This window comes from Mastomys coucha, unplaced genomic scaffold (assembly GCF_008632895.1).
Source record: "Mastomys coucha isolate ucsf_1 unplaced genomic scaffold, UCSF_Mcou_1 pScaffold21, whole genome shotgun sequence".
Classification (NCBI taxonomy): domain Eukaryota; kingdom Metazoa; phylum Chordata; class Mammalia; order Rodentia; family Muridae; genus Mastomys; species Mastomys coucha.
In genome coordinates, this window is record NW_022196904.1 from 103,504,765 (window position 1) to 103,576,853 (window position 72,089).

At 39.6% G+C, this 72,089-nt stretch overlaps 1 protein-coding gene across 1 annotated transcript; it reads right to left on the reverse strand.

The window, feature by feature from the left end:
• Positions 1 to 20,890: 20,890 nt before the first annotated feature.
• On the reverse strand, positions 20,891 to 25,819 carry LOC116100865 (calcitonin gene-related peptide 1). Its single transcript, XM_031384583.1, has 5 exons — positions 25,675 to 25,819; positions 24,634 to 24,728; positions 23,917 to 24,057; positions 21,816 to 21,999; positions 20,891 to 21,303 (listed from the first exon to the last, which is right to left on the reverse strand). The coding sequence occupies exons 2-4, from the start codon at positions 24,717 to 24,719 to the stop codon at positions 21,840 to 21,842; spliced, it is 387 nt and encodes a 128-aa protein (XP_031240443.1). The 5' UTR covers positions 24,720 to 24,728; positions 25,675 to 25,819; the 3' UTR covers positions 20,891 to 21,303; positions 21,816 to 21,839.
• Positions 25,820 to 72,089: the final 46,270 nt, after the last annotated feature.

The window sequence follows — 72,089 nt, forward strand, 5'->3', positions numbered from 1 at the left end:
AAGGGGGAGTCAAATACCCACGGGAGGAGTTGCGGAGATTAACTATGGAGCAGAGACTAAGATAAAATTCTATCCAGGGACTTTCAGAACAGACCTTCGGTAGCACAGGAACCATTCCCAATAATCAACAGAGGGGATGTTTTTGCATAGCAGAAGAAACTATCATCCATAGACCCAAAGAAACTGGGTAATAAGGAGGTCCCAAGAGAGGATGCACAGATCTCACTCAAAGGGGAAACTACATTATCATCAGAGGTAGAAGGAAAAGGAACTAGGTAGGAGAGGGAGTGAGGAGGGGAATTGGAGGTGTGAGGAGAGGAGGTAGGAGAGGGGTGGGAGTAAGAAAGGAAATCAGTGGGGGGGGGGCGATCTCTAGTAACTAGCTGGAGGCCTGGGACAGAAAAGGATATGGGCTTGAGCATGGCTGCGACTGAAGTGGCCATCTGTAGTCGGGCAAGGCTTCCCAGAGGAGGGAGGGGGACATCAATCCACCCACGAAACCTTCAACCCCAAATTTGTCTTTCATACAAGATATACAAGGATGAAGATGGAGCAGAGACTGTGAGGAGAGATACGTGTGATATGAAAGAACAAAAAGCCTGGGACACGATGATCATAGGTAATAGGAGGGTTGGGGAAAGATGAAGGGAAGGAGAATCTAATAACACACATGTTGTTTGAAAGTGTCATCATATCTGACACCCTTCATACTAACTTTAAAGTAAGATAAAATGGCTTTTAACTTAAAGGGGAAAAATAAGAATGACCAAAAAGAGTACTTTCTTTCAACCATGTGGGTCCCAGGGGCTGAACTTGGGTTTTCAGGCTTGGCGGTAAGCACCTTTATTGACAGAGCCATCTCACCAGCCGCATGGTCACAGTTCTTCCATATATCTCATGACAACTGACTATCCCAAGTAAGCCCTAGGACCCTTCTGTGCATTATAGCAAAGTCTCTGGAAGTCACACTGTGCTTGAAACTATTTTGTGGAAATATGGCATTTTTCTAAAGGATAAGGATTTTATCCTGCTTCAGGACAGAATGCCTTTATTACACTTGAGAGAACTTTGAGAAGTTGAAATGAGAAAGAAAGTACCTGGGGTCTATTAGGTGAGTTCCTAGGTAGAGGTGCTTGTTGAGATTGGATCCCCGTGAGCCAAGGCAGCCTAAAAATAGATGTTAAGCCATTACTATACAACAAATATTACATTTATTTTTCATACTAGAGAAAAAGAATTGATTGCCCCTTGGCAGAGACCAGAGGTCATTTTGACTAAAGCTACCTTCTTAAAGTTTAGTGTTACAAAGTGGCTATAATTTGATAACATCCAATATCAGTTTTGTGGTATGATCAATCAAAAAGTTTTGGGGTTTGATGCAGATGTTTTTGAGCATGGTGAATAGTTGTGGGAAAAGGGAAGAAAGGTCAGAGGTTAGTGGCTGACCAATATAACACCATATTAAATCCTCACTTTTTATGCATGTAAGAAATGTTTTATTCATCAATTATAACCTTCTAACTTTATAATACTCTACTGTGAAATATAGTCATTTTAGAATAGCTTAAAGAATTCCAAAGTCATTTTCCCTAAGTCCAAGACATTAATGTTGAAAATTAATAAGCACTGTACCTTAAGCAAATGACTCACAGGTGTTGTTGCTATGAATAGACATAACTCTAGTACAAGAACCATTAGAGTAAATTGGATAAGTTTAATGTAGAGAGAATTTGGACATATATCAGGTTTTATAAATCACATGCAAAAATTACACTTGGCAAGATCTTTGAATTTGTAAGTTATGATATGGAGCTAGGCTGGGAAGATATCTGTGCCTCTGAAAGAAGAAAATATGAGATGTGATCTGAAATTTAAATTTTCAAGCTTTCAAATACAATGTTTTACTTCAGTTTTAATATATAGAGAAACACATTAAAAATCCCATGTGGATATTTTCCTACCTCTTCAACATAATCAGAAATGTGTTGTTACTTTAATATTTAAAGAAATTATCATGCCTCAAGTAAATAATGATCTCCAGACTTATCAGAGGAGAATATACTAGTTTCCAATTTAAATTCTTGTTGTTCAGTGTCTATCAACTGAAATACTAAACCATTCAATATCTGAAACTACATGAGCAGTTTCAACAGAAGTTTAGGTGAATAAATAGGAAAGCTTTTATTAATAATTTTATTTTATTTTCAGTGTAAATTAATTTATCATGAACTGGCCATATTCCCAGACAGAAAAATAGAAGCAAGCATAAATTAACACTTGGAGATCTAAACTTGGTCCAATAAAATTCCAGTGATCCAGAAAGAATAAACTAAGAGTTTTTTTAATTACAAAATATGCTTGGCATTGTAAGTAATTATAGATAATAAATGATTCATTTTCTTAAAAGAGAGAGAGAGAGAAAATGAACCCATGAGACTGTTTTTCCCAAAAATGATAGAGTAGTCATATTAGCCAAGAGCACAGAAAACTGTTTGGTGCCTTCAACATGTAGTGTTGTATCCTTTTACTGTTTAATGATTAGAGAATTCACAAAACTTTATTTTAGGCCAAAAGAGGAAAACAAAGAGAAATGAGAAACATAAAAAACAGACATACTTTATGTGAAATCAGACAGACAGTCTTGAAAAAGTAGAGAAATTAATGGGTTTAAGGTCAATTTGTCTAATATCTTTACTTCATGTAAACTTTTGTTGGTTTATATCTGTTGTGTGTAATGATAGATTTCATAAAGACATTTCAGTGCAGTGTAACATGGACTTTTATCATTTCTTTCATTTTATTTCTTTCTTCCTCACTTCTCACTAGTTCTATTTGTTCTTCTGTTTTCACTTCTACTTTTATGTCATATCTTTATAGACAATTTATGCATATATATATATATATATATATATATATTTAAGACCTATGAATGAGACATTTGTCTTTTTAGCTTGACTTACTCCATTCCTGCAAATGACATAATTTTTTTCATTATGGCTGAATAAAACTCAATGGTTTATATATTTTCTTTGCCCATTGTTTTGTTGACAAATAATTAGAGTGATTCAATCACTTGGCTTCTGTGAATAGCCCTAAACAACTATAAATATATAGGTGGCTGTTGTGTGCTTAGAGTCCTGCAGATGTATACCCAGGAGTGATATAGCTGGGTCATTTGGTAGTTTTATTTTCAGTTTTATGAGGAAGTCTATAGTGAGGTTTTGTCTTACATGGTGACTTTAGAGGGTGGATACTCCATATTTATTCACTAAAATCTTCTTCTTTGCTGCCATTCAATGGGAGCCCTTATGACAACAGCCCCCTTTACCTGTTCACAGCCACAAGCACGATCTTACTATAGCTTGTAATAATGGCCACAAGCCAGTCCACATAGGGTCGCATGTTACTTTGGTCAAGGTCATGAATGGATACAAACATATGTGAACCCTTGTATTTTATATGACTAGAAGAAACACACACACACACACACACACACACACACACACAGAGAGAGAGAGAGAGAGAGAGAGAGAGAGAGAGAGAGAGAGAGAGAGAGAGAGAGAGAGAGAGAGAGAAATGCATAAGCTTTTCTAGGGGATTCAAACAAAACACTTTATCTGACTTCTGGTGACTTTCAATAAATCTTGCAGTTAATCTGAACCTTCTTTTATGGCCCCACTCCCTAGGCTTTTTGAGAAATTTTTAATTACTAGGTTTCTGAAAGAAAAGCATGTTATAAGTTTATTATGAAAGATCTATCCGTGAAGTTTGGTATGTAAGGAATATAGAATGCCTAGTTTACAAATAATGAAATATGCTATAATCTTTGTCATAAATTCTATAGCTAAAAGATATCACAGAATACTTTTATTGATTTTTCATGGGACTTCTGTATCCACAGACAACCTATGCTTGTAACTGATGACAGAGGATGGTTCTGCCATGAGCATGGGTTACACCATTTTTATATAGGTGAGGCAAAAGTGAAGCAGTGAAGATGTGCTGAGCTTCACTCATTTATCCATGGCTGACTTTTGTTCAATTGGACAGTAGCATAAAACATTGCATATCTACTTGCATTTTTCTGCTCCTCACTACAAAACAGAGGCAGACATGAAATACCTTAACCTCCAATATAATTGTTTTCTGCATTCTATCTATATCTTATCTATAGTTAAGGATAGACAAGTTATTATTTAAGTCTTAAGATAGGCAGTTGAGAAATAACTCAAAATAACTGTTAAAATAACAGCATAAAAGCAAGGTTGATTGGCCCCATTTGCTGATTTGTGGTGTAGGTGCTCCTGTGGTCAAGATCAAGCTATCACTGTGACATCACTAAATGAAGGTTGGGAAGTGGTGTGAATAGCACACTATTGTATAGTGTCCTCCATATCGAAATCATCCACATAAAGAACTTTCAGAAAACAAAGAGCAGTGATGGATAGTAACATTAACAGACAACTATAATCTTTGAGTGTCATCTCCTTTTAAATGTTTATTTGAGCATGGTGAGGTAGCTTAGTTGGTAAAGTGCTTGCCTCACAAGCTTGGGGATCTGGTTTAATCTCTACCATTGATGGAGGAGAAAGCCAGATATACTGGTACCTACCTGAAATCTTAGTGCTCAGGAGATGGAAACAGGGAGATCCTTGGAGCTGGCAGTCCATCCAGTCTAGACAAATCAGTGAGCTCTAGGTTCATTAACAAGACTTGTTTGGGAAAAAAAAAACGTGGACAATAATTGAGAAAGACACCAGTATTGACTTCTGTCCTCCATACACTATAAACACATACACACATATACAAATAAGTTTACATAACTCGATTGTATTTATGGCTCAATGGCATTTAGTAATTAGTTTGATATTTCTGAAAATTTAGCAATTAGCTCTCAGACGTTTATAGAAACCAGTGCCAAAACACCACTATTTATGACTCCTTTTAATTTTTTTATATTTGTTTATGCTTATGGGTGTTTTGCCTACATGTATGTTTGTATACCACATGCATGCCTGTTGCCAGCAGTGATGTCAGAGCCTTCTGGAACTGAAGTTATATATGGTTGTGAGCCACTGTGTGAGTACTGAGAGTTGAGCCTTAGTACTCCGGAAGAGCAGCCAGTGCTGTTTATCCACTGAGCCCTGTCTAACTACTCAGAATAAAACATTATACAGCACTTTTCCAGAGGCAGTAAGATCACTAGTACTCCAGTTCTTCTCCCAAGCTGTCCTTCACTATCAAAGTGATGGGGGACAAGGCTAGGTTTAGTTTGTTGCTTTGTCATAAAAGACTATATGTTTGATGATTCTTCTCTATTTTCACTTTAGCATCTCTCCAAATTCATCTGATAAAGCTCAGTCTTGACAGAAAATGAAGCATTTTTCTGATTGCAGTGAATGAATGAGAGTTGCCCTTCCATGTGTTTATTTATTCACAGTGTCAAATTTTGTTTATAGTCCTTCTAACTTGCCCCTACCCCTCCTTGATAACCAGCCGCTGGCTGAGTCACTGCCTTCACTGCTTTGGACAAAGAGAACCTCTCTTCTTAGGACAAATTGCTGTCCCTGGAAGAACTAGGATAGCTCAGATGGTTTGTTTAGACTTACATTAAGTTGTACATACAAACACCCACACTTGAGTGTACACATATATTAACACATACACACACACACAAACATACACACACACAACACACACATATTCACTCATACTATTACTATGCAGGCCAACACTAACAGAGCTTGATTATTCTCTTTTCTCTTGCTTCCAGAAATTTCCCTTCTCCATCCATGAGCTGTGGATCCTACCAATAACACTAAACGGAGAGAAAAGCTTCCTGCAGCTGGTACTGTGACTCTGCATGGGCTGGAGGGATTGTGAGTCAGGGGCTCATGCTGGCAGCTGGGGTCTCATCTTCAGCAGCTCCTGTCTCTACTGTGAAATTCAGAAATGTCCAAAGCTAAGATTCCTATCCTTCTAGTCTCTGAGAAAAGGTGGGTCAGCGCTAGTGATAAAGAGAAGGGCATTGCAGGTATAGTGGAACTTCTTCCCTCCCACATCCTCTGCAACTGATTGAGTAATTGGAAACCAAACTCCTTGCTTAATCAGATATCAGGGGCCATTGCTGTTCATAGCTAAGGTTCTAACAACTCCACAGTTAGAAAGAAACTTTAATTCTTCTAGATAGCTTGTCCTTTCTTCATCTAGCTACAGTCTTTCTTTCTAGCTTCCTTGTTAGTTTTGCTGACTCCAGGTAGCTTGCTTGGTAGACCCATGTCATCTTGTTTTAGTACATCTCCAAGATTAGGGCAGCATCACTGTTTTCTTGTGGGTTTACACAAGATGTGAGATCAGCATAAAAATAGCGGACCCAGACAGGCTTCTGCCTCTGGTGGAGATAACGAACCACAGGCTATAACGATGGTGGCTGACATACCCCAAAAGGAGAGGATCAGAGCTGTGATAATACACACATCTTACTCTGCAATTTGTCATCATCCTACAGAATTGAGCAGTAGGGAAGTTTAGAGGGTGCATGGTACCAGCTTCCCTCATTTAACAGAAAGGAAAGCTGAAGTCCAGTAAAGACTGACCTGGACATGCCACACAAGGCAAAGCAAAGCAGGAATGGGAAGCTAGACTCTTTTATTTCTAATTCCTACCTTGGTCAACCATCGTTTCCATGTTATATACTGTGAAATTGGATGGTATTATCTGCTTGAGAATATATGCCTTTTCAGCTCAGGGGTAAGGACCATTGGTGTGAAGGCATGCTCACAACGAGCTATGGTAGATACAACTACTTAGTCTCTTCATTCCCATTCTCTTGCAGAGCTCAGAAATTTGAGTAGAGATGGGGCCACCGATGGGAGTCAGGTCTATTTCCAAAAGCTACATGATCCCAGCAGAAACACAGGAAGAAGCATGGACTCCAAAAGAGGTTGCTGCAGCCTGTGTTCCTTGTAACTTACTGACTCAACCGCACACTCTTCAGTATGAATCCCGACTCTCAGGACTATATTCTGAGTATGCAAGCATTTCACTAAAAGCAGGCTTCTGTTGATACTTCCGGAAGTGACGATAGGGAATCTTAGGTTCCATCTGTAAGGACATGTATTTGCCTCCTGTCTTGGCCTTCTTTCTAAAATGCTACTTAATCTTAACTCTTCTGTCAACATTTATTTAGATATTTCCCATAACCATTTTAATCCTTGACTTCCTTTACTCCAAGATTAGTATATAATTCTCCCATTTTTTTTTAAATGCACTCTTTCTGGTTGTACTTTTGCAGAGTATCAAGTGGTAAAAGCTAGTTTTTAAATTTCCTTTGTATCTGTGAGTGACCTTGAATTGTGATTGTCCTATTTTCACCTTGCATGTGCTAGGATTACAGGTAGGTGATACCCATCCTACTCAATATACCATCGTATACACCACCATACTTAATTCAGTAGCTTTAAAACAGGAATTGCACATTATTCTTTTATAGAAAACATAGTAAGCTATTAGCATCCTGGAAGTTCTGAGTGCTTTGTCAAACACTACTAAGTAAAATAAGGTAATTAAAGTATGTAAGAGGAGACATAAGTGTTATCTAACTATAATCTTATTGATTAAGATACAAATAAAGTGAGCTATAATAAAAGTAATGTGTAAATCTTGTTGTTTAGGATAGGGTCTTCTAATCAGTAGCATTATCAGCTTCTGTTATCTAATCCTGCAGTGGTAAGCCCTAAACACAGGCACATATGAGCAATACTAAATGGATTCAGCAGGTATGTATATATGTGTGTGCACACATGTGCATATGTGTGTGCATGTGTGTGTGGGTGTAGTGTGTATAACAGTAATAAATAAATAAATACATAAAATAAGATATCATGAATTTGAGAGAGGGTGGGAACATGCGAAGAGTTGTAGGAGGAGAGAAAGGGATAGAAATGATGGATATAAAATTTTAAAAAGAAAAAATTGAGGACACATGTTGTGTAGGGATGGAAGGAGGGATGTTGGATCTGGGAGAAGTTAGTGTAAGTGGTGAATTTGGTCAAAATACTATGTATGATGTTCTCAAAGAATTAATAGATATCTTTTAAAATGATAAAATGGGAATTGCAGAATGTCTGGCGCCAGCATAGAATTTGATCAAATATAATTGCACCCAAGTCACCTGATGATGTTAATGCTACTGGTACATCTCGAAGAGTACCGTTTTTTTTGGACACAATGAAAGGGATACATCTACTTCAGTGGTGGGCTACCATTGAGAGTATCGCAGAAGAGGTACATGTGCACTGGAAAGGGGAAAATGGATAACTTCACCCAGAAGATCCAGCAGAAGACATAACACAAATAAGTCACAAGAGTTTCAAAGGGTATTTGGGGAATTCAGTTAGCAGTTATGTAGGGAAATGGGTGAAGATGAAGATGAAAATATAGATTGGGATGGTGTTTGGAGAAATATTTTCTGCTATGCAAAAAACCTATAGGTGACGAGGTGACAGGTTCAGCAATTTCTTTAGAGGAGCAAGGACATGCTCTCCCTTACTGGAAAAGAGATTGAATGGGAGAAAGCTCAGTATATTGCTTAATTTCATTGTTCTTGTAAACAAAAGTAACTTCAGGAGTCAAGAGTTTATTCCAGCTCACAGTTTGAGAGTACAGTCTATCATGGCAGAGAAGTCATAGCAGCAGGACCTTGAGACAGCCAGTCATGTCCCATCCTGGCGCTGGGGGTAGGGAGAACGCTTGTGCTCCACTGGCTTTCTGCTCTTTGTTCACTTTGGGATCCCTTTCAGCACCACTCACACTTAGTGTGGGTCTTCCCATCACAGTCACTTAAACTGGAACTCTGTTACAAGTATGCCCAGAGATTTGTCTCCTAAGTGATTCTAGATCTTGTCATGTTGGCAATCGATATTAACTATTGTGGTTTGAATGACAAGGGCCCACATATGTTCATATATTTGAATACTTTGAAGCTAGTGGAACTGTTTGGGAGGGATTAGGAAATGTGACATTGTTGGAGGAGATGTGACACTTTTGAAGTTTCAAAAGCCTACACCATTACAGTTAGCTTATCATTTGCCTCATGGTTGTTGTCTCGATAGGTTAGCTCTTAGATACTGCTTCAGCACTGTGCCTGCCTGACTGCTGCCTGACCCTGCCATGATAGTCATGGACTCATCCTCTGAACGGTAAACAAGCCCCCAATTAAATGCTTTCTTTCCTAGATTGCCTTGGTCATGGTGTCTCTTCAGAGCAATAGAAAAGTAACTAAGACAACGATCACACTAAACAATAACAAGAAGACTGTAGGAGTTTATTGAAATAATCTAGGTTAGCATGAATAAGAATTGGAACTAAAGCAAAGGCTGCAGGGATGTGCAATTTTAAGCTGATATATTTGTAGCAATCTGTTATGTGGTAATGGATGACTAACATATATTTTAATACCTGAAAATGGGCTGGTGCTGAGTGATAGTAGTTGTGAAACCAAAGAGAAGGCAGAAGCTAGAAGAACTCTGAAAATAATGCATGATATAATTTAAATTGTTTTGTGAGGACACTTCATAGAAACCCAGATTTTAAAGTCAGATCTAGTATGGAGGGTTGAAGAGCAAGTAAGAAGTGTGCTATTGGAAAGTAGATTTAAAAATTCTCACCATTTAGCCACAGACACACCAAACTCACCTCCTGTAGTTATGTGGAAAGTGGAACTTATAAGTGAAGAGCATACATATACAGCTAAGAAGGATCTCGAGCTTAGTGATGAAAGTAACATTTGCTTTCTTCTTGTTGTTTATGCCTCAGAAGAAAGACGTAAATTGAAGAGAGATCTGTTGAATAATAGTAATAATAATTTAAAAAAAAACAGGACCTATGCATTTGGAAAATTTCAGCCTTTCTAGGTGACCAAAGATATTTGAAATTAAAAGCCTCAGTATTGGGATAGTATGGTTAAGTGAGAAGTCTGAGCTTGCTGTCATAGTTGCTAATGTCTCATAAGGAGGAAGCAGCATTGTAATCACCACCTTAGTTCCCTGAAGACTGGAGTTTTATTAGATCAGCGTGTGCAGGCTCTTTCAGGAGATTCAGGATGTATTTCTTTCAATCAAACTGGGGGTGGGTCTTTAGGAGCTTTACTGGCATTTTTCCTCAGACACTGAGGAGGATCCAAGGATGAAGAATAGATTACTTGTGAGTGTCACCTTTGTATAATGGAGCAATTCCTTGTAAAATCTACAGAAGGCCAAAAAGTTTCTTAAAAGATTGTTTCAGCAGAAAGAATGTCAGATTGAACCAGGAAAGATGGGGAAAGCTACAGAATTAGAGGAAGCTTCTACATGCTCAACACTCTGATTGGAGGTCTGGGGAGATGGCTCAGTGGGCTTAAGTACTTGCTGTACAAGTTTAAGGAGCAGATTAAGCATGCCCAGCCCACATGTGAATGTCAGAAAGGCACGGAATTCTGATTGTGGTCCTAGCACTCAGATAGTGAGCATGGAACTCTCTGAGCAAGTAAGCTAGCAAGACTAGCCAAGTCAGTAAGTTTATAAAGTTGAGAGACTGTACTTCAATGTATACTATGAAGAATGATTGAGAAAGATGTCCTAGACCAATCTCTGTCCCCACTTGCACCAGTACTCACATTTGTGAACATGAATACACCATACATGAACAAACACATACATATCCCACTTTAAAATAGAATGCTTATCTATTATGATGTATCCATCTTGGTGTTTCAAGATGAGTGTGTTGAGAACAAATAATATATCTTTTTAATTTTTCAGGTCCATAAATGGAGGGAAACTGTGTTCCAGCTGTTGTACTTTAAATAGATTATACCCAGGAGTTTCGCTGGTACCCAGAACTGATTTAGATGATGAAATATTGGCTTTTGAACTGATGCTATAATGAAATGAGACTCTGGGGAACTTTGCAAAGCAGTGAATGTATTGCTTGTGGGCAGTGTGTGAATCACTGAGGATCAGGAGTGGCATCTGCTATGCAGAATTAATTCTAAGACAGCTTCAAAATTTCCACTCCCTTTTATTCCCCAACTATGTGATGTCTTCTTGGGAGAACTTTCAGCAATACAACCCTTCTCTACACATGCACTTTTGCCTTTATTTCAACATGGGGGCTTAGCCATGGCAGACCACATGCTGCCCTCTCTTGATTTTGATCCTATAATAAATTCTAATATCTTAATGTAGTTTATAAAACTATCCAAATCTAATCTAGTAGCTCCCAAGACTGGCAAAAGTACAAAAAAAAAAAAAAAAAAAAAAAAAAAAAAAAAAAAAAAAAAAAAAAAAAGGCAAGCAAGCAAATCTTGTCTTTCCACTTTACTTGTCTGTGCCCAACTTTACTATATTTTATATTTGTAGAACATGATTTGGAGCTATATGTGGTAATATTTAACTGGTTTAAATGTTTAACTGGTAACTCTCTGTAACAAAAAGATAGATTTGTAGGTTAATCAATTTCCATTGTATAAATCAAGAGTGAGTTCATATTTCCAGTGAATCCAGTGAATATCACGGGACGCAGAGTTAGAAAGACATGCTAAAAACTGGATTCCATGAGCTGGTCTGGACAAGCACCATCGGTCTAGGAAGACCACGCTTGTATATGTAATGTGTGCGACTGCTTGCTCTCAGTTCTCTCCCTGTACCTCTTTCCAACACTCTTAACCTCAAATGTCTAAGGGTTTCTTCCCATGTTTGTATTCTGTATGGCTATGCTGTACAGCGCATTCCTTTTGCTAGTTATATTTCATGTTAGTACTTTATGTCAGTCTTTTCTGTTCATATACCTGTGAGATCAAGGACTATGTCTTTCTTATTTAACATGTCTCCATCAGCCAGCAATATTTGATACCTTGTAGATTTGAAGGAAATTTTGTTTCCTTTATCCCTTTGGGACCTCTACTTTGCAGAGGTAAGAGGTCTGGTCTTTGCTGAATGAAAGTGGGGAAATTAAATTTAATGCCTTAGAGTTGCCACTATGAGAATGAAAATTAATACTAACTATGAAGATGTAGTAGATACTTTTCTTATTACTGTAAAATACCTAACAGAAGCATAGAAAGCTTTATTTTGAAATTTCAGAGTTGTCAGTCCATCAGAGCATGGAGGATATAATAGCTGAGTAGTACATACCATGGTGACCAGGATGCAAAAGAGAGGAATATAAGAAGACGTGATGGCAAAGTCCAAAGAATTACCGTTCAGTGGGTACTTCATTCAGTTAGACCTACCTCTCACTTTGCATCATCTTCCAATAATATTATCCTATTGAGAATCACTCACAGGATAATTTCACTGATTGGATCAAAGTCTTTATGATCTAACCATCTCTGGAAACATCAGATAGATGCCTAGGGTCTCTTAAGTCACTGATAATAACACTGAGCATGACAATACAGGAAGATAATGGGTTGTTTGCTGACCTTGATTCCATACAATGGTTAAAGTTACAAATAGACACAAAGAACATGTAATTGTATGATCACAGAATAGGTAGCTAATGTGTTTGACCACTGTTTGGGGATGATCTGATTTTCTCTTGGGAACCAGATGAGCTGGGAACTAACTAAGCTGAAGCTATATCTGCATCCCTGCTCTGGGAGGGTATCTGGTTGTCTTACAGAAATCTTGTGACATCCAGTCACCTTCTCAGAAGGTGCTACTGTCATTCATCATAGGACTCAGTAATTTCCTGATAAATTACCAATGATTTTCATTTACTTAAGGAAGAAATGACATGATCTAGATCCTCATTCAGATTCCTGTTATATTTTACTTATCCAGTTTTGTTCAACTGACAAAATCATATGTATACTTAAATACCCTATATGAAACCATTTTTTCCCTAGGAAAGTCTTTCTATTTGAGTTAAGGTAGACAAAGTCTCCTGTGCCTCCTTCAAAGACAGAGTTTATCCTTTGGTTATAATTGCATCCTTGCTTATGTCACAAATACTTAGTTAATGCCAGCACTTCTGGAACAAAATGTTGTAATTTAAAGCAAAATAACTGAAGTCTTTCTGTCAGTGTCTAAGAATAGATATTAAGTAATCAAAATAATAAGTTAAAATGAAATGGTGACTGAAAGGTAGTTATATCTCTACCTTTTAAAATCCAATAAGAAATAAATATAACCTAGACATGGGGTGGTAGCCTCTAAAGGCTTCCCAAAGGAAACAATGCTTAGCTGAGATATGAAAAATGAGTGAGAGTTAACTTTGAATAGACAATATAAAGAAACTATCCCAGGGCAACATCAAGTAGAAAGATCCCATGTCTGGATGACCATGTTGAATGTAGCACACTCAAAGAAGGTTAGTATATTTGGAGTTCAGTGGGTGGTAGGGAGTGCATGTAAGTCATGGAACTGAAGCAATAGTCAGCTGTTATATCGTTGCAGTTTGTAGACTATGCTAAAGGCATTGTGCAAGACTTAGCATATTGTTGGCACTGATTATGTAGGCAAGACACCACTCCTATGAAGTTCTTAGATCTACAGATGAGCCAAGCTCTCCAGGAAGTCCCTAAAGTACCCCTCTTTATGGAAACCATTAATCTTATCATTGTGCTGGCAAGTCTAAGTGAGAAAGATGAGTCCAGACTTATAGTGCTTGGCTCAGGGCCCTGCCTGAGAGAAGGGCAAGACATTCGTTAGCTCTACCCATCACATCAATGCAGCAACAGCTACAGAAATACCCAGAAAGGTTTCACTAGCAGAAGATATTTCTGGGGATTGAAATAGTTAAAGAACTTTATTTCCTACCCCAAGATACATTTTGACAGGGAGTAGATAAAAGTCTAGGGTAAAGCTAGCTAATATATCTCATAGAAATCCAAGCTTGGTTGGACTAGCTATCAATTTCACTGTGAAGATAAAAAGTTATTTTATTTGCTCATCTGACAATTAAAATCCAGTCTTTATGGAGGTGAGTCTTCAGCTGGAGGGTCAGCTCAAGAGTGTGCAAACCAAATGAAGTACTAGGGCATAGAATGGGCTCTGTTAAGTCATGGGAAGATGTTGCCAGGAACTAGACTGATCTAGGAATGGAATTAGGTACCCGTGGTGTTTTGAATGAGAATAGTCTCCATAGGTTTATATATGTTTGAATGCTTGGATACCAGTTAGAATAATTGTTTGGAAAAGGTTAGGAGTTGTGGCCTTGTTGAAGAAGGTGTGTCACTGAGGGTGGGCTTTGATGCTTTAAAAGCCTATGCCTAGCCCAATCTCTGTCTGTCTTTGTTTCTCTTTGCCTCTGCCTCTGTCTCTCTGTCTCTGTCTCTCTACCTCTGTTTCTCTGTCTCCACGCCTCTGTCTGTTTCTGTCTGTCTGTCTCTCTGTGAGTGTATACATGTGTATGTGTGTGTACGCACGTGTATGTGTGTGTATGCGTGTCTGCATGCTGCATATGGATCAGTATATAAAGCTCTCAGCTATTGCTCCAGCACTATGCCTGCCTCCTTTCCACAGTGTTAATTATGGACTAACCCTATTAAACTGCAAGCAAGCCTCCAGTTAAATGCTGCTCTTTATAAGGGTTGCCTTGGTTCTGGTGTTTCTTCACAGCAACTGAACACTTAACTAAGACAGTATCTCAGAGAACACCTTACATTTTCAAAAATTAACCAGAAGATGACTTGTTAAATGTTGGGAATGTGAGTTGGTCTATGTAATCATAAACATTTCCTCTTACTGTGAGGACTGCAAAGTCAAAAAGAATGACTTGAAGCAGTTGTTGAAGGATAGAAAGAGATGAGACATCAGAAGGGGAAGATAGTGCTAATAAAAGCACTCACTACTAAGAACAAAAGGGTTTAGCTTCATTTGGAGTAGAATCCACTTATGCCATTGCATTTATCATGGGCATGTGGACCAGGTAGCAGGTAAGAGGATTCTGATCTGTCATTTCTGGAAATAATGACCTCCAGCTTGAACTTGGATTTTCATATCCAGCAAACTCAATAGGATGTGCTTTTCAGATTTGAGGGGTTGAGCTGGCGTTATCGCAGTTTGGAGGGGTATTTACTTGTTTCACGTGTTGTAGCACATTATTTTTAGAACTTAACAGTTCAGACAGCAGATACTCTGTTGCAGTTTCCCAGTGTTAGGAAACTGAGAGAGCCTCAGTAAGGCTGGGTCTGTTTTATGAAGATGCAGTCAGATGCTTATATAGGACTGGAATCATCGGTAGGTTCACAGGGCGGGAGAGTTCACATCTGACCTTATATGCTGGTGTTAGAAGGGTGACTCCTTCTGGCAATTGTCCAGAGACCGTTCCCTGGCTTACTTGATGTAGCATATGGCATTCCACACATAGAATGACCTAGAATTGAGACAAGTGTGATAAATCATATGAAAAATAGTGTTCTAAAAGGAATTGAGACCGGAATATAGACATAGAGATCAATTACAACTAAATAATAAGCAGATAATCTATTGATTCAAAATGGGCAACATATTTAAGCAAAAGTAGAAAAACTGATGAGTTGTTAAAAAATGCACAGGATACTTATCAAGAGTGAAAATTTAGAGTTTGATGATATACTATTACAGAATCATAGGGATAGCTAAAACTAAAACAAAACGAAAGCCTGCAGACAGCAAGCTTTAAAATAGAAAGCGTATAAAATAGAAAGGTCCTAATTTTCTGCTGGGAATGTGAAACAGCATAGTCATCAGAAATCAGTTTAGTTGTTATGACCAGTGAGCGTATAACTCATAAGAATTCACTCAAGAGAAGTAGTTTCACCTGTTCCTACCTAAATGTTCGTAAGACAATCACTCAAAATAACTAAGACCTGGAATCAAATCGAGAGTTCTCCAACATGCTGTGGTATACAATGGAATGTTATTTAACCTGTCTCACTGAAATCTTCAAAATGTAATGCATGACAAATCCCCCAAATATCCATATATCAATTGTATAACCATATAAATATATCTTGTGCACATTATGCTAATGAGAAGCTAGAGGCAAGAAGGTATATGTACTTGTGTGCTTTTTTTTCTTTTATCTGTCTGTCTGTCTGCCTACCTGTCGGCCTGCCTGCCAATCATCTATCTGCTATCTATCTAGTTTATCTAAAAATGAGTCCAAAGTGATAGAAATGGAATCAATGATTTCTTGGATAGTATTTCAGGAATGGTGACTTCAGAGTGGTGTGACGAATATCTGTAATGATGAAAACATTCTGTAGATTTGTTATGATAATTATATGAGTTTATGCTCTATATATGTTTCATGAAAGTTGACTTCTCAAATAAGAAATATATATTGTAAAGCATTAGAAATACAAAAGATAAGTCACAAGAACAAAGTGGCCTCTGGAAATTTTATTGACTTATTTTAGTTTCCTGGGATTATCTTTATAAAATAACATGCAAAACAATGAAATTTATGACTGTAATTACATATATAGATTATATTTAGATAAACTACTCTAGATTTAAATTTTCTACCGTAGGAAAAATACTTTAAATTTCTTTAAAATATGTGTGGCAAATGATCATATTATAAGTATTACATAAGTAAATTTCCCAAATAAAAATATTGTAGAGACAATTTTATCAAAACATAGTATCAAAACCTAGATTTGAAAGATAGATGTATAATTTTTAAAATTAATTTAAATCATAAAATGTTCTACATAATAACTTTTTTCTTTACTTCTTGCAATATTTACTGGTTATTTTATTTATTTCCATTTCAAATGTTATCCTCTTCCTGGTTTCCCCTCTGCAAAGCCCCCATCCCATCCCCCTCCTCCCTGCTTCTAGAAGGGTGCTACCCCACCTATCTCCCTGCTTCCACCTCACCACCCTAGCATTTCCCTACACTGAGACATAGAGCCTTCACAGGACCAAGAGCCTCCCCTCCTATAGATGCCAGATAAAGCCATCCTCTGCTTTATATGCAGCTGGAGCCATGGGTCCCTCCATGTGTACTCTTTGGTTGGTGGTTTAGTCCCCGGGAGCTCTGGGGGGTTTGGTTGGTTGATATTGCTTTGCGTGCATATTTACAGGGATGACCATTTTGTATTGGCTAGTTAACTCTTAAATCTTAAGTAACTTGAAATCAAAACAAAAGTTATAATTTAAAATAGCAAATACCAAATGGTCATCCCTGTAAACATACACGCAAGCAACATTACCCTGAGCAGGTTGTATTTCAAATATAAATGTATTTATGTGAATATATATATATGTTCAACAAGGAATGGAAAAAGAGGACATGAATTTGAATGAGCATGGATGAGTATATGAGAAGGTTCAGAGGGATGAAAGGGAAGTGAGAAAAGTTGTATTTGTATGATAAGCTAAAACTAGAAAAACAAAGTACATCTCAAGATGTACTATATTATTAAAAATGAACTCGGGGTAAAAAACTGTAAATATTTCACAATTAATTAATTAATTATCAAAGGCCTACCGTGTTCTAGGAACTTGTCTAAAGTTAAGGGAATAGCTATAAATATATGTATATGACTTCCCATTTCAGTTATATGCTAGTAGAAGAACACAGAAAATAAATAATACATGTATTTATTTTAGAAAGTGATACATTTTGTAAATAAAGATAAATCTTAATATAGTAGCTAGGACATGAGCAGAGATGGTAAGTTATTTTGAATATGCTGAAGGCATCTCTGGAAAGTTGGTGTTTGGGCAGTCTTGAAGGAAGAGAGACTATCTGGTGTCAATCCTGTCACACTGAGACAGTCATTCAAATGGAGGTAGCCTGCTCTAGGCAGAGGGGGTGGAATACATATTTCTAAAAAGTCCCCAAGAAAATGGAAGTGGATTAGGCATTGGCAAGAAGAAAGGTTGAAGGAATGGTTAGGGGTCAGATTGTGTGCTATCTATAAGGTCACCATACGTTGAATGAGGGAGTTTTAGAAGGCTTTGCATAGAGGATATACAAGCACTGACTTATTATTTAAAAGGTTTACTCCAGCATAATGGACTCCCTGTATCCATCTGCTCATGCTGTTGTAAAGAATACCACAGGCTGAGTAGCTTGAGCAACAGACTCTACTGTCCCATCCGAAGGCTAGGAGTCCAAAACTACAGTATCCAGGTTAGTATCTGCTAAGGGCTCTTTTCTTGGATTACTGTGTCCTCAGCTAGAATCTTCTCTGTGTATAAGGAGAGTGACAGAGAGCATTTCCCTTCTTAAAAGGATAGAAGTTTTGTCAAATTGGAACCCTACTCTTGTTACCCCACTTTACCTTAATTAGATTCTAAAAGGCTACCTTCAAATGTAGTCAGTCACTTGTTGGGTTAAGGTATCCACATATGAACTAGAGAAAGACACAGTTTAACCTCCCAAATCTTATGAAGTACTTTTCTGTTGTCACAATAACACAAGAATGAGGACAAGGTCAGTAGATTATGAACATTACTTTTTCCTGCTTGTGGGTTTGTGGGTAGTGCTAGAGGTGAACTCAAGTAGTGCTGACTGGGATTGAATCTAGGCTAGAGGTTAGAATTAGTTCCATATCTCATTTTGGATACTATGACAAAGAGTAACTTTGCAAAGCATGAGGCTGGGTGTGTTCTTTTCATGAAAACAAAGAAAACTCAAGAGCACAAAATTCAGCTACACAAACACATTTCAGACTTCTATTTGTCTTTAGACTACAATATTCTTTTAGCTACGACAGGTCATATGGTTAAGCCCAGAGTCCTTGAAGGGCAGAGGAGTCAACTTCACCTATCCCTGAGGCCATGGCAGGATGAGAGTACATAATATTTCTCTAGCATGGTGAAGGGTTGGGAGCATTTATCCATTTAGTCACAGCATATACAGTGCATCCCTGACTGTTTATTGGCACTAGAAGACCTCTCTTTCCTGGGATGGTCCATGTAGCATGTCAAGAGTAAACAGTGATGCTGCATCCACACTGAAAACAATTGTTCCTACAGTGTGATATCACCTGCGGTGCCGACAATAGCTATTGATTCTTAGGTTTCTGAGCCACTGAACCTGATGCTGCTTGAGGGTTCAAGTCAATTATTTTTTCACTCTGTGGACCCCTGAGCCATCTTGAAAGTATCCATAGGACTCTGGTGTGAATTCAGTGTAAGCATGAAGTAACCCTAGGCACAAGACTAAAATATTTTTGTTTTCCTTACTTTTAACTTATTTACCTAATCATAGGTGTCATACCTAGTGTGTTCCTTGCCTTTCTGCTGATCATAATTACTCACATGGTTAAGAAGGATGGATTAGCTTGTGTACACAATTAAGTAGTGCACAATGGCTTTAGGAAGGAAAACAGAATTGTTAACAAACTCGTGGCCACTGAAGATTCTAGTCAACTGAAAGATTCATTATCCAAGAGATAACTGAGGGTATCTTGGGCAATTAAGAATGAGGAAAACTAGACCAGAAGAAAGCTGAGACTTGACCACAAGCATAAATGGCAAGATTTAACTACATCACTCACTCATCAGTTCAATAACTATTTGCTGAGTTTTGTCTGGCTCCAGATACAGTGTTCTTTAACTTTCATAAGAGCAATTAATAAAATGGACATATTGTTAGTTTGTTTATGGTGGAGGGCACAAATAATAAACAAAGTAAGAAAAACTATGGCATGGTAAAAGATAAAGTGGTAAGGAGAACACCAAATAAAACAGAGGTGTGCTAAGGGGTGTAGGGTGCAGTTTCAGGAAGATGACCTAAGTAACATTTGAGTGAAGGGGGTCACTGGGTAAATGTTTTGCACAGAGTGACCCTAGCCAGTGTGTACTAACAGTGGTGAATGCTGTGAGATAGGAGTTGAGAAATACTCAAGCCAGTGTGAGGGAGGGTAAGAGATGCAGCTAGGCAGATGATGGGGCTGGGTATGGGAAGAGAAGTTTGAACTTTCAAGTTACTGCAGTGTCTCAAGTGTTTTTCTGGAGAGATGAGTGGTGGAAGCATTTTAAACATAGGAGAGGCTGTTCTTTACATTGTTTACAATGGCAGCTAGGCTACTAGGTTGAATAGACTGGAGGAAGGAAGGAACATAATTCTATATGTGCCTAAGAGAATGGGTTTTCTATGTAACTAACTCTGGTTACCTGCCTTGTTTACCAGTGAGACTGGCTACCTACTCATTTGGGGCTCTAATTAGCACCTTGCCACTGGTGGGTCCCAGCAGATACCAACTATATTCTTACTGGCAAACTCCTATGTGAAACAAAGCATCGGAAACAATGACATGCCAGCTTCCTATGGGTAGCAAGTCTGATTCTGCATTATGTATCACTTCAGTCTCCCATAAGTAGAATGTAAGCACCATGCAGCAGGAATTTTCTGTCTGGTCTGCTTATTGCCCAAAATTCCCAGTGCCTAGAATAGTGGCTACATATCTAGCGGTCAGTAAGCAAATGCTTGTTAAATGTGCAAATGTCTCTCTCAGGACCTTGGGTAAGACTCTTGTACATGTCTCACATGAAAAAGTGGGTCTGGATGACACTGATGACCACTCTAGATTGGCTAGCCTTTGTTTTCCATTTAAACAAGTTACCCTTTCTAAAGGTCTTTGTAGGCCAAGGGGTACAAGAAAGGGACTTTTATGGGGAGAAAAGGCAAGGGTGAGTAAGGACAGACCCGAGAAATGAAGACTCACAGGTACCCTCTGGAGCTGGCAACCAGGTCACTCTCTGGAAATAAATGTGCACTGTCTTCTTTGACATACACGGCATTCTAATAAATTGACAAGGTTAACCAGAGACTCAGCTTCTAAGACAGCAAGAATCACCTAAGCACAGTGCCTTTGCTTCAACAGAGTGCTCACGGACACCCCCTTCCCCGCCAAAAGCTCTCTTGTGAAGCATAGTATAAGTAACAGCAAAGACTCCACTTGAGGATATCGAAAATACATTTGTTTTTAATTTTGATTACATTCACAAGTGACAACATTAAGAGTTCTTTAAGCATATGGTTCCATTGAGTCACAACGTTACCATGTGTCCCCAGAAGACCAAGAGGCAGTGTTTCACATCCCCTTGAGGTTTAGCAGAGTCGTCAACATCAACAGGATGGTTTATGGGGACCAGATTTGCTACCAGATAAGCCAGAACCATGCTGTCATGTTTATTGGATACAGAGTCACATACAACACAATGCACAATAGGCAACTTAGTCTTTAGTTCCTGTCAAAGGGAGAAGGGTTTTCAATACCAAGAAGGATGCAAATATATGTGTCTTCCATCAGCCTTTCTTATACATGACTTTATACAGGAAAAGAATTAGAGTTTATCTTTATTGTATAACCTAGGAGGAAAAAAAAAGAATAAAGTTTAGACACTCATTGTAAAGCTCTTGACATTCTTCCATTTATTTTTCTATTAATACTAGGAGATAGGTTCTGTTGATGTCCCTAGTTTATAAAGGGGGAAAACTGAGACTCAGTGAGAGTTAAGTGACCATCCAATGGTTATATACCCAGTAGAGAACCAATACAGTTCTTAAATCTGTGGCTTCTCTTACATTGTAGTGTATACTAATAGGATAATGCCATTGGCTTTCAAACCCATATGGTAGGAATATTCACAATTACAGTGATGAGTATATGGGTTCTGTATCTCCTGGTCCTAGAGCACAGCATCACAGGAGACAGGGAAAGGCAAGGCAGCCAGGCAGGGAGAAGGAAAGGTTAGGGGGAGGGAGTAACAAAAGCTGTAAGAAGGGATCTGATCCATGGGCCCAGTGACCGTCAGAGTATGGCTCATTATCCCTGAGATATGTGGACACCCATTTTCCTACCAGTTATACAAAGAAGTCACCTTCATTCTGGGGCTATTAACTGTTCAGGCCTGAAGGTCCCTGCGGCGGCGGCCGAAGGCTTCAGAGCCCACATTGGTGGGCACAAAGTTGTCCTTCACCACACCTCCCGATCTGCTCAGCAGGCCGGCCAGCCGATGGGTCACACAGGTGGCAGTGTTGCAGGATCTTTTCTGGGCAGTGACACTGATATTCAGGATGGGGTGTGGGGGGGTAAAGGGTGAAGAGAGAGAGAGAGAGAGAGAGAGAGAGAGAGAGAGAGAGAGAGAGAGAGAGAGAGAGAGGGAGAGGGAGAGGGAGAGGGTGAGGGAGAGAGAAAGAGAGGGAGAGGGAGAGGGAGAAGGAGAGGGAGAGGGAGAGAGGGAGGGAGAGAGACTGACTGTCATTGAGTTGAGGCTGGGGAGGTGTCTGCCCCATGGGACTATGATGGGAATATTGTTGCTCTCAGAAGCACCAATTAGCTCTGAGTGTTTCTTCTAAACATGGTTATCAGAACAGACAATCATAAGGCCATTAGGGGAAATGCTGTGATCCCTTCCCTTAGACATCCCCAGAGGCATTCGAAAACCCAAATGGGGTTTGGGTTGACTGGTCACGGAACACAGGGCTGTAACCGCCAAACATGCCCATATAAATACAAATAAGCCAGGATTTATAAGTCTAGAGTGAATTTTGATGCCACCTCTGAGCCCATTCACAAGGACTCTTGTCCCAGACACAAGTGGCCCTCCTTAGTAAAGTGAAACCACCCCAGGCTTACCTGAAGGAAGGAAGAGTTTGGAGCATCCAGTCCCAGCAGCGTTTACCTGTTCCTTGTCGCCTTTCTTCTTACAGCTTGAGTTGAGTCATGGGCATCACCCACCAAACTACGACGGCTTAACCTTAGGGCTAAGACTACTTCTAACCACAGGCCTTGAACTCCATGAACCCTGAGATGTGGGCTAGATCAATGACCACCATGGCTCAACTCTTTTTAGAAAAATAGTTTTATTTCCCAAACAACCAACACTTTCAGAAGCAAGACTGAGAAGCTCTACTAGGAAGCTAGATGACTGCCCTTGCTCCCTGCCATCTTCCTGGGTGATTCTCTTTCAGCCTGTGGGCCCCTTCTCCTCCCCCACTGGGGATTCCAGATACCATCCTTTGCCTCAGGAAAGCAACCAGTGATAGCCTGGAGAGTAACCAGAGAGGAACTACATGCATCAAGTTATAGGGAGAAAGCAAGAAGGAAACTAGAAAGGAGAGGAGGAGCTTAGTTGCCAAAATGGGGGTGGTGGTTTGTCTCCCAGTCCTTGGTCATATCCCTTTTCTTGCCAGGTGCTCCAACCCCAATTGAAGTTTGGGGGAAGGTGTGAAACTTGTTGAGGTCTTGTGTGTACGTGCCCAGCATGCAGGTACTCAGATTCCCACACCGCTTAGATCTGGGTCTGTCCAAGCTGCAGGAAAAAGACATGCGAGGCAGTGCCATGCACCAGGGCTGACCCTGTGGGCAGTCAACAGGTTAAACCAGCCACAGGACCAGATGTTGGGATGAGGCTGGTAGGAGGATGGTTCACTATTGGGAAGGCTTGGGGTGTGGTGGGCCAGGAGAATGTGGGGAAGGGCAGGGGAAAAGGGTGACTCTGGCATTCCATGTGCTCTTCAATCTTGCATGCTTGGCAGGGTGTTTCTCAGGGTGGACGTAGGTTAACACATGCTTTTCCATGGGTAATGCAGGAGCCTGGCCAGGGTCTGTTTCTAAGCTCGGGGTACTCAGGCAGGCAGGGATAGGGAGGGGTGCTCACCTTGGCCCTATGATCACAATGGCATCTCTGCAGACTTTAGGCTTTACCAGTCTTAACTCATGCTATGCCAGGAACTCTCCCCACTGTTAGCAGACTAATTTCTACAGTTATTCCAAACCTTCTCTTAAGTGCTTTCAGAAATACGTTTTTTAAGTGTGATTTAACCACAGTCTCACCAGATGACTTCTGTCTTCTTTGGAGCCTTAGAATAGCTGAGCCCTGTGTCCTGATAAACAGCAACCAGGTGGCTAAGTGTGTACTCTCCCACCTTCTGGATTCTGCCTTCTGTGGATGCACTAGGCAGAGTCAGGGGCCTTACCTAGAGCCCTCAGCCTCCTGTTCCTCCTCCTGCTCCAGTTCCCTGGCTTTCATCTGCATATAGTCCTGCACCAGTGCAGCCAGCAGGCGAGCTTCTTCTTCAGTGAGAGTGGCCAAGCCTGGGCTGCTTTCCAAGACTGACCTGTGGATGGGAAGCAAGTCTAGCACCAACTCTGATTCCCTGCCTGCCGCTTATACTAGAGGCTTGAGTCAGTGTCCTCATCAGGTTAGGAATTTTGCAAGTTAAATGATAAGTGCAGCCATAATCGAATGGCAAAATAATTAGTGTTGAATCTGAAGTGGGGGGGCTCATTTTAATAAGTACAGTCCATATGTGGACGAAAAATAGATTAATAGGTTATAAATTAGAGTCAGTAATATTTATTGGCAAGTTAGCAGACTAGAGTAAAATTCATGTCTCATAAGGAGTGAATTGAACAAAAAGGCTTAACTATTGACAATAAGAAAGGGGGAAAAGTGACCAAAGCATTTTGTTTGTTAAAGGGCTACTTGACATTTATGTACATCCTGTCTTTGTTTGAACATTGTATATTTCTACATTTATATCAAAAAAAGCTTCTAGTGGACTTACACGTGTGTCTATATACATGTATCTATTTTCCACAAGACAGTTGGTGTTTAAACAATCCGTATCTGTAGTTAACAGATAGGAAGTTGACCAGTCCCAGGACGGTAGGACTCCTGTCTTTACACGTACCTCAAAGGCACTGCCTGGAGGCTGCATGCCTGGTACAGGAGCAAGATGCTGACCACCAGGAAAGGGGAGAACTTCAGAAAGCCCATAATGCCTCCCTGCAAGAGAAGAAGAGCTACTTATTTATTTGTTTATTTGCACCAGTTAAAGGTTCCATAAGCCCATGGACTTGGCTTTCTGTGTGCTTCTGCCTGTGACTCCCCAACATTTTGGCTTCATACTGATAACTACATTTCTCATCATCTTTGTTCCCTCATTGACAGAGAAGACTGTACGGTCCAGTGGGCAAGTAGCCTAGGGTTTGAAAGAATCTTAGCCCTACAGATGGATGAGGGTGGTGGTGGTGGTGTAAATTGTTGGTCAATCTTACGGATTCTATGAATCCTAGGGGTCTCCTGTCTCTACATCTATCACCACAGGGAAGCATAGAGTTGTCTTCCCTTCGTGAGGCTTTTGCAGATACCTAAGAATGTGAGAAAAAGTCTATGAAGAGGGAATCTTTTTTGCCTTGAAATCTGTGAGGAAACTGACGGCTGCACTGCTCACCTGCTCCACCCTCTGGCAACTCCGTTGCCTACAAGAACCAGACTATAAAGTTCAGGCTTTATAACACTTCTCTGTTAATCCTAGGGGTCCTGAAACGGGGCTTGCAAAATAGGCAGCTGGCTCTGGTTAGCTACAGATTGGCGTTTGGCTCGGACTCTGGACCAATTTCTCAGGAAACGAATGCTGAAAGCACCGTCTAAGGAGAGCTACTCCGGACTGCGAGCGTGATGCCTAGGAGCTCAGAGCCCAAGATTGGCGGGTCAGGTGTGCAGAGAAAGGTGAGACTGGAGCCTGCGCTCTAGCGAAACTGGAGGGAGGCTCTGCGGACCAGTTCTGTCGGGATCTATGTGGATCGGGATCTGGCACGAACCACTGGTAGGACTAACGGAGACTGGGATTGTCAGGAAAGACGAGCTAAGGACTAACAGCGAGAGCAGGAGAGAGGAAGAGGAAGAGAAAAGTAGAACGACACACCTGAGCAGGAATCTTAGGGCTCACCTGATGAGCGTTGGTTTGGAGCTAAGACTGCGGGGTCCTGATGGAGCCAGGCGGTGGTTGCGGAGCGGTGACTCTTGATCTGGGCAGTGGCTCCTGTGCCTCCCAGCGCCTGCAGCTGCTCTTATTCCCGCCGCGGTGAGTTGGGAGGGGTCCCGGGGCACCGGGCAGCCAATAGATGGAAGGGCCCGGTGCCCCAGACAGATTGCGTCACCTCGGTGCTTCCAGAACTCAGAGCATCTAGCAAGATGACACCATTTGAATTTAAATTGAGGTCACTGGTGGAAGTGGGGGGTGGTAGTGGGGGATCAGTGAGAACCACCCTTAAAATTAGCGGGAATTTGGAGGGCCTTTTGACGTCAAGGTAAATTTCATCTCTTCTTTCCTTCTTGACTTTGAAGATCCCCACTCCAGTCTCTGGATCTTGGAGAGTAGAGTCCAGTACCTCAAGCACTCCTTGCTGTATGTCTGATTCTAATCATACCCCCAACCCCACCCCGGTCCGTGCCTAATCTAGAAGAATTTAGTGCACTTTAGATGGATTCTTGATCTGCAAGGCTAGCTTTGGCAGCGTGGCACAGGCTTAGGCTGATAGTCAGGGGTGTTGGTGATGGACACGAGGACTCTGTGAGACCCGAGGCTTGTTGCAGCTGTCTCATTTTGGGTTATGTGACCACAGGTAAAAACAAAAATGAAAAAAAAATCCTCAAAAATCTCCCCCCCCCCAAACCCAAAGCCTGCATGAAACCTAAACATATTAAACTTCTCAGTGGGTATCATAGTCTCCTTTTGAAGGGCTTGCTGGTAGACAAAAATCCTTATGTTTCCTGGGCTATAAAATCTCTCCTTCTCCAGTGTGAATCATTTGTATTCAGTGTGGCATTCTTAATGTGCTGGATATCTTACTCACATGTGTGAGAAGGGGTTGTATTCAGCTGGGTCCTGCTTGGGGTAGGGGGTTATGGGGTACGGGGTAGTGGTGAAAGTACAAGGAGGGACCAGATGCCTCCAAAGTCTCCATTATAGACCTCTGCCCATCCTGCCTGCCTATCTATCACTTTTCATTATGTTGCCTGTCTGCCTAAGGATTTGCACAGCTGCCCCCTTGCTTCCTGCTGCTGTTTGCCAAGATGTTTCAGTTGTATTTGATCCGTGAGGAGGCCATCCTACCCCCACCCTTAGATCCCTGAGCTAAAGAGCTAAAGAGCAGGCAGGCTTGACAGTGCTGTGGAGGTGCTGTCCATCTTAAACCTCATACTCACTCCCAGTCACACTCCTCCTGGCACAGAGACTCTCCTCTCTTTCCAAAAGGGTATCCTCTCCAGAAAGCACAGCCACTCAGCAGTCTCTGTGGCCCACAGAAGCATCCTCAGGGGCTCATTCTCAAATTGTCCCAAGCCTGCCTTCAAGTCCCTCGTGCTACATTCCTGCAGGATGGGCTTGGGCATACAGTGACAGGCTGGAAGCCAGAGCTGGAAGAATTCTATTGCCACAGGGTTTAGGATTCCCAGGCACAGTGATCCCTGAAACCTGGAGGTAGACACCCAGAGTTGGCCTTGCTGGCTTTCCAGCAGTTTAGTTCTGAGACCTGGCCTAAATTTTTGTGAGCAATTATAAGACAAGTTGGAGACCTGTTGGTGAGGGCTAAGATGAAAGTGGCAAGCAGCGTTTGGGTCATTGCCACCTGGGACTGATGCACAAAATCTGTTTTGTGTGTGTGCTCAGGTGCCAAGTACACCTGGGGAATTGGTTTCTTCTTTCAACTCCAAAGATGTCTAATGTATGGGATCCCAAAATCATCTTTTAAACAAATGGATTCCTATAAGCATTTCTTAAGGGAAGAACTCCTGTCTTTAACCCAATACAGTGTTGAGCATTGGTTTTCTGGCAGTGTCACTGGGTGGGTTTGAGCTCTGCTCCTAGGCTGTGGAGTGTTTCTTCAGACCTCTGAGGCAACCCTGATTCCACGTGAATGTAGCTGTAGCTGTAAGCCATCACATCCAGAGGGCGCTGCTGTCATCTGCAGCAATTGAAAAATTGAAAGGTGAGGAAGAGTGGGTCTCTAGGAAGAGAAAAGCAGTTTTCTCTTTGATTTTGTAGGAAGTGCCTAGAAGCACAGCTAAGGGGTTGGGGAGGGTCTGGTTTCTTTCTTTGACAACTAAGACCTGATCCTGCACACCAGTAGGCTTTCTGCCAATGTCAAACAAATGCAAATCAACTCGTTTTAGAAAATTCAGTGCTCAGTGCCTCAAGTCACTCTCAAACTGCGGGGCTCAATTAAACCAAATCATGCTATCCTTCCAAATTTAGGAGCACAAAGTCTTCTGCCTCAGTTTTCCCATTTCCTTGACAGTGTTTCCAGAATTAAGAGAAGCGAGTAAGAGTCTTCCTGGTTTGAAATTAAAAACTGTCTTGCTCCCAGCTACCTGCACTTACAGAGGTTAGGCCTCAACCTGGGCAGATCTTTGAGATTTTTTTCCCCCTTGCTTTCTGGAAAGCTGTGAGGGTAAGTGCTGATCTCAAAATAGCAGCTTGGCCAGGTAGCTCTTTCATGATCAGTTGTTTACAAACTTTAAAATGTAGAAATCGCCCAATTTTGAAACACTCTAGCTTGGAAAAGGACTGCTTTATAACATCCCAGTAACTACGAACTGTAACATTTATTCTCATTCACTTAAGTCAGATGCCTGCATGGTCTGATTTTGAAATAAAATTCTAGATCACATCTTATAGAGAAATCCTATAACAATTTGCATATGATCAAAAGGTTTACATGTACTATAGTAAAAGCTTAACCGAGCCATTCAGCAGTGAGAAAACAGATGCTAAGTAGAGAGAATATAAAGACTAGAGCCCACATTACAGTTATTGCTCCTCTGCAGTCTGTATACAATATAGACTCAGCAACAAAATCACAGCTACTCCAGTGTAGCAGCCATCCCAGCAGAATCATGTTCTTTCTGCCCTGGCAAATATTTGGAACTGTCAAACGAACTGGGGGATTCTGCAGAAGTTTGGTTGTACTGGTTTAAAATAGTAGAAACCAAAGGTTTGGTCACTGAACTCACTAAAAACAGAATTGATTTTCAATGTTTCCTAAGGCATTTTTGCAAGCACATTAAAGCAGAAGCAAGATGGAATGCCTGGCAAATCAACAGAAATAGTCATGAAGCAGCCAGTGTCTACAAATGGATGAATGGAAAAGAAAAGTATAGTTCTACCATATATATTATATAGCATACACATGCATTTTATATATACCACACATACAGAGAGCACATATATTATATAGACCACTTGGTATTTGTTCTCTCCCAGTTATAGCAATACTGTATTGTCCAGAGGAAGAAAGATAAGAGAAATAAAGCAGACGCTAAAAGATGAGTACTCCATCACCTCACAGGTATACACTATAAAAATGTTGAACTCAAGTAACAGAGCATAGAATTGGATACTGGGGGGAGGGTTGGAAGTTAAGGGTTCAAAGACCTTTGAGGTGTAAAGTGGGTATGTTCTGGATATCCAGCCATACAGAATAGTGACTACACATAATAACAATAAATATGCTTGGAATTTGCTAAGAGATTAGACCTTGGATGCTCTCAACATAAACACACACAGACACACACACACACACACACACACACACACACACACACACGGATACATACACATGTGCAGAAATAGTTGTGAGGGGCAGACTTGTTAATTAGCTTAGCTGGTAATCATTTTATAATATCTAAAAACCTCACTGTATATCTTTAAAAATAAAACACTTAGGGAAACATAGAAACATTTAGAGGGAAAAAAGAGAAGTGAACCATGTTCTTGTGTGGAGGTCTTCAGAGCAGATGGATTTGTGTAGATATGAGAGAGGATGCCATTGTTTTGTTAACAACCTAAATATGTTAGCTAAAACATGTTGCACGTGTAATATAATATAAGCATGAATGTAATATAAAGTACATTGAAGTAGAAAAAAAGACATCTAACTGGAGCCAATGGGCTGGGTCATGGATAAGAGTGATAGTTGTGCCATCCTAACGACCTAATTTTGGTTCTTAGAACTGTGGTAAAGGGAAGAATTATCTCTGAAAATTATCTTCTAGCTTCTATGTGTGCAATACAATAAATGCACACCTACACTCACTCACTAATAACAAATAAAATAAAAATATTAAAACCCTATTAAATTCCATCTGTGTGCCACCAAGTATACTATCTTTCATATTCTCAACAGCTTTTTAAAGATAACTGCTATTGTCTGTATGCAAGGGAATAGCAAGAGTGTTTGGATTGAATTAATTATATTTCCTAGGTTTCTTCTGGGTACTTCAAATCCTAAAGCATGGCATATCACTTTGCCACATCAGGCAGGAGGTCTGGGCTCTTGGATCTAGTGACAGACTCAGAAGGAGATGCAGTTATGTCTCCCTTCCTCAGGGCTAATGTGATTTGTGGTGAGAGGCTCAATGACCAGGCATAAATTATTTATAGGTCCTGCACCAACATTTAGGAGATTGACAGTTTTACAGCAAGAAAGTAAATATTGATGCTACCACTTCCGATAAATAAGTTGCTGAAGAATACAACCCAAGTTAGATTCATACCAATACTCACAGAACAAATTTAAATACTTCAAAGCTCACTTAACGTTCCATGTTTAGTATGACATGTTGCTGCACCTTGTCTGAAATTCTGTATGATTTTGTGGAGTGATTGGTTTGGCCAGTAGAGGTCATGTGTTTGTTGAGGGCAAAGTTAGTAGAAAGTGCTAGAAGTTAGGAGACAGGATTCTGTATTCCTATTCCCACTTAAAAGGAGATGATGGAACTAGTCCAGTTTCCACATTTGATTTATGGCTATATTGGATTGAGAGTCTCAAATTCCCATCTGATTCTGACATTGTATAAATAAGCTGAGATCTACATGCCATCCTCCTAGTACTTTCTTGGGTTTCTTCTGCTTGCCCCTTCTTGATGAAATTGTCTTGTGAAGGGAACTGGAGACATGGCTCAGTAGTTAAGAGCACTGGCTACTCTTCCAGAGAACCTGGGTTCAATCCCTAGCTCTTACATGGAGGCTCACAACAGTCTGTAACTCCAGTCCCATGGAGGTCCAAACCCTCTTCTGGCCTCCGTGGGAATGGCATACACATAATTCAGACACACATGTAAACAAAACACTCATATCTATAAATCAAAATGAGAATAAGAGTAAGAAATTGTCTTGTGAAGGACAGTTGAAGAAGGCAACACAAAAGAAGGAAATGGCCTCCTGGGGGTGACATAACCAGGAAAGATGCTGTCTCCTCTCACGTGAAGAATAAGTGATTTTTAGAAGAGATGAGAGGAAAGGAAAAGTATCTTGGTCCTTGTCTTCTCTGAACTAAAGGATATAATAGTGCTTCATGATAGCGGTGCAGAGAGCACGCCAGCTGGACTGGCAGCACTGTTATCTGCTTCATGAAGAACTATGGCTGACTCCCAGTCCTATCTGGTGCCCTGTCCTTCTGTAAGCCATCAGACATGTCATGCTTTACAGAATGGCTTCCTGCTGTATTCACCAAGAACCCAATGCACACTTGTGGATCCTGAGAATGGGCTCTTAAAAGGATTCTTCAGATATCTTCTCAGTGGGGAGGAATGTAGGGTTTAACTTTCAGTCAGTCTTTCAACAAATACATAATGAATACTTGGTTAGGAGAGAAATCAATTGATGTGTATAAGGAAATAAATTAGAGAATAGATATAAGACCTGAAATGCATTTTGGAAGGATTGTAAAATCTAATTATGTGGTATGCATGATTGGAAATGCTCTGTATGATTTATTAGTAGAAACAATGAAATAAATAAATACTTTTAATCAAATATATGATGGGTCAGATGAGTTGAGAGTATATTTTGTTACCAGAGGAATGAAGAGAAAACCTCAAGCAGATAACTAGAATGCAATGACAGTGAATCTTCCTCCATCCCTCCAGTGAGGCTCCTTTGTGTTGATTCACGGTGGGAAGAAAAGCCAGGTGCAGCTGAAGCAAACAAACAGTCCTTGGTCTCAGGGATGAAGGGTAGAAATTTTGTTTTACAAAATCAACAACAAGGATCCGCATATAGAATTTTGCCCATTTTGGGCCAGCCCATTGGTGTCCTGCTGCTCTACCATGAACAAATAAATCAAAATACATTCAGATTGCCTAGCTTGCTTTGATCACTCCTATCCTTTAACAGAAAGAACTCTGAGTTGGGAACAATTGAGCTCATTCTTTTGGCAGCTAATGGAGTCCAGTTCTGGGGAAAAAAGGAGGAAATAAATTAGAGCATATTAAAAATGTGTAGTATCTTAGGGAGACAAGCCCACACAAATTAAATAACAAAAGTTAGAGAATAATGTACTTAGTGAATATGTATACTGGTTTTCTATTACTGTTATAACTAATTACCATAGCTTTTATAGCTTAAAACTTTATAAATGTACCATTTTATACTTCTTTAGAAGTCTACCTGGCAGAGGTCTCACTAGACTGAAGTGTTTGAGGGACTGTGCTCTCTCTCTCTCTCTCTCTCTCTCTCTCTCTGGAGGTCTAGGGGGAATCCATTTCCAGCTTCTAGAGGTCATCCACAATCTAGCTTGTAACCTGCTTCCTCCATCATCTAAACCAGAGCTGGGTGCTTTTCATGTCATATTACCATGGCTTCCCCCTCTTTTGCTTCTCTTTTCTGTTAGTCAGAAGTCTTGTGATTATATCTAGGCCAAAATCCTGAATAACCCAGTATGACCTTTCCATTACAAAGTCTTCCATTTAAATACATATTCAAAGTGCCTCCTTTCCCCTATTTTTGCTCAGGAATCATGATGTGATGGAGAGGCCATATTGTACCTGCCATAGTAAGTACATATTGGGTTGATTGACAAGGACGGTGTCTGTCAGAGGCTTAAAGAACAGGATGCTTTGGGATGGAGCACTTGAAGAGGACTCCTAGAAAAAGTGGAACTAGGACTAGTAAATGACCAAGTAGAGAAGGAAATAGCAGTCTCTGAAGAAACATTGCATCAATGCAGAGTGGTGCAGGGTATGAAGAAACAACTTGTATCAGGTGCTGTCCTCTTTGCCTCTTCTGAGAAGATGACCCTCCTGAATGTATGCTGTACGATTGTCTTTACTCATTCTTTAGGTAGACAAATTGTAGAAATGATAAACTGTATAGGGTTTGTTCTTTCATTAACTTCCAACTTCTTATGTGTCCTTTTGCTGTGGAACGCTGTCCTGTGGGCATGATGTGGTCTTTACCATCTTGAAACTAGATTAGTTGTGGTTGATATCTGTACAAGATTGGGCAACTTAACTATCATTAGAGTTTAGAAGCAAGAACACCAAGTCAGGTGGGCTTGAGGTAGATCCAGGGATGAGAATTAATGGCAGAGAGGAAGAGTTGGATACTGTGACCATGAGATTGTTATGGCCTCTCATTCTTGGAAAATGAAATGTTTGACTGGCTCTCTTGTGGAGTGGAACTATCTGCTGCTGAGGGGCTGCCCCTCCCAACCTCAAAGGCACCTTTGCTCTTCCTTCCAAACTTTCTTCCAAGGACCAGAAGCTATTTTAAGGATGACTTCAGCTGCCAGGAAAGAGCTGAATAGAGTGGACAAGGGCCAGATTGGTCACTCAGAGAGGTAGATGGACTCAGTGCTTGACGTCAAGGAATTACTCAGGAAGGGCTCCTCTAATATAATTAAAATCCTTCCCTCCTTCAGACTCACTGGGTTGAGAATGGTTCTTTTCTTTTTGGCTAGAGATGCTGTTCCATAGAGCACAAGAAATAGAAATAGGAACCTTCTCCCTCTACCAGGAAGCTCATCAGAGAGATGGTGTTCTAATGAGCTCTGCCAGGGACCAATAAGGTACATGTGGGGTTTTCCTGTATAAACTGAGAACAGGGGTGCAAGAAGTATGGCTTTGTGACCATAGGCAACTGAGTTTGAGTCTTGGATCTATCATTTACTTACTGCCCTTAAGCAGACAATAATTTCCCTAAACAGTATTTTCTCAGCATGTGAGATGAGGTTTTACAAACAACTACCTAGCAGGATCAGAGATGTTTCATGTTAAACCGACGGACACACTGCTTGTTATAGGACAGCTACTTCAGAAGGATTGATAGTATTAGTGTAACAAAAGCTTATTCTTTCCAGTGCCAAATTATACCAGTTTAATGTGGAGGATTAAGTAAAATCATTGCATACTCTTGGTCTTCTGAAGAAGACAATCTATAAAGTCTTTAATTCTCAAAATAAAATTAATTGCTAGGGCCACAACAGAATGGGTCCACCTCTCCCAACCCTCTCAGATACATGCCTGGCCATCTTGCAGCCTCACTGCCCAGAAGGATTAATGATCATATATATTAAACAGCTGGCACAATGCCTGGTAGAGACACTGGAGAGTGCTGTTTGTGATCATCATTATAATGAAAATGCTCCCCTTTCAGGTGCCAAGCTCTATCACCTTACAGTGTACAGAAAGTATTAATTGAACTCTTTTCTACCTTCTTTTAAAAATGTGTGCAGTGTGTGTGTGTGTGTGTGTGTGTGTGTGTGTACACCTTCTTGTGCATGCCATGTGCACATATAGAGGTCAAAGGACAACAGTCAGACGTCTGTCCTTGTCTTCCACCTTTTTGAAGCAGTTTCTTTTGATTCTGTTTCTGAACCTGTACTCCAGGCTAGCATGCTTCCAATGATGTTCCTGTCTCCTGCCTATCTTATCTGAAGTGCTCAGGTTACAAATGCATGTTACAATATTCAGCTGTTTTATATGGACTCCAGTGATCAAACTCAGGTCATCAGAACTGTGCAAAAAGCACTTTTATTTGTTGTTGAGCTGTATTTCTGGACCTTCTCTACTGTCTTATAAAAAATAAACCAGATATAGTCTCCATTGCTTCTTATGATTCATTGTCACCATCAGAAAAACTTTATCTAGTGTGTTGGGCATAATTAACATAGCACACTCTTAGGGGATGTAAGATATGGAGGACCAATAGTATAACACACTGCTACCACTTGGCCTTTCTCTTTAAGCTTTATATCTATGCAATTCTGTGATTATTCCATCTTATTTCTTCCCACCTGGTTGCCAACTATCATTTCTGGATATTGTCATTATCATTATCTTGGCCACAGCATATCCACTTCCATTTTTATGTGTTATGCAAAGAAATCAACAACAACAACAATACACACATACACAGTAGGTAGAATGGTGTGGGAACAAAGATCTTATAGGCATTGCACAGGAACTTGTAAATGCTAGTCAAGAACTATAAAATTGCACCTGCTTAACCAATCTACTCAAGAGGACAGAAACAAAGCCTACCAGAATGACACACAGAGCAAATGTCAACTAAGTGTGTATATCTCTAAAAGATCAGGAACAGCATGATCTTTGATAGTACTAGCTTTGACTACTTATGCTCAGGACAACAAACAGAACAAGCAAACAGGCTGGAGCTGTGTGTGACTGAAGAGCTTAGAGACACAGAGTGCAAATGTGACAACAGCTGTAATGTCATAATGGATTATAATAATACATGGCGGTTATCTGCAGTTGTATAGTTTTCTTGGTCTTCAGTTCTCAGTTATATCTTATTTAAGGGCTGTCACCATCCAAGTGACACCTGATGAATGAATGGGTTTCATTGGAATTTCTTCCAGCAGGCACAGTAATGGTGATGAGAAAGTACACAGTATGGGCGGGGTTGGTGTCCCAAACTCCAGTCTTTTTTTGTTGTTGTTTTTTCGAGACAGGATTTCTCTTTATAGCCCTGGCTGTCCTGGAACTCACTCTGTAGACCAGGCCCAAGCTCCTGTCTTATAAATTGTGTGTCTCTGGTTAACAGGTCCAAGGACACAAGTAGAAATTGTGTTTTTAGTTCCAGGTACATGTATAATTACTCTTCAGTATTCAGATACTATATCTATTTCTACAATGCTAAGTTACTCTTTGATACCAAAGACTCTGGATAGTCTTAAAAGATCTTTTAGAGTTGGTACTAATTATCCTATGCACAAATTTAAGCATATGTTTAACACACTATTAAATGATCAGTGCTAGACTTTTTTTTTTTTTTTCAGCACCAACAAGTACCATTCAGAGAAAACCCCAAGTAGGAAAGGATGGGTTGACAGCTGCCTGCAGAGTCTCCCTTCCCTTCCTCTCTTGTGAGAAAGCTGGGAATGTTTCAAGCCTTTCTTCTCTGTCTCAGAAGTTCCATTTTAAGCCAGCCACACAACTACTAAAACCCGTTATCTTTTTTCTGTAGGGAGACAGAGATGATAGGTTCCTGCTGACTGCCAAGCAGGGTAAGCACAGGCGTTTATCCCTACTCCTGCTGAGAGTCAAGCATGTCAATCCTCTGGCTTTTGTGTTTGCTTCTCAGTAGTCCTACTGGGTGTGGAGTAAAGATAGACCTTTCATAGTCATTTAAATAATTATAGTCTATATTAAGAAAAATATTCCACCATGTTGGCCTTTGTATGTATATTTAGAAAGTATCACATGTAACTTAAGAGTGTGTGGACTTTTGCACTCACATTTTCATTTTATTAAAGGCAAGGCAGGGAGGGAGGAGGTACAGAAGAACAATGAGAGGGCAGAGAGGGAATTACACGATGTTGATTAGATGTACATAGTGGTTGGTTAGGAGACAGAGGTGCTGACTGCCTTGCTTTATTTCATGGGGATTGTCAGCAGAGTGGCTGCTAAGTGCTTTTGGAAGTAGCAGTCATCAAGAAAATGTCTTTTAGCCAAATGTGAACAGTGCCCCCCCCTTTTTTCCCTCCCAGTTTTAGAGCTCTGTTCCTGATAAGGAATTCTCTTGCTCATTGTTAGTTACTTCTTTTCTGCCAGGTCAACATGCTGTGTTTTATTTGCTGCACCCCCTTTCACTTGAATTATACACATCCAAAAAGTCCCACTAATGCTGCTCATGGAACACTGGGTGCTTGGTGCTGCTGAAGGGCTTTGGTTTGACTGCCTCGCAGCAAAAAGTAAAGGAAGAATGGGAAAAGCCATGTCTCCTCTTGCCTTGGAGTCTCAGCTAGGTAGCTAACTGGTCTCCAGCTTTAAGAAGCAGAGGGACAGTGTTGTTTTTACTTTGCCAGCTGCTGCAACAGGATTAGGAAGACCCTGGGTTCAGCAACCCTGTGTTACCAAATAGCCAAGAGCTTTGACTATGCCATGCTGAGTGTAGCTCACTGGTAGAATGGTTGGCTAGTTGTGTAAGCCTCAGGTTTGATTCCCAGTACCACTGTGGGTGAGAGGAGAGATGGGTAAGAGGAAAGGAGGAGGAGGAAGTGTGGAGGGGGAGAAAGAAAGATGAGAACAGAGAAGAAAAGGGAGAGAGGAGAGAAGGGACTCCCTAAGTCCCTTAGGGAGAGTCCCTTAGGAGAGAAGGGACTCCCTAAGTCCCTTCTCTCCTCTCTTGAATTGGAAATTATGGAGCTTAAAGGCATGATTGTTCCCAACCTGCCACAGACAGAGATTATACCAAAAGAAAGAATCTTAAGTAATGGAACTTTATCTATCAGGAGTTGAAACTTTTCTGTCTGTTTACACTGGGGTGAGCACCAGTCTGTAGTATACTGATCTACCAATTCCACCTTTTTCCTAGACATGCCTCATTATAATGAATATCCAAGAGAGGGTTAAGATCTTATTCAGTCTTGTATCAGACAATGCCATTTATTCTCTTAATTATCTCATTTTATGATTGAGGCAATTACTTAGGTTGTACAGTGTGAGGTCCTCCGTTTATCATATTCTGTTGAAATAACACAGTGTGCTGAGCATCCCAGGTCCATTCTATGGCTGAAGACACCTAAGAATGGTAGAAGGTTCATGAGATATACCAACTGTTCCCAAGGGCTGGGGACAGCATGCTCTTCTCTCTTTGACCATCACATTCTGCATGCTGAAATGGTCAGCTGTGGACAGGGCTTCACACTTCCCCAGGAACCTGTTCCACCTGCTGTGAATAGCTAATCCTCCACTTCCTTCTCCCCTAAACAGCTCTCACAATAAAAGCCACAGACAAACATTATTGATCCCTTTCTGTCATTCCAAGACCAAATGTGAGGAAGAAAATTCAGGGAGCTTTTTGTTTGCTGCAAGTCAAGAGAAGATGATAAATGGCTACAGGGACACTCTGCTTTCTGAAAGATTTTTAGTTATTATTGAGACCCCCTCCTACACACTGTCCCCCTAGGGGCATTAGGGTGGAATGGTATCTCATCAGTTCTGACAGCCAGACAGGGGCAGCATCAGGGGGGAGTTCTGAGCTCCTCTCTGCTAATGCAGCCAGGGGAAGCATGCCAAAGAAGGAACACTCTTTAATTTAAGCAAGCTGAAAATATTTACTGAATGGAAATCAATCCTTTGGAATTAAAATACAAAAACAGAAACAAAACATTTGACCAAGGTTCTCTCCTGCATAATAAACTTCTGATGAGGAATTCAGGCAAGAATGGTCCTAGGATTACCTTTGTTGATCCTGTCAGTATTCTTGGTACCTCCTTCTTCACCTCTTTCAACTTCCACCAGTTTCAACTGTAGCTCCATTCTCATGGGAGCTACCTACCTTTCTCCTTGATTTGGCATTTTAACAATTCATGACCAAAAGGCCTTATTTTGGACTATGAGACCACATGACCAGCTGTGGAGGAATCCCTGTCTAGCACAGCTATATAGACAACTAGTATCTAAGTCTCTGTAGTCAAGTGTTGCCAAACCATTGTTAAGCATGCACCAGTAGTTAGTGAACAAAAATAATCTGAATGTGGTAGATATTTGCAAATATGGTTGCGGACGATGGAAACAATGGCCTAGAAAACTAAGGGAAACCTGGAAAGTCCTTGATGGCAGAGGTAGGTCCAGAACTATTGAAAGATAGGAACAAAACTAATTTTATGATGCCAGTGCTGCCTAAGGCCCCACGGGGACTGTGAATACTTCCTCTTTCCCAGAAGAAGGACACCAGTGTGGAATGATCTACTCATACCTTCTACTACATGCCCAGTGTGGAATGACCTATTCATACCTTCAACTACATGCCCAGTAACCACATGTGGGCAATCAGCCTAAACTCAGCGAGGGAACTCTTATCAGACGAAGGACAGGAAAGACAGACTTCCCTACAGGTGGGAAAATGAGTGGAGATAACCTCATAAGAAACTAAAACCACAGATGAGCAAGCTCTTTCTTTATCCTGTACGGAGTAGTATGTACCCCTACCTGACATTTGAAAGCAGTGTGGTCCTTATGAGAGCTCTCTGAAACACTGGAAGAGTTTGTATGCATATGCTAGCCAGTGTTTACTTAGTACAGTTTCTAGACTGAGCATTAGCTCAGTCAGAAGGTGCGTTTCTGGGTCTGATCCCCAGCACCTCCCCCCTTCCCGCCCCCACCCAGCAACCACCCTGCAACACCACTAAATTAAGCAGTTTCTTGTCTTTGTCCTTCAGAGGAATCAACCTGCTTCAGTGTGCAGTTAAACAATTCCTCCTCAGTCTTGGAGTGATATTTTCATAAGACTAAATCACAGGAAACCATGACTCCTCAAATCATTTTCTTCAAGGAACTCTGACTTATATTTTAAAAAGTTCTTGAATAGTTGACAGAAATGGTCTGTACCTACGTAGCTGATGCCAAAGCCACTAGTCTCCTGGTTATTGAATATTAAACACTGGTTAACAGCAATTGTTATATAGCCAGTACCAATTTAGGGAGTTCTTTTTTTTTTTTTCATTGTTCTTTCTCAACTGAAACAGTCAAGGTTTTAGACTTAAGTTTTCTTTACATTAGGCATATATCATATGCCTCAAAACTGAATATATCACAGTAAATGACATTTCATCAATCTTTATTTCAACAGGAGAAATTTATTCATTCAGTCAATAGAGATTTATTGAGCATTGCAGTGACAGATCCAGAGCAGTCAAGATAGATGGTTCAGTAGTTCTGGTCACAGCTATCCGTGGCTGCCTCTACCACCCTTACTTTACTTGATCCCTTTTCTAGACAAATTTCATGAATCAAAAGCTTTTGCTTGCCTAAGCCTTAAAACAAACATAGGTCAATATCTCTGTCATAAGAAAAGGGACTCCTTTGTCCTGATATGCCATTTAGGGGCTAGAGAGGTAGCTCAACAGTTGAGAGCACTGGGTGCTCTTCCAGAGGATCCAGGTTCAATTCTCAGCACCCACATGGCAGCTCAAAATTGTCTGTAACTCCTGTTCTAGGGAATCCAACACACTTACACGGATATACATGCATTCAAAGTACCAATGTATATAAAATAAAAATAAATAACAATATTAAAAAGAATATAACACTTAATTTTCTGTCTATTAAATAAAAATATTGAGAGACCCACATAGAAGAGATTAAGAGGAGGCTGGAGAGATGGCTCAGCAGTTAAGAGCACTGACTGCTCTTCCGAGGGTCCCAAGTTCAAATCCCAGCAACCACATGGTGGCTCACAACCACCCTTAACGAGATCTGACTCCCTCTTATGGAGTGTCTGAAGACAGCTACAGTGTACTTACATATAATAAATAAATAAATCTTTAAAAAAAAAGAGATTAAGAGGCATTTCTCAAACTTATTACTCAGTAGTAAGCTATTATTTATAGACAATAAATTTAAAAATTCAACAATGAGGCAAGGATTTTATCTGCTTTCTTCCCTAGTATCTTCATGTTGGAAGGAGCACTATGACATATTTATGGTATAGCCATTTGCTCCTTGAAATTATCAAATGTCATACATGACTAGATTGCATTATTTAAATATTGTCACACATCTTTATGTTTTTAAAGTATTTTAAAAATGTTGAGATTATAATTTCATAATTTTCCCTTCCCTTTCCTTCCACTGAACACTCCCATGTACACTGCCCCCTCCTAACTCTTTCAAATTCATTGTCTCCTTTTCTTTAATTGTTGTTGTATACACACACACACACACACACACACACACACACACACACACAAGTATAACCTGCTCAATCTATATAATGTTACTTGTATATGCATTTGGTGTTGGTTGCCAACTATGGAGCTCTTCCCTGGGGAAGACTGTCTCTTTTGCTGTCAGGATTCCTTAGTTGCCTGCGGTTTTTTTGTTTAAGGTTGAGGCTTTGTGAGCTTTTCCCATTCCAAGTTAGTATGTGTATTGGGGTTGCCTTTGCTTAGGTCATGTTAAGGCTGCCAGGTTGGTAAGACTTCATACGTGCTGCTTCTGACAGTTCTAGGAGAAAAAAAAAAGTCTCACAGCAAATTTCCTGCTCCTCTTGCTCTTAAAAACGTTTCGTCTCTTCTTGCACAGTGCACCCTGAACCTTAGATATGAGAGTTGTGCTATCGATGTATCAGCTGGAACTGGGCTCTACAGCTCTGCATTTTGATTGGTTGTGGTTTTCTGTAATGGTCTTCAATTGTTACAAAGATGAGTTTCCTTGCTGAATGTTGAGAACTTCATTTATCTGTGGGTAAAAGGACAAATATTTAGAAAAATAGGAATATAATTAGGCATGTTGATTTAGTAACATGGGTGGTTGTAAGTTCTCCCCCAAGACTGTGACTTCACTAGCCCTAAGTAGTTGGCTAGGTTTCCATTTTGTTGTTGTTATTGTTTTGTTTTATAATGTATAAAATGTAACCAAATATTGCCAAGTGCTCTGAACTCTTGATGCCATATTTTTATTTATTATTAAAATAGCAATAACTTAAAATAATTTTCCATTTTATATAACCAAATTTTTGTATTAATATACCTTTATTTTTCAGTTTAGTTTTGCTTGTTTCAGTTTTTGTCATTTATGTTTTTGATCCTTTGGGAGTGCAAGGAATACTTGGAGGTATTTTTCAAGGGTCCTGGATAATTGAGTCTATTTTTCCACATTTGGGTAGTTGATAAGATTTCGAGTTGGAGAGATAGCCCAGTAGTTAAGAGCTCTTGCAGATGACTGGAATTTAGTTCTCAGCACCCATTTCAGGTGACTTATTACTGCCTGTAATGCTGTTCTAGACTATCCAATTTTCTTTCTGGTCTCTGCACTGGCACACATGTGGCACACACACACACACACACACACACACACACACACAGCACACAAAAACACATTAAGGTTAAGAAAACAAAGAACTTAACTGAATACAGAGTAAGAAGAATGTAGTACTGAGAAATACTTGCATGAGGCTTGGACGGTTCTAACAGATCCAAGCCCTGGGGAAACTTTATTGGGAGAGACCCCATTTCCCTTAAACATTTAGTACACCTTTAGGTGGGGGGCCAGGTAAGAACTTCATCATTCATCACAACAGCCAGGATGTAATGTCTGTTTTAATTAAAACAACTTCTCTGTTATTTTAATTAAAATAATCTTTAATGTTTAAATCTCATTTTAACTTTAAAATATTATTTGCTCAATATAGAAAATTCAAACAAAAAAGTACGAGGAAGCAAAATTACTTAAAAGTTCCAAGTCTACTACTGTTCATAGTTGGGCAACTATGCTGACATCTTTCTTTATATATATGCTAACCTGTATGTAGTATCATTCATTCTCATGTTGAAAGATTGTTTCAAAGTTAGGGGTACTTTCTAACTCTTTACTTCTCTTTTAATTAAAAATTACCTTGTCTGATTCTTTACTTGTTAGTTAGCTAACAATGTGTTCTTCCAGAAATTTCTCCAGTCACAAAAAGTCACATTAGGTATAATAAATCTTTCCAAGTCAGAATTATTGTTTTTGGAAAATGGGCTTGTTTAACACACATGTATTTGAATATTGCTCTTTTAAATAATAATTAAATAGAAAATATTTCAATTTATTCAGAAATTACCCATCGCCGGGAAGTGGTGGCAGTGGTGGCACACACCTTTAATCCCAGCACTTGGGAGGCAGAGGCGGGCAGATTTCTGAGTTCGAGGCCAGCCTGGTCTACAGAGTGAGTTCCAGGACAGCCAGGGCTACACAGGAAACCCTGTCTTGAAAAACCAAAAAAAAAAAAAAGAAAGAAAGAAATTATCCATTTTATTATTTTGAATGTACAAATAGTAATGATAGAGATCCCCAAAGTTTCTTTATTGGTACTCTTAGTGGCTTCATAATTTGTGAAAGAATCCATTGATTTAAAGAAACACTGGGGCTGGAGAGGTGGCTTAATGGTTAAGAAGATATACTGCTCTTGTAGAGGACCTGAGTTTGGTTTCAAACTCCACCTGTAACTCTAGCTCCTGGAAGACCTACCAGAGAGATTCAACAAGTCCTCCTCCCTCCAAGGAGCGCCTGCACTCAGGTGCACCCATATACATAAAGATAAAATAAATCCTAAAAACTTAATTATATATATCTTATATATACATATATTAATTATATGTGTGTGTCATAATGAAACCCATTATTTTGTATGATTGACATAATTAAGTTACAGAAAAGGAACACTTAACATTTCCACTTATTAAATAATTATATTCATAGAACTTAAAATATTTGTTTCCAAACAGTTTAGTACCTGGCTGAATTAAAAACATGTTTATTAGAAGAAAGAACATGGTAGACTAATGACATCAACAAGGTCCTGTACACTTCCTCAGAAACAGTATTCATTACAAATGTACATATAATATTAGACAATGGAGACTACATGATACACTCTAAAACAATTCTTGATGAAGTTACAGTGACTGAAATGGTATGATACACTATATTCTGCTGTATCTCAATATGTTTAAAGCAATAGAAGAACTATAAATGCATCCTAAGACCATGGAAGAATTAAATTAGAAACTTATATAAGAGAAAGATTCTTGGAAAATTGTTGAGATACTGGAAGCTAACATTTGCACATATGAATAACTCATGAGTCAAAGGAGAATTACAAGATGTTTTGGGTTGAATTAAATGAAAACCTGACAATTTGTGCAGTGTAACTAAAAAACTGAGAGGGAGGGAATTTATAGGCTTAAATGCGTATATTAAGTGCATATAGTAGAAAACAGGCATAAAACTGTTGATCTAAAGTTTAATCTTAAAGTGTAAAAAAAAAAGAGAAAATTAGACAAAACAATAAGTTCTGCCTTACCATAAAATTTATCAAAAATAAAGGGAGGAAAAATTGGTAAAGTAACAGCAGAAACCATTGCAATAGAAACCGAACAAATGAAAAATTCAATGAACTTCCAGACTCTTAAAAAGGATTGGTAAATCCTAGTTAACCTAAGAAAGTGACAAACAACCGGCCACGGGAGCTCTTATTATGGAGACATCTCTAGAGACTCAGATATGAAGAAAGCTCCAGAAGTCATTCAGTACCTAGAATGAGTGAAGTGCTGGGCATAATCAGACCTGGATACCACAAAGGCATATACCTACAAACATTGTTGCATACACAGTATCATGACCAAATTTATTTTAATAAATCAAAATGCAACTAAGCATACAAACTCTTTGAAGGATACAAATTACCAAACTCACATTATCAATAGTTCTATGTAGACCAAAGAAATTGAATATATGGCCAAAAATTTCCTGTATGTAGAAGTTGAAATCCAAATGTCTTATCAGGTGAATTCATCAAATTAGGTAAAGAATAATGGAGGGATTGTGGGGCTGCAGATCTTTACTTAATAATGCAATTATAGTTATGAAGGAAAGCCAAACATTTAATTTTCTAGTCATATTTCCTTTTTAAGCAACATGAATTCACACAATAAAAATGCTCTACAATAAAAATGCTTCGCTACAGCATTGCTTTTGTTAATTATATAATATTACCTGTACTTTGTTAATTTTAACAGAAAAGCATGAATTAACAAAAGTCTTATATAAAATTCTGATACATTGTTTTAGGAGGTATGATTCTGGGAATGAAATATGTTTCCTTGAATTTTTTTTTTTTACCAACTTTATCATTTTGAATTCATTCATGTTTGGTGAGTGTTCAGAGATGTGGCTCTCCACCACAAGTAGTTGCTGCCACATTAATACTGAGGATGGAATATTCACCCACCTCCAAATATTCCTCCTTTCCCTTCCTTACTAGCTCATACAACACCAATCTGTTACTGTCAAATGTTTATTTAGTTCCCTACAGTATCTTTAAATTTAGTTTATACTGTCTCCTCCTGAATGTGTTTTCATCAATTTCTGGATTCCTATGCATAATAAAATCCAGATTGTTTTTATTCTATTGAAACTGAGGATTTTGTCATGAATTTAACCATCAAATTATTTTCTGACTTCAAGTATCCTTTCATTTCTGTTAATCTCTTGTTGAATTACATTGTTTTCTAAATATTAAGCAACTTTGCATTTCTATGGTAAATTGCACTGGATCAAGACATTGTCTTTTGCTCATACTGTTCAATGCAATTTGTTAGTGTTGCTTTTGTTAAAACTTTGTTTTTGTCAACCTAGATACTGGGACAGCTATCTCTACCCCATCCTTGAGAATGTACATCTATGGCATGTGTGAGTGAGAACCCTCCTGGGAGTTCTGTAGCTCTTCCTGCTCCCTCTCTCCTGGACTGTGACCTTTTTCTTGTCACTGTCTGATGTGAAGATATGCATCACCTGAATGCCTGGGCAGCATATGAGGAACCTATGCTAACAGCATAGGAAGAACTGTCCCTTACTTGATCAATATCATCAATCCCTTTATCAGAGTGGTCACGTAGTGGGCAATCTGAGATGAACTATTATATGCAGGATGGCTGCCTGAAGTGTCTCTGTCCTTATAGGGCCCTGTTGATGGGCTCCTTTCATGCCACAGTCACATGCACTGTGCCCAAGTTAATTATAGTTTCTCTGAGGAGGGTGATGCACTATGGTATCTAGATATAACCAAGCCAATACTGCATCTGGAACCAGTACTCTAGAACATATCTTCAGGAACAAGCTGTTTAGTGCCCTTTTAAACATTCCTCTCAGCTTGAGGCTACATGCACTCTGCATTCTCCTGTGCACCTTGCTTTTCTCCTGTACACTTTTCTCAAACTCCTACACTCCCACATACTTCTGTGCATTCCTCTTTCACTCACACACACCACATGCATTCTTCTTTCACTCACACACACACTCTCCACACACTCTCCTCACACTCTTTCACATACTCCACAGTCTCTCCTCCCTCTCTCTCCACTGGCTCACTCACCCCTCAACTTACCCCTATCTTTTATTGTTACTCCAAAAGCAGGTAGAAAAAAAGGTACATTGTATAATCGTTGCCAAATCAACTTCAAAAGAATAACCACATCCCACAAGAATCAAGAATTACAATTGTTTCCCAAAGTTTCAAGCTTCCCTTATTCTCAGGCCTGTGGCCAAAATAATAATTGCAAACTTATCACCATTTAAACTTTAACTTTTAACTTATTATACTTCAGAGCTCAGAGCTCAGAGGTCAGCTACCTGCATTTTCCTGTGAAGCTCTAATGATAAGTGACATGGGCAAAGGTTGCCATGCAGTGGCCAGAAAGGATCGAGTAACCCTTAACTCAACAGTTCTGCTAGCTTTCTGCTTCTGTTCACTGCATACAATGACTCTCCTAAGAGTCCCAGCATTTTGACTTAGTTTTACTAATATATAATTTTATGCATTCTATGTTTTCTTATCCATATGTATCCAAAGGAAAACAGGAACTACTCTCAAATATTATGCAAAACTCGTTTCATAACTTCAATAGATTTTTTCATTTCTGAATTAAAGTATTCCGTGTTTGTGTTCCCTTATTCTATTTTTCCTTTGTCTCATGATTGTGTCTCATACTAATGCTTTTTCATCATTCCAGTAAATTCCTTCACTTTCTGGTCATGGACTCTGTATGACTCTAGCAGTACATACTCTGTTTCATTTCCTAATATTTCTGAACATGATTTCTTCAAACTTTCTTTGCAAGTCAAACATTAATCTGGAACTACCATTGTGCAGTTATTACATTGTTTCTAAGATGAGCGTGCACAGCACACACCTGGACCATTAGGACTGTGCTGTGCTGTGCTGTGCTGTGCTGTGCTGTGCTGTGTTGTGCTGTGCCCCTATGCATATGTACTGGCTGGTTTTGTGCGTCAACTTGATACAGGCTGGAGTTATCACAGGGAAGGGAGCTTCAGGTGGGGAAGTGCTTCCATGAGACCTAGCTGTGGGGCATTTTCTCAATTAGTGATCAAGGGGGTAGGGCCCCTTGTGGGTGGTGCCATCCCTGGACTGGAAGTCTTGGGTTCTATAAGAGAGCAGGCTGAGCAAGCCAGGAGAAGCAAGCCAGTAAGGAACATCTCTCCATGGCCTCTGCATCAGCTCCTGTTTCCTGACCTACTTGAGTTCCAGTCCTGACTTCTTCTGGTGATCACCAGCAATGTGGAAGCTGAATAAACCCTTTCCTCCCCAACTTGCTTCTTGGTCATGATGTTTGTGCAGGAATAGAAACCCTGACTAAGACAAATTGGCACGAGGAGTGGGGTATTCCTGTGACAACCTGACCATGTTTTGGGGAGGACTGTGGAACGACATTGGAACTTTGAGCTAGAAGAGCCATTGATTGTTAAGATCTCTATGGGATGTTGTGTAGGAGCTTGGAAGATAATGTTGAGAATAGTGCAGGAGATGGAGGCCTGGCTTGTGAAATTTCAGAAGGAAGATTAAAGAAGACTCTATCAGGGCCATTGATATTCTGATTGTGAAGATTCTGTGGTTCTGGTTAGCTGGGGCTGAAAAATGAGCTGTGATTAACAAGATACCAGAACTACTAAAGTGAAAACTTTGCATTACTGGGGCTATTGATGTTGGTAAGCTGGAGCTAAGAAATTAGCGGTGATTAAGAAGAGACCACAAGCATCACTGAGGTGACATCTTCTGGGAAGTGTTTTCTGAGAGCAAAGAGGCTGTGTTCCAGAGATAGCCAAAGTTGTACCTTGTGCTGCAGCAGAACTTGGTAATGTGTAAGAGTCACCCAGGTGGTACTGGTTTTGAAGGCTTGAAGGGGTCCTGAAGAGCAGCTGAGGCTCAGCACTGTAAGAGGCCATGAAAGAAAATTGGTGAAGGTGCACCCTCAGTTGCAATTGATGGCCCAGGACTGAAGGGATCATGCAAAGAAGTTGAGGCTTGGCACATGAAGACAGTATATGAGAGGCTATTGGTGAAGCCTAGTTACAGTGAAAGACAGCAGTGTTTTAGAAATGCCAGTACCATGAATGACCACCAAGAACAGCAGCAACAGTGAAGTACTGGCATCTGGAGCCTAGAAGACAAGATGTGTGCTACAAAGGGCAGAGCTGGAGAAGGGACCCAAGCCCTTGGAGGAGCCCAGAAGATTGTAAGTGGATCCCAGATATTGGACAATTGGAATTTGATTTTGCTTTTGATTGTGACTGTACCCTGATATTTTTCCCTCTTGAAGGAAGAAAGTATTTTAGTGGAGCCCACAGTTAAAGAGACTTTTAATTGTGAAAAATATTTGAATTTTAAAAGAGATTAGATATTTTAAAGGGATTGAAATTTTAAGAATTTGCAAAGACTGTGGGACTTTTAAAGTTAGTTAGATCTTGGGGATGAGTAAAGGTTGAGGCTTAATACTGATGTGTTTGTGTGTCAAGTTGACAAGGGGTCAACTGTACTGGCTGGTTTTGTATGTCAACTTGACACCGGCTGGAGTTATCACAGCGAACGGAGCTTCAGTTAGGGAAGTCTTTCCATGAGACCTAGCTGTGGGGCATTTTCTCAATTAGTGATCAAGGGGATAGGGCCCCTTGTGGGTGGTGCCATCCAAGTCTTGGGTTCTATAAGAGAGCAGGCTGAGTAAGCCAGGAGAAGCAAGCCAGTAAGGAACATCTCTCCATGGCCTCTGCATCAGCTCCTGCTTCCTGACCTGCTTGAGTTCCAGTCCTGACTTCCTGTGGTGATCACCAGCAATGTGGAAGCAAGCTGAATAAATCTTTTCCTCCCCAACTTGCTTCTTGGTCATGATGTTTGTGCAGGAATAGAAACCCCGACTAAGACAGCATCAATTTTTAATTGTTTAAGAATCATTACATTGAGAAACATCTAGTTTCCCAGAATTCACCAGAGTAGGAGAGAGAAATAGGAAAATCATATATAATGGAATAATTATGCACACCAACGCCAACTGAAAAGCAGTCACACACAAAGGAAATCTACAGAGAGTTTTTGAGGTTAGGAGAAATGGAAGCAACCTCTTTTTACAAAGAGCTGCTGCAGGCTACTGAGATGTCTCCATCCCTGCTTGCTGCAGGCAGTCCCTGCCATGGTATGCTGTCCTCAGCAGTCACCAGCATGAGTTGTCATTTGTTTTACTGATCTTACCTATTTTGATTGGTGTAAGGAAGAATCTCAAAGTTATTGATTATTGATTTTCACTTCCCTGATGGGACAAGATGTTGAACATTTCTTCAGGTGTTTCACAGCCATTGAGTTTCCTTTTTTGAGAATTCTCTGTTTAGATCTGTACCCCATTTTTAATTGGGATATTTGTTTTCTTGATATCTTGTTTTTTGAGATCTTTATATATTGGTTATTAGCCCTCTATTGAATATGTAGTTGCTAGAAATCTTTCCCTATTCTATAGGCTGCTGGTTTGACCAAATGATGGCATCCTTTACCACGCAGAAGCTTTTGAGATTCATGAGGTCCCATTGTTGATCTAAGTGCCTGTGCTAATGTTGTTCTCTCTAGAAAGTCTTCTGTTCCAACGAGTTCAAGACTATACTGTATTTTTTTTTTTCTATCAGGTTTAGAGTGTCTAGTTTTATGTTGGGGTCTTTGATCCATTTTGAGTTGAGTTTGGTGAAGAGTGGTAAATTTGGATTCTTCTACATGCAGCCATCAATTTTGATCAGCATGATTTATTGAAAATGCTATCTTTTTCTGGTATGTATTTCTGGCTTCTTTATTTTAAAAAAAAATTAGTCATCTATAGGTATATGGATTTATGTCTGGGTCTTCAATTCAATTTCATTGATCAACGTGTCTATTTTTGAACCAATATCATACTATTTTTATTGCTACAGCTCTTTAGTACAACTTAAAATTGAGGATACTGATACACCCTGCAGTAATTTTATTATTCGGGTTTGTTTTAGCTACCCTGAAATTTTTGTGTTTTTTGATGAAGCTGAAAATTGTCACTTCAAGATTTGAGAAGAATTGTGTTGGGATTTTTGATGGGTATTTCTTTAAATCTGTAGATTGCTCTTGGTAAAATGGCCACTTTTACTATATTAATCCGACTGATACATGAGCAAGGGAGGTCTTTCTATCTTCTGATATTTTCTTCAGTTTCTTTCTTCAATGTCTTAAAATGTTTATCATAAAAGTCTTTCACTTGCTTGGTTAGAGCTACCCTAAGGTATTTCATATTATAGAAGGCTCTTGTGAAAGCTATTATTTGCCTGATTCTTTCTCAGACCATTTGTGATTTGTATAAAGGAGGGCTACTGTTATATGTGAGTTAATTTTGTATCGGCTACTTTGCTGAAAGTGTTTATTACCTGGAGCATTTTATCCTCTGTAACAGTTTTTGTAGTGGAATTTTTAGGGTCCCTTATGTATACTATCATGTCATCTGCAAATAAAGATACTTTGCCTTCTTCCTTTCCAATTTGTATCCCTTTGATTTCTTTTAGTAGGGAAGATTTTAATTGTAGGTCCCCATAACTGGTCTTGGTTTTGTTGATGGAGTGTTTAGTTTCTTGCTTTATGTTACCCTTTCTGGTTTTTAAGAGAGTGTGGTGGCTGAGTATTTTCTAGTAGGAAATTATTCTGGGATCCTGATCTGTGTAGTCACTGGGGATGCCTGGTATAATGTGTTTCTAGGTGTTGGGAGCTGACACTTAGGAATGGAGATGGGTTGGGGTCAGGGTGAGGGGTTTCAGAGAAGAGAGGAAAGCAGGGTAAAGATATACCAGGATCTGCTTAGTCCCCTGGGAAATGGGGGCAGAGTGATGAGAGGCCTCAGCAGGTGACCTGCTACAGATCTGGGTGTGAGACTGGGGCACTGGACCTGGAGAGATGGAGGGAGTGAGTGAGTGAGTGAGGGAGGGAGGGAGGGAGTGAGGGAGGGAGGGAGGGAGAAAGGGAGAGGTGAAGATCTGTAGTTAATGGTCAGAATGGTCTAAGGGTTCTTAGGGAACGGAGGCTGAGATAAACTAATGAGTTGGGGGAAGGAAGGAAGCTTGGCAGAATTGGATTTATATGATCTACAGAAATGGGGGCCAGAGCAGGGAAGGAGGCTGAGTAGGTGGTCTGCTGTAGAGCTGGAAATAAGACTTGGTGGATTGGTTGGAGGCACTGAGAGAGAGGTGAAGATCTCTAGTTAGCTTACCTGCTTTTCTGGCTGGTGTGGCCTGCTGGAGCTGTGGTCTGAGTTACAGCAGGAAGTCCTGGAAGAGTAGTTGTGGGGTAAAGTCAGTGTGATCCACTGGAGATGAGGCAGGGAGGAAGGGAAGGCAGAAGCCAGAGGTCTCCTACAGAGCTAGGGTTGGATTTGGATGAGCAGAGGAGAGGAGAGATCTGCAGTTAGCCTACCTGCTGCCCCGGCCCATCTTCTTTTTAAAAGTGCATTTATCCCTTGGTCTTGGTAGGCATGTTGGCATGCCCTTGTTACCCTCTCTCTGAACCATTCTTATTTTCTTCATAGAACATATCAACTTTGAGCTTCTGATCATAATTTGAAGAAGAAAGAATACTATCTTCGATCTAATTTTTCTTCTCTCAAAAGTCTGTCACTGCCATCGAGACCCTTTCATTGTTAGCATTGAGAATTTCAGCCTTGTTAACTTGTTGTCGGGTGAATAAAAGCCAATTACTGTGCAAGTTTCAAAGACTCTCAAGGAAAATGTAACTGCTTTATAAACTATACAGGTGATATGTCTTGCTTGCAGCATGGCTAACTATATAAAGGTCATTGGGAAAATATTGATTTTCCCAGCTAGTCTGTTTGATCCTTTCTCTGAAAGCCTTCAGCAAGTGTTAAATGACCACTTCAAAATCACTTAACTCTGGAGTGTCCTCAGAGAGTCACAGACAAACTGATCAAAGGGGCAAAGTAGATGGATCAAACGAAAATCTAGAGTTCTTTTGTGGTCTTGTCTAATGACTAATGTTCATTTTATTCAGTCTTCCAAGTCTATTTTATGCCAATTCCAAAAACCGCTGTCTTTACCTTTTGCAGATACTTCACAGGCACGCGTGCACACACACACAAATATACACACACAAAACCACACACACACAATCACAAACTCATGCACAAATACACACATACACAATCACTCACACAAATACACACATACAAATCACACACACAATATGGTACATATGCATAACCACACACACAATCACACACACGCTCATAAACACACATATACAACCACACACACAAATACATACAATCACATCCTCCCAAACACACACATATAATTATACACATGCATACACATTCACACATACATCATACACCACTATCTCTCTATAGAACTATGCTACTACTTTTCATTTTGTGCACACTGTCAATTATGCAACATACATGTATAAGGAAAATACATTTAAATGCTTTTAGAGATGTAATCTAGAGCTGATTGAAAAGAATTTGAAAATGTTAACTTTAATCAGGTAGGAAATTAGTTTATTGTATATGTAAGGACAGAGGGGAAATTTGTCCTTCATCCTTTCAATATTATCTGGAACACACTGACAAATACAGATAATTAGAAGAAAGAACATGCAGATAAAGTGATGTAAAAATTATAGTTTGATGCCAGTGCTATTCAGAAGTTTCTATACACTGTTTCTATAAGGTAGAGGAAATGTGGACAGTTTTGAAAGGTATAGTAAATAATATCTAGTAAAATATAATTTGGAGAATTTACAGTAACTTATAACAAAGTCTGTTTGGTAAGTACAGCAGGACAGAGGACAAAGATGTGTGACAAAGTTAGTCTAGCTGTGTGGACATATTTTAGTCTTCACAGAAATACTCTGTCTGCTCTAGGAAGGGTAAGAGGTAAGAGAGACTTTGATTCTGAAGTTCATTGGAAGGCCTCTCACCATCCCAAAGTACCTGGCTTTGGATGCTGTCTTTTGAGCCTTAGAAAATTCAAATTGCATAAAATGTTTGACAATACCACCCACACAGACAACTCACTGGGGAAGAGTTCAGCATAGTTTACTCCAAACCAGAATTTATTTTGAAGCAAACATCCTAAAAGTATGGTAAGTTAAAAGATACTGGATGGTAAGTTTTCTTCTTAGGGTGTAGAACTTTGGGGTACCCAAAAGGACTATTTGGAATTTTTCTGGTGCTAGTACTGATTCTTTGGCAAGAGTCTGGAGAGATTGCTCAATGATAAAAAGCATTGGCTGCTCTTCCAGAGGTTCTGAGCTTAATTCCCAGCACCCACATGGAGGCTCACAACCATGTGTAATGGGATCTGATGCTGTCTTCTGGTGTGTAGATACGCATGCAGACAAAGCCATAAAATATATGAGCAAATAAATCTTTTTAAAAAATCCTTGGCAATTTTTTTGGCAAGTTAAATGGTTTTCAATAAAATTGAAAAGAAACCTTATCACGTTGTTATCTTATTGATTGCTAACAGTTGGTTTTAAAGCCAAATCACTTCCTGGCATTTATTCAGAAGCAGACTAGAAAATCGTGATATTGCTATGACAAAATTTCTTCCATTTCATTCTCATTTTTTATGTGAATGATGCTGTTCAGCCTTCATAGTCATTAAAACAACTACAAAAATAGTAATAGAACTGCAGCTGAGCATTTTTCATTTTATTAAGAAGTATTGCTCGTGGGTGGATACTGGAACTGATTAAAAAACATTCAATCCATCATTTTCCTAAGAGATGTGCTTCCAGTAACAATTGACTTCTTATACTTATTTACCAAAATGCATAACAAATTTATGATGTCTTAATCATTTCTATTAATAACTTTTGTTACAATTCACTTTAAAAGAAAATTTAGGGAGTAGTATTATAGGTACAAGAACAAAAAAAAAATAATTCATTTATTTTTTCAGAAGACAGTGAAACCAAATGAATAAAGACTCTCAGACACAGAATGAAATCCATTATGGTGAATATCAAGGGGAAAAGATGGTGTAAACTTTTTGGCTTCTTCGATTAAAGAAGAGCCTTTGCTCTTATTTTTAATGGATTATTTCATTACTAAAGTGCTGTGCAATATAGATTACAGAGGCTGTATCTAAAAGAGTAATGTAGGAGTTTAGATGGTCCTGTGTGTATAATATTCTGTTAGTTCATATTTTATAACTCTTCAGACCTAGGAGAGATATTTGGCATGCCACCTGACAGACCTGATCCCTGCCTACACAGATTAGCCTCACGTAGTCTCTAGTATGCAAAGTAGATAACCGAGCTCACAGGGCACTGTGAGAGTTCAGTGAAGTAACAAAGACAAAGAAAGGTTGCAGCATGAGTATTGTCTTGACTGTCCTACTATGTCAAGGTAGGATACTCAGTTGAGTTTCTGGGTTCTAGAAAGGTTGGGCATGGGAATAGAGTCATCAGCAATGAGGGGTGCAGAGGAGCAGAGGCAGCACTGAGCAGGGGTATAGGGAATAAGCAGAATCCCAAGAGATGACAGAATCTTGGGTGCTATTTCATCTGGGTAAGTCCTGAGCAGGAAGCCAAGCACATCCTCACTCCTCTATGTCTTTGTGCTTTGTATCAAACCCACGACAATCATTATGTAACTTAATCCTATGAACAAATCTATGTGTTTTATTTATTTTTAACGTATCTGTTTATTTCAGAAATAGAGCCCATGAGAAGTTAAATACTTTGTCCCCAGGGAGTCAAGCTAGTAAATGAGATAAGAATCAAATCCAGGTATGTTTGTCCCTAAACCCAGTCTTATCTGTGTTCAAAACTGTGAGCTTAATCTGCCTCTACATGCTCCTTTCCAGGAAGGCTGTGGCATTAAAGACTGCTGATCTTGTAACCTAGGTTCTAGGAATGGTCCTTTAGGTAGGCCTGGAGATTTCAAAACCTAGGGGCCAGCAGAACTCCTCCCAGACCTATGCCACCCCACAGTAAGTGTTGGAATCTGGAGTTGGTTCCTGGGATGATGCCAATGTGCTTATGCCTCTCCCGTCTATTAGTTATCAGGAGGAATGCATCCTCACATTTAGATAGGGCTTGGGTGGCTAATGTCTTGGTCCCTGTACCAACCAAGTCCAATCTGTAGTCTCTATGGACATGCTGACTTGAGAAGATAAGACAGTTCTGTTAAATCAAGATACTTGAACTATGTCATTCTTGTAGGAAGGCTTTGTTGGGAAACCATTACAATGCACTGCAGTAGGCCCAGTGCCAAAGGTTAGTATAATAATGGGGAGGTGATAATGGAAGAGGCTTTCAGCTCAGTTCATATGAGGCCTCCTTGGATAGGTAGGAAACAAGAAATGCATTACATTATAAAGGAACACAGAAGTGAGACCCCTCCACCCCCACCCTGCCCCAGCATCCCTCATCTGTTATAGGGTATGGCTGGCATACCCTGGCCTCTACCCTGAGCTCTCCAGCTCAGGGGCTGGGCTGCCCTTCCACAGAGGTTCTTCTCTATATGATACAGACATTTTGGTCACTTACCACCCATTTTTGAAACTCCTGGCTGCTGCACCTGGTTCCCCTTTCTTCTCCTCTCCCTGCCTTCTCTCTTTCCTCATGTGGCCCACCTCAGCCTCATCATGACCACTCTGTACTCTCCCAAATGTGTCTACCTCTCATTTTGCTATCCCATGTATCTTTACTACACTTTCTCCTCCGCCATACCTAACAACAGCCATGTCTTTCCTTTTCTCTCTTTCTTTCTTTCTTTCTTTCTTTCTTTCTTTCTTTCTTTCTTTCTTTCTTCCTTCCTTCTTTTCTCTCTCTCTCTCTCTCTCTCTCTCTCTCTTTTATTCAGGCTCCATTTTAAGTAGAGGCAATGGGATTGAGAAAGAGAAATGAGCATTTTTTCTAAGCATGAACACCTTCAGGATAAGGAGTAGATACACTCGAAAAGAAGTACAGCTTCGAAGGGGATTGCAACCCCATAGGAAGAACAACAATATAAACTAACCAGACCCCTCAGAGCTCCCATGGACTAAACCACCAACCAAGTTTCATACATGAGCTGGTCTGTGGCCCCCCACTACATATGTAGCAGAGGACTGCCTTGCCTGGCCTCAGTGGGAGGGGATGTGCTTGGTTCTGTGGAGGCTTAATGTCCCAGAGAAGAAGGATGCTAAAGGAATGAGGTGGGAGTGGGTGAGTGGATGGGGGAGCACCCTCTTAGAGGCAAAGGGAAAGGGAAATAGGGAGGCTTATGGAGGGAGGACAGTGAAGGGGGACAACATTTGAGAAAGTAAATAAATAAATAAAAATAATTAATTAAAAAACAAAGTGCAGCTTCCTAGACCAACCAGGGTCAGTGTTGGAAGATCAAGCCAGAAAGCGCCATTTTTGTTGGGACTCTCAGGTGATCCTTAACAGAAGTACAGCTGGAGGGTGACAGGATTAGAAAGACAGAAAGAAGTAGCTTGAGCTGGTTTTGGGTTACAAATGATCAAAATGGATTAGTAGAATCAGAGTGGGGCAGCAGGAAGTAGGTGTGTACTGCACTATCAGGGAGACATGCCAGGTAACAGTTCCTTAGCAACCATTACAAGGGGGATTCTTCTGCTTTACTGAGAACACGCTCTCAAAAGAAGCTTGTTTACAAGAATGAGGCGTGCAGATAGGGATGGGAAGAAACCAAACCAAAAGGCAGATCCATCTGGAGTGCAGCTTACGCTGCACCCCTACACCCCCCTATGCCCCCTTCCTCGCTTGCTCGCTTGCTCGGCAATATGAATAGCAGCTATCTTTTTCTGGTCTTGAGTCAAGGGCAGTAGTCTTTATGTCCTGTATTGGTCAGTCTGTGGCTGAGGGTTCTCAGTGAGAAATAGTTCTGTGGAGAAGGGTGTGCTGGTGAGGGAAATGAGACAAGGCACCAAAGGTGTGACCTCCTGGGGATGGAAGATGAAGTGGCTGATGGAGGCCAACCCTCTGCTCCAGGTGGGAACCTCTGGATGGTACACATCTCTAGAGCACTCTGTGGGGCCAGAGAGGCTACTATCCAACCGAGCCATTATTACTTAGCTTTCTGTTTCTTCTTTCTGTAGTGACTGACATGTATTGATTGCACAAAATGGTGGATTTCATGACAAGCTCATGTGTGTTCTTTGCTCATATTCACCCACCACTGCCGACTTTTGGATTTCCAGCCCTGCTGGTCTTCTTCTTCCAAAGAGTGGCCCCTTCACATTTTTCCAAATTGCGTTCTTCCTTCCTGTCCATCATTCATCCTGTATTTTGTGAGAGGAGATGTTGTTCTCCTTGCTTTGCTCTCTTGCCCTGCCCTGCCCTGCCCTGTGTCCTCACACCCTTTTGCTTGGGGAGTAACTTTCCCAATGTCATAGTTTAGCTCTTAAGGGCTTCCCCTGCTACCCTACTATGTGCTAAAACCTGGTCTCTAGCCTGTGTGCTGCTAGGTGGTAGAACCTAGTTAGAAGACAGTCTGGTCCTTGCAGTATCTCCTGAAGGGGAAGGGCCTCTAGTCCTTCCTGTCGTTCCTATGTTTTGCTTTTCGGCCACCATGAGGTGACTAGTTCTGCCACTGCATGCTCCCTGCCCAGATGTTCTTCCTTACCACAGGCTTCAAATCAACAAAACCACTGACCACAGACTGAAGTCCTGAAACTGGGAGCCAAAGGTGAGTCTTTCTTCATAACTCAGTCAATACTTGGGTATTTCGTGATACTGATGTAAAGCTAGCACACCTATAATGCCCTGTCCCAGTTTCCAACTCTAGAAATCCTGGCTTAAGATCTGAGAGAAGGGAGGAGCTAATACTGAGGTTAGCCTTTCCTTAAGTTGGTTTGGCAGGTCAGAAGATGTCAGGTTTGTTTTGTTCTCCATCCCGTGAGAGACTTACATTTATTATTTCTAAGACCCATAGGAAACAGAAAGAAAACCGGAGCAATGCAATTAAAGATACGCAGGCAGTAGATGAGCAGCCTACCCAGGCTCGCTGCTCTTTGACATCTCTGGGCTACCCAGTCCTTGCTAGGAAGTCTCCCAGGTGGGTGGGTCAGCTTCTCCACTGGGTTTCCTGTTTCTCTTCTTGGTGCCAATCCCCACAGCGTCTATACACCATGGCAGACGTGAGACTGTGAAAATGCAGATCGGATCACACTGCTTTCTATTTAAAAATTTTGGTCCACTTTCTGTTTGATTTTTCCATAATACTGATCAGCAACTCACAATCTGTGTATCTTTCTTTGCTTCCTCTAGAATTCATGATGGTCAAAATCATGTGTGCCTGCCTTGTTTGCTGAAATATATACCCAAGCCCTTGGTTCATGTTTGATCCATACTAAGTGCTTAGTAAATGCACTGGTTGCAGTACATTTATAAGTAAAATAAGAAATATATAAGTGAATATGTAAGTAAATATAAGAAGGGAAAGTAGTGTGAAGGCAATATTTTTGAACTCTGTAGAAACGTATGGATGGATGCCTTGGTAAAAATATGGACAAAGAATGGTGCTTACAGAGCATGTATGAAGGTTGTTGACAAACTGCTTCATTTTGAAAAACAGTGTTTTTGAGTGCTGGGTGGAAAATGCTGGGCCAGATGGATATTGATTAATACTGCTTCACACTCAAGTTCCTATTATTAAGCAAGCTTGAGGAACTGTAAGTCTTCTTGGAAATTCATGATGATAAAGGTATATAAAGGTTGAAACATTTAAAGGAGAATTTAATATTAATTTTGTTTGTAGAAAAACAAACATTTGTGTAGAGCGTTTTTTTTCTTCACTTTAAAAGCATGTTCTGTACAATATTAGTTTATGGATTTTAAGTCTTCTGATAGATCAATTCTTGTCCTTGGTGATATCATGATGCTGTAGTGAGGCAGAAGTGAAGAGGTAGAGCAGGGAGGTGGCTTCTTGGAGTGCCAAAACATGGCATTAAAACAGCTTTAGCCAGTCAGGGGAGACCTGTTGTTCTCTTCTGCTGAGTAGATGTGCCCTCTAGTGGAAACGGAGAGAAAAATGCCCTTCTTGCTACTGAGTCTGTGGCTCTGCTCAGCAGGAACCACTTGTGGGCATTTAATTTTCAATTCCTATGTATTAAATAGAATGAAAATTTCTATTTCTCTGTTATTTCAACAACATTTCAAGGGTCTGATAGCTGCATGTAGCTAGTGCCTCGTGCACTAGAGAGCACAACTGTAAAAACTCTCTGTTGATAAACAGTGTTCTTATAAATCTGTGCCATTGACAGAGTCAACTCACTCACTGGCAGGCCTGATGTATTTCATCATAATCATCAAAAATTTGAAAACTGTTAATGTATATAGCATCATTCCTCTTAGCAGGAATATGTTCTTAACTTTTGCTATGCTTTTGGCTGTGGTTTGAATCTGTCGATGAAGAGTTCAGCTATGAATAGTATAGTCCTCAGAGTGGCAATGTCAGGAGATGGAAGAACTGTTAGGAAATGGGGTTGAATGGAAGCTACTGGGTCATCTGAGGGCTTCATTCTCTCAAGAGATAATGTTGGTCTCTCACGGTGAATTGGGTATCACGAGAAGTTGTTATTAAGACAGCAAGACAAGCCCTCCCTGGTTTCTTGCTTCCTTGTATTATCAACATTTCATCTTGATGTGCTTCTATCTCTGTGATGATATCTATCCTAGGATCCTCTCCAGAGGCTGGATTGATGAAGTAACTCCATCTAGGACTTTCACCCTTCTTTACCATGAGGCAAACTAAATCTTTGTTTCTAAAATTCCCAGCCTCCAGGATTTTGTTATGGCAATTGGAAGCAGACCAATATAACTCTAGTTTTTCCTTTTTTAAAACATGTTTTAAGAAGTAGTTAGTTTAAAAAACAAACTCATATTTGGACAGTTTAAATAAGTAGGTATGTTACACTAATTTTTTCTTCTATCATAAAAAGGCATATCATTTTTAGTTTTTATATTATTTTGTTAATAGAAAATTATCCTATTCTACACTTGTGATGGTTAATATTCTCAGTTTGACAGGCTCTAGAATTGTCTAGGAAACAAGCTTCCAGGAATACTTACTTGAAGGTTAATTTAGGTTAGTCTCCAGACTTGCCCTGGAAGGATTATCTTTATCCGGTTAAGGTGAAAGAATCCATCCTAATGGTGAGTGGTACCAGGCCTGGGCTTGGGTCAAGGTCAGCATAAAAGGGAGAAACAGGCTGAGCATGAATGTTCATCTCCCCCTGCTTCTTGTCTGTGGATGTGGAATGACCAGCTGCTTAAGACTCCTACTGCCATGGTGTTCCCTGATGTGATGGATGGATGGTGCCCCCAAACTATGGGCCAAATAAATGCTTTCTTCCTAAATTGCTTTTGTATAGGTGGTTGCCATAGCAGTAAGAAAAATGACTAAGGTAACAAGACCGAACAAGTATTTAAAATCTTGGCTTAAAGCAGTGTGTTTGTTTTTAGATTCTGTGTCCTTATCTCTTTCTCCAGGGCTTTCAGCTTCCTCAGTGATAGCAAGGAGTAGAAAATTTACTTTAGGCTTCAACCTTTTGCTATTTCTGGGAATCGAAGTTGTTCACTAAAGCAATTTGGAGTGTTTTATCATGTCTAATCTGTGTTACTTTTTCTGGACCACACCTGGGTAGCAGACAAGAAAACTTATTTGGCTGATTCACACTGGCCATGATTAAACAAGCAGATAAGACTTGGTAGGACCCAAGCCCAAGCCACTGCATCCATTCAGATCTTTTATCTATTGTTAAAATCATTCTTTTAAAAATTCCAGTTACTTTCCTCCCCTGTGCTTCTTTCAAAATTTATGTTAAATATACCTGTTTTTAAGCCAGAGAAGTATTAATATCACAGTCTTTTTCTTTCCTTTATGATTTCAATATCAAGTGTTTTGTTGATGAGGACACATTTTTTGTGTAATTCTTAATTTAGATTACCTCTATTCACTAACAATATGGCCAATATGCTTAAGATCAAGTTTTCTTCAGTATCAGTAAGCTTGGCTTTCTGTTGTATGTATTGTCTATAAAGAACTTGAGGTCTACTAGTTTGAACAACTGGACTAAATTTAGACCAGGAAAGCAGCAACTACCTTAGACAGTAGTCTCACCCCCATGACAAAGTCTGATCAACTGACTCTTTACGCCAGATAGATTTTCTTCCAACATCTGAAAATCGTTAATCTCAGAAGTCCATCTTTGGCAGTGTGGGAGAGGAGACCTTCTCATTAAGAGCTTGCTAAGAAAAAAATATCCTTTCCCAGATTCCTGACTTTAGCTCAGCCTTACTGGTAACTATTAAATTCCAAAACTGTTGTCTACATTGGTGTAGGTAAGTCAGTTCTCCTGACTGAGAATTGCATTTGTATGTTGCAGAGGCTGATTAAAAAGGTCCTGATTTCAAACACTTGTGTTTAGTCATGCTGAGTAGCTTTCTTATAGTAAATACTTTGTCTTTTATAGTGGAAATAAAAACAAACCCAAACCAGTTTTGAAACTCTCAGCTTAACTCAGTTCCGAACCTGGATCTGGTATTCATTGTATTGATCACCAGGGATTAGCTTGTACTCTGCCCATGACAAAGTATGTTGGGTCTAATGATGTACCTGTAAGTGCCTTTAACATTTTAAACAATTCATAAGCAGGGCAAAGAGATGAGTGGTTGGGTGGATGGGTCAGGAAGTACAGGGTGTTCTGATGTAGTATTTGCAGTGGGCTTCGAGAGAAGGTGGAGAACAGAAAATTCTCCATCAACTATAAGCTTCAGAATCACAAAGACAAACACGGCATCTCTCTTAGATACAGAACCCAGAAGTAAAATTGTATGTGTGTGTGTGTGTGTGTGTGCGTGTGAGATACTTAAAATTATGTGTGTAGGTCAAGAAACTAAAAATAGAACCATGAGAGAGGACGAGATCCTAAGGAGTGGGGAGAGGATGGTAGTGGATACAAATGATAAGATGTTGGAAAGACAACTAAGTGTGAGAAGGATGAACCTTTCAGGTGGGGTCAGAACACATGGGGGAGGGCCATGGGAAAGAGGAATGATTACAGAGTATAGTGACACGTACATGTTAAAGTGCCAAAATAAAACCCCATGACTTTTTATGGGGACCTGAAATTAAAAAAAAACACACACACAATAATAAAGAATAATAAACTTTAACAATCTCACTGTACTTAGAGGGAGTGAAAATGGAAACAAACCCACTGACTTTATATTCAAAAACAAATTAGATTGTCCAGTAGAAAAAAATTATTTCCTGGTATTGGAATTGCTACCACATAGCTTTTTAAAATGGATTTTATTTTTTAAAAATGAAAAAGCCTTTTTGTTTATTTCTAATGATATAAGTAGTTGGCAGTAGGAAGAGTGGCGATGTCCACATTTGTCTCTGCCTAATAGCATTTACTGAAATACAACAACAACAACAACAACAACAACAACATAATAATAATAATAAACCAAGAAAAGTAAACTTCATTAATGCTAAAACTAGAGACACTTTATCTCCATAGTGCAAGCTCTGAGTAAAGGATGCCAAGGGCTGCCAGGCACCATTGCTACTGCTCATGAGCACAGTGGGCTGGGGAGAGTGGAGTGGGTGGAGATGGTGTTGAAGAGTCCATTGGAGCTTCTGAAGCAGAGCAGCAAAGGTGCAAACTAAGGGGGAGCGAAAGCACCTTTACTTGTGTTGGAGTGGATGGGAAATAAATTTTATGATCAAATACTGTCATTATGTTTGTCTGACCTAACTTCCTATGCAGTAAGATTCATGAGAATTATGAGTATTGCAGCTATGGACCAGAAAGAACAAGATATACTCCCATGTGTACTAAGCATTTCAAAAAAATATCATTATTTAAAGCAGATTTTATATTATATGGTAAAATGGTCTGAGTAAAGGGATGATTCCTTAGTATGGGAGATAACAAAAACTAGATGATGATCAAAGATTTTCAACACATTTGGAAATAAAATTCCAAGTTCAGTTTCCTAGACTGTAGCTGTTTGTAGAACAGCTCCGTGTGCACCAACCCACCAAATGTAGCAGCAACTGGAAGAGAGAATATCTACTGTAAGTCTACTGGCTTTTGGGAAGTAGTGCTGGTCAGCATATACACGATGCTTGAGTGAATCAGGAGTAGATTGAGAAGATTAAGAAACCCACTCTAGAAGAAAAATTGAATTTACACTAAGATATCAGTATGGAGGAAAATACTATGGAATGAAAATTGTATAAACATTTTATTGTAGAAACGATTAGGGACATGTAATACAAACAATGGATGAAAACAGAGTTTTGATACATTTACTCTAGGAAACAAAAAAATAATCAACTATAACCATTTGGATTTTTAAGGAAATTAAATAAAGCAGAAATTCAAATAGTGAATGGGGAAAAGCTATTAAAAAAGCAGGGAGAGAAAAGAGTCATCTGAGACATGAACAACATATGCAATTGTTTATTTCCCTTTTAAATGTATTTTGTTTATGTATGATAATATGCACGCCAATTATACCTATGTATATACCAATGTATAGTGAGAGATATAGTTCTGAGATTTTATTAAATGCCATTTGGATCCAAAAGATCCATTCTTTCATGGTAAGGGCGCCCAGCGAAGTTTCCATTCATTTGAATGAACACTAGTTTACAAGTTCATGAACATTCATGTGGTCTTCTGCTTCCTGCCACATTCTAGTAAAGAGCAACATGGATTCTCTGCATTCTGGAGGGCATTACACTGGTTTCCTGCATTGCTGATCATGCTATTTGGCCTTGATAAACAGGAAGCAAATTCTAGAGTGGAAGGTAAAATTCTACTGACCAACATTTAGGGACCTGTGATAGTGGTGATTTTTAAGATCCAGTGATTTGGAACATGCTGGCATCTCTCTTCAAGATCAAGGCCAAGTTACTGGACCTTGCACTGTATGTTAGCTACAGTTGGATATTTTCCTCAATCATCTCAACCCAGGAATGCCACCATTATATTGATTCTGGAGCCACAGGCAAGAATGAGTGTGCCTTTCATTGTTACACTTAGTGACTCACTGGGAGAATTGAGCTTCTTGTCCCAGTCACCTTAGGACTAGCAGGTCCTGAGTTGGGAATATTGCTTCCATTTGAAGCACAGACAGGGTTCATCTTAGTCCAGAGCCACTGTCTGGTAGTTTTGTTACCTCTTGTCGTCAGTATAACAAAGTAACTATGGTGTGGTTACTTTGTGTACCTTGTGGTTAGTCTGGTCTCACAAGGATGGATGCTGTGTAAAGAAAACAGGAGGAATAGAAATGAAATCATAGGGTACTCATTGCATAGGGCTCCCAATTCAGTCTTAACTTTGAAAAACACAATTACCACAATGGGTGGTTCCTGGACAGTGAACAGTAACCAGAGGCTCAGACCCCTCAGTGATGACAATTAGGGACACTATACTAGTAAACAATAAAAGCAAGCAGGTGTGATGGATGTGGGGGAAGTGGATCTGAAATAATAAGAGACTGGGAAGCCAGTGATGGCCTGGATACCAACTGTAGCAGCAGAAATGCTGTTGTTTGAATCTGTGTCACTTCAAAATTCTCATTTTGGAATTTAGGTTTTTAACATCCCCAAGGTATTGGCTGATCTCAAACCCTATAACAAGTCAAGGGTAACCTTGGACTTAGGCTTCTCCTGCCACTACTGAGTGCCGGATTTACAGGCACGCACTGCTGCTACTCACTGTTGCATATGGTGCTAGGGATTGAAACCAGAGCTGAGTGCATGTTAGGGAAGCCCTCTATCCACTGAGCGCCATTGGCTTGAAGAGGGAGAGCTCTGCAGTAAGTGACTGTATGAGGTTAAGGATTCTAATCCAGTAGATGAGACTGCCTTTGAAAAGAGAGGTTTTGGAGAACTTGGTCCTTCCATTTCTGTTGCTGGGAGAGGACAGTGTTAGTCCCTTTATGATCTTCTGCCACATAAAGATGCCTCAGGGCATCTGAAGATTCAACAACAGTGCATTGCTTTGTGGGTAGAGACCAGTACTCTCCAGACATGGAACCTGCTGGCATACTGATGTGGGACTTTATATTCTGTAGAGATATGGGAAAGTAAATTTATATTCTTTATAAAATTACTCAGTATGAGGTATTTGACCAACTTAAGCAAATTAAGACCACCAAATTTTTTCTTTTATTGTACAAAAGGACTAGAAAGCACATGCCATTGTCTGGCATAGATTCAGTTTTATTGTTATTCTGGAAAGGAATAAGACTTGTCATTGATTGGTGTCCGTTCTGAGGAAGGGTAGAGCTCCTCTGAAAGGAAAAGACATGCACTTATTTTCTTTCTATCAAAGAAAATAAGAATCCTATTAAATCATTCCCAGGGTTTCTCATTCTCCAAAGTGACCTGTCTCTCTTGAATCTTCAGCATCACCCTGTAATACTAATTCTTTGATAGTTTTGCCACGTAGTTAACAATGGAGCTGATCATTTCTATTAAGAAAAATGTGGGAGAGTCCTGGAAACTTTATAAAGATAGGCTCTGTGTCCTAGTGACTGAGCAAAGAAACCACCCCTAGGCCAGATGACTCTGGCCCTTCATTCTTATACACTGAATCATAAAGGGATCTGGTTCAGTATGGATAATGCCAGCACACAAAAGAGACAGTTCATAGTCAGAGGGATTCATTAAAGATTGGGAGATTGAGTCTCAAAAGGGGATAGAAATTGTGAGTCAGTGGCAGAGCTGGAACTAAGACTTCTAAGTCTCTTTTTGTTGGCAAATGGGAAAGCCATTAGTTTTTTATCAGCGTCTCTTTAACTCTCAGTAGCTCGGGTAGTTCACATTTCATTCTCTTTTAAGCAGAAGCATATACCACAATGACACTTTATCTCCTGCTTCTCACCATCTGCCCTTTTATCTTTCTTGCATTCATAAATTATTTATGATTTTGAATAGTTGCAATGTTTGTTCCTGGTATTAGTGAGAATGCCTCTAATGCTTTATAATTAAGCAGAACTCTTTTATGAGTAGAAATTTTTTATCAACTTAGCAAACTTTTGCTCTTTAACTGAAACATTTCCTTTCCTTTTCTTGCCTGTTTGATTGAGAAAGGATGGTTGATTTTTAAATAGCATATAGTAATTGTACAAACTAATGAATTTCATACATATTTTAACTTACTTTGATTATATTTGCCCTCCCAACACTTCTTCCTGTACTATCCCTTCCCTTCACCTGGTACACATTAGCAATAGCACACCTTTACTTTCATGTCTTTTTCCCTCTAAAGTTTCCATGTGAGAGTAAGTGTACATATTTCTCTTTGTAAATCTAGCTTATTTTGCTTATCATGATGCACTCTGATTCCATTTATTTTCCTGCAAATGACAATTTAATTCTTTGTTTGTTTGTTTGTTTGTTTGTTGAGACAGGATTTCTCTGTGTAGCCCTGGCTATCCTGGAACTCTCTCTATAGACCAGGCTGGCCTTGAACTCAGAAATCCGCCTGCTTCTGCCTCCCAAGTGCTGGGATTAAAGGTGTGTGCCACCACTGCCAGGCTGACAATTTAATTCTTTATGGATGAATAAAACACCACTGTGTGTGTGTCTATCACATTTTTTTTTTTGCATGCTCATCTATCGTTGAACACCTAGACTTGTGTTCTTAAGACCAGTGCAGTGATAAACATCCATATGCAAATATCTCTTTAGTAAAAACTGCCTTAGATTCTTTTGGATGCATATGCAGAAATACTATAGGTGGACCGTATGGTGTGCTCTTTCATGGGGAAAACTATTTCTCTTGTTCTCAGCATTCCGTAGTTGCCAGTCACTCTTTGTGTAAGGCTAATGCCTCATGGGCTCCCCATGCTCATACCTCTGTCCATTTTGACATGTATATTGTTGTTCTTGTTCAACTCATGCTTAGGCAGCCATGCTGGTTGTATAGGTATAGCTTTTGACAGTACTAAGAGACACAGTCTCACAGCAAAATTCCTAAGTCTCTGACTTTTACAATCTTACCATCCCTTCTTTTTTGTGGAAACTTTAAAATTTGATGCAATCCAATTTGTCAGTACTTGCTCTTATTTTCTGAGTTTTGGGAATCCTATTCAGAATATTCTTGCTTGTGCTTATGTTTTGATATGTTTCCCCTGTCTTAAAGTAGCTGGTCCATTCCAAGTTGATTTCTGTACATAGTGAAAGGTAGGAATATAGCTTCAGTCTTCTACCTGTTGATATTGAGTTTTCCCAGAACCGTTTATTAAAGACATTGTCTTTTATCCCCATGTATGCATTTAGTCTGATTAGTAAGAATTGGATGGATGTAGCTCTTTGGGCTTATTGTGAGATCTTCAATTCTATTCTTTGGGTTTTTTTTTTTTATGTCAATGCCATACTGTTTGTGTTACTATGTCTCTGTAATATAGTTTGGAATCATATATTGTGACATCTCTGGCATACTTTTTTTGCTCAATTAATTATTTTGACTATTCAGGATATTTGTGTTTTCTTTTTAAAGATTTATTTATTTATTTAATGAATGTGAGTAAACTGTAGCTGTTCTCAGACACTTCAGAAGAGGGCATCAGATCTCATTACAGATGGTTTTGAGCCACAATGTGGTTGCTGGGAATTGAACTCAGGACTTCTGGAAGAGCAGTCAGTGTTCTTAACCACCAAGCCATCTCACCAGCCCCAGCCCCAGGATATTTGTATTTTCATATGAGTGTTTGGATAGTTTTTCTATTTTTGTAAAGAGTGCCATTAGAATTTTGTTAAGTATTACCTTGAATCTATATATAACTATAACTTTTTAAAGATATATCCACTTTATTACATTAATTCTGATCCACAAACATGGGAGGGAAGGCTTTTTATCTCGTAATGTCATCTCAAATTTTAAGTTTTTTCATAGGTATTCTTTAATGAATTGATTTTAATTTGTTTTTTTTTTTTGCAATTTTTGTGGTTATATAGAAAAGCTACAGATTTTTAAAAATAGTCTCACATCCTGCTAACATAGTAAAAATATTTGCTGTATCTAAGTACTTTCTGGTATATTCTTTAGGTTCTTTTATGTGTAGGATATTCACTTGCAAACAGGATATTTTTTTCCTTTTGTCTTTTTTTTTTATTAGATATTTTCTTTATTTACATGTAAATTTCTCCTTTCCCAGTTTCCCCTCCAAAAAACGAACAAACAAACTAAAACAAGAACAAGCCACTGTTGCCTCCCCCCTCCCCATGCCTACCACCCCACCCTCCCCCACTTATTGGCCCTGGCATTCCCCTACACTGGGGCACAGAACCTTCACAGGGCTGAGGTCCTCTCCTCCCATTGATGATTGAATTTGCAATCCTCTACTATACACATGCTGCCAGAACAATCAGACCCCTCCATGTGCAGTCCTTGGTTGGTGGTTGAGACCCTGGGAGCTCTGAGGGTACTAGTTAGTCCATATTGTTGTTTGTCCTAAGGGGCTGCAAACCCCTCAGCTCCATAGGTCCTTTCTCGAACTCCTTCACTGGGGACCGTGTACTCAGTTCAATGGATGGCTGTGAGCCTCTACATCTGTATTAGTCAGGTACTGTCAGAGCCTCTCAGGAGATAGCTATATTTAGGCTGGCTTGTCCTTCCTTCAGTCTCTGCTCCATAGTTAATCTCTGCAACTCCTTTCATGGGTATTTGGTTTCCCCTTTTAAGAAGGAATGAAATACTCACCTTTTGGTCTTCCTTCTTCTTGAGTTTCTTGTGGTTTATGGGTTGTTCTTCCTGTATTTCAAACTTCTGGGCTAATAACCACTTATCAGAGAGTGCATACCGTGTTTGTTCTTTTGTGATTGGGTTACCTCACTCAGGATGATATTCTCCAGATCTCTCCATCTCCCTAAGAATTTCATAAATTTATTGTTTTTAATAGCTGAGTAGTACTCCATTGTGTAGATGTACCACAATTTCTGTATCCATTCCTCTGTTGAGGGACATCTGGGTTGTTTCCAGGTTCTGGCTATTATAAATAAGGCTGCTATGAACATGGTGGAGCATGTGTCCTTGTTACATGTTGCAGTATTTTTTGGGTATATGCCCAGAAGTGGTATAGCTGGGTCCTCCGGTAGAACTATGTCCAGTTTCTGGAGGAACCGCCAAACTGATTTCCAGAGTGGTTGTACCAGTTTGCAATCCCACCAGCAATAAAGTAATGCAAACAGGATATTTTTACTTTTTATTGTTGCATTCATATCCCTTTCTTCTCCTCCTCCTTATTCACTTCTCCTCCTCCTCCTCCTCCTTCATCTTGTTGCTAAGGCAAGATTTCAAGCACTGCATTGAGCAAGAATAGTGAGAGCATAAACCCTTCTCTTATTCTTGTTTTTGGATAAAATGCTTTCAGTTTTTTTCCTATTCAGTGCAATATTGGCTATTGTTATTAAATATACTTCTTATGTTGATTGTATTTATTATATTTTTAAATTTTAAAAAAGATTTACTTACTTTTAAGCATTTGTGTGAAGGCCTGTGTGTGTGTGTGTGTGCACCAAAGGTTCCTGTAGAGATAAGAAAAGGTCACAGATCTCCTGAAGCTGAAGTTAAGAGATGCTTGGGAGCTGCCATGTGGTGCTGAAAGCTGAACAAGCTCTTCTCTAAAAGCAGCAAATTCTTTTAACTCTGAAACATTGTCCCAGCTCCAAGGAATGTTGTTTCTGTTTTTAGTTTCTTTGGTGCTATTCTTATGAAGCACTACTGAATTTTGTCATAGATTTTTTTTCTGGGTTTAATGAAATGATTTTATAGTTTTTATCTTTAAAGTATTAATTTGCTCCATTAAATTTATTGGTTTGCATATATTAAATTATCCTTGTATAACTGGTATTAAACCATCTTGTTCTTTGTGTGTGGTAGTTTTGAGTGTTGTTGAGTTTTATTTTCAAGTATTTTGTTGAGAATTTTCTGTATTGTCCACCAAAGATATTTGCCTATAGTTTTCTTTTGCTTTTGGTATATCTTTATCTGGGTTAGTTATCAGGGTAACACTATCTTTGTATAATAAGTTAGGAAATGCCTTCCTTTTCTATTCTGCAGAATAGTTGGAGAATTTTCGGTGCTAGTTCTTTGAGGGATGTTAGAATTGAACAGTGAATCTGTCTGATCCTTGTGTATGATTTGTAAGGAAAATATTATTGCTTCATTCTCATAATATATCTTAGACTTATGTATTTTTGGTTCAATTTTGATTCAATTTTTGTATGTTATGTTTTGAAAAGTTAACACTTTTTCTAGATTTTTAAATCTATTGGAACATAATTTTTATTCCCTAGTGATCACCTAGGTTCTAATGGTTTCTATGATAATAATCTCTTTTCATCTCTAGTGTTTCCTTTGGGTTGTTTTGACTAGAGGTTTATAAATGAAGGCCTGCTGAGAAATGCTCAAGCAATGGCTGTGTTCCTCCTAACTGCCTCTACTGCTCTAAGAGTGTGGAAAGCAGTCAAATTGGAATGATCTTTCCTGGACAAGTGATGCCTGGTGCTGAGGGATTCTGATTACTCAAGCCCTGTTGGTTTGTCTCTTCAACCACCTTGCTCATATTTACACACAGTTAGCCTTGTCTTCTTAGATAGTAAGCCCATTTCTAGAATGGTAGCGCCCCTGCTTTCTTGTGTAATGCGGCATGAATTTACTAACACAGAGATCTACCCAGATCTATTTCTGATCTCACTGATACTCAGGATGGTTGGAGAAGCCCTTGAGGCTTGGAGACAGGCTTCTTTTTCCTCTAGTGAACACAAGTTCAGCATCTGTTTGCCACCTGGCTTACAGATCCCACTTTAAAGTGTGTGATTTCAGAGTTCTTGACTGTGTATCTATGGAGTTTACTGAAGCTTTCTTTCCTCCTCTGCTTAAAACACACTGAGGCCAATTCTTCCCTCACGTGCTATTACCTGATGTTAGAGTTCTTTAATTTTTACATGTGTAAAGTTCATACTCTCTTGATAGCACCTGGACTCACTCCCACTATTAACTGTTTATTGAATGCTGCATTTTGAGTAATCATATATTTGCTGTTTTGTTTCAGATTTTTAAAGATGAAGGAACGTATTTAGCATTTTTAATTTTCACATTTTATGATTTTTAAAATTAAAATCACTCCCAGAGACAAGTGGCCTCGATTTCAATTCTTACTCCATTATATATGTCAGTCATATGGTCCTGGGGCTTATTACTTAAGTCCTATGTCCCTGGAGGGAATGCAACCATTAACCCAGGTGTAAGAATTAAATGAGATGGTAGATATGCAACCTGTGATATATATCATCCTCAGGGAATGACTCTATGGAATCATCTTTAAATTATTATCTAGTCTACTGGTTATTAGACTTTGAGACTATATAGTTGGTAACAAAAGTAATGTGTAAATTTCTTACTAAGTAATATCACTTGATTTTTATTTTCCAAATAAAGTTAATAAACAAATAAGCAAACAATTGCTAGAATAGTTATAACCATGTTAAATGTGTACAAGTTGAGTAGAATGCCATCTCAAAATAAAAATATAGTCTTCTAAAATAAATACAAAAATGTTTTGAGGAATTTATTTTTAATCTTTCTCATTCAGCACTGAGCAGGATAATGAACCTGGTTAGGTTTCACAGGTCCGAGGGAGACACATCTCTTACCTAATATAAAACTTGGTCTTCTCTAACATCCCTCCTAGTCTTTGATGAAATGCTTCCAGAAATAGGGTGCTTAATTTCTAAACAATGTGATTAAAATTATTCTTTGAAATGAACTTTAAGATCTATGATTTGAACTTAAAATTTCAAATCATAATTGCTTGGCCTGTCATGAGCAAGAAGCACAGACTAAACTTAACCCTACTTCCTTATCTTCTTATCCTATACACTGTTTAGTGGCTTTTGATTCCAGTATTTACCTTTGTGAAATATATTCTAGTTTGTCACACTTCTTAATTTGTAGACTTTCCTAATTTACAGCAGTGTCTGGGACTATATTGCATTAGGTAGTAAAATTTGGTAAGAGTGTGAATGCAACATGCAGCTATTCACATAGAAAAATAAGCTAGGTAAAGAAGGGCTGTGTAGGTAGTTTACCTTATGTTGAGACTGGTGGTAATTTAAAGGAGTTGGTGCTCTACAGGCTTTGGCATAAGGCAGCACTGGCTGGAGTTCATGATCATTGTTTACTAACTATACTCTTTGGATACATGCCTTGACCTCTCTGAGT

What these genes read in the sequence shown, in the direction of transcription:
- LOC116100865 (XM_031384583.1), bottom strand. Translation starts at nt 24,719, where the DNA reads ATGGGCTTTCTGAAGTTCTCCCCTTTCCTGGTGGTCAGCATCTTGCTC. An exon ending in CTCCAGGCAGTGCCTTTGAG is followed by an intron (nt 24,058 to 24,633) that starts GTACGTGTAAAG and finishes TCCCATCCACAG; the next exon opens with GTCAGTCTTGGAAAGCAGCC. An exon ending in CAGGAGGCTGAGGGCTCTAG is followed by an intron (nt 22,000 to 23,916) that starts GTAAGGCCCCTG and finishes CCTGAATATCAG; the next exon opens with TGTCACTGCCCAGAAAAGAT.